This window comes from Vigna unguiculata, chromosome 3 (assembly GCF_037176805.1).
Source record: "Vigna unguiculata cultivar grain cowpea cultivar isolate G323 ecotype 2 chromosome 3, ASM3717680v1, whole genome shotgun sequence".
Lineage (NCBI taxonomy): Eukaryota > Viridiplantae > Streptophyta > Magnoliopsida > Fabales > Fabaceae > Vigna > Vigna unguiculata.
The window spans coordinates 47502408-47574496 of NC_140794.1; the positions used below are offsets into that span (position 1 = coordinate 47502408).

The 72089-nt window shown below is 33.9% G+C and overlaps 3 protein-coding genes across 5 annotated transcripts; 1 reads left to right on the forward strand and 2 right to left on the reverse strand.

Moving 5' to 3' along the window:
- The first annotated feature begins 18101 nt into the window (after nucleotides 1-18101).
- LOC114178409 (protein MICRORCHIDIA 1-like) lies at nucleotides 18102-47759 on the forward strand. Of its 3 annotated transcripts, none has more exons than XR_003603320.2 (19): nucleotides 18104-18410; nucleotides 19109-19183; nucleotides 20524-20558; nucleotides 21262-21340; nucleotides 21451-21540; nucleotides 24972-25047; nucleotides 28507-28585; nucleotides 28669-28797; nucleotides 29886-29984; nucleotides 38545-38652; nucleotides 38738-38887; nucleotides 39530-39628; nucleotides 41504-41555; nucleotides 41646-41757; nucleotides 42346-42580; nucleotides 45932-46005; nucleotides 47079-47121; nucleotides 47208-47389; nucleotides 47471-47759. XR_003603320.2 is itself a non-coding variant. In XM_028064281.2 (19 exons), the coding sequence occupies exons 1-18, from the start codon at nucleotides 18152-18154 to the stop codon at nucleotides 47307-47309; spliced, it is 1896 nt and encodes a 631-aa protein (XP_027920082.1). In that variant the 5' UTR covers nucleotides 18104-18151; the 3' UTR covers nucleotides 47310-47343; nucleotides 47471-47759. The 3 variants fall into 3 exon arrangements, 2 of the variants coding, with proteins under 2 accessions (XP_027920083.1, XP_027920082.1); XM_028064281.2 differs by having other exon boundaries at nucleotides 47208-47343; XM_028064282.2 differs by lacking the exon at nucleotides 45932-46005 and having other exon boundaries at nucleotides 18102-18410; nucleotides 47208-47759.
- A 12168-nt stretch (nucleotides 47760-59927) lies between these two features.
- Nucleotides 59928-62783, reverse strand: LOC146887916 (uncharacterized). The gene is made up of 10 exons (XM_085670345.1): nucleotides 62500-62783; nucleotides 62211-62415; nucleotides 61883-62131; nucleotides 61174-61806; nucleotides 60843-61078; nucleotides 60607-60768; nucleotides 60428-60532; nucleotides 60283-60358; nucleotides 60106-60201; nucleotides 59928-60023 (listed from the first exon to the last, which is right to left on the reverse strand). Exons 1-10 carry the CDS (start codon nucleotides 62781-62783, stop codon nucleotides 59928-59930), a joined length of 2142 nt encoding a protein of 713 aa, XP_085526471.1.
- Nucleotides 62784-62898: 115 nt separating this feature from the next.
- Nucleotides 62899-64516, reverse strand: LOC146887917 (uncharacterized). Its single transcript, XM_085670693.1, has one exon. The coding sequence runs from the start codon at nucleotides 64483-64485 to the stop codon at nucleotides 62899-62901; it is 1587 nt and encodes a 528-aa protein (XP_085526819.1). The 5' UTR covers nucleotides 64486-64516.
- Nucleotides 64517-72089: the final 7573 nt, after the last annotated feature.

Consider the following 72089-nt stretch of genomic DNA (forward strand, 5'->3'; position numbering starts at 1 on the left):
CAGCATGTTCCTCCTGAGTCTTAGAATAAATGAGGATGTCGTCTATGAAGACTACAACAAACTTGTCCAAGAAGGGCCGGAAGATCCTGTTCATGTAGTCCATGAACACCGTCGGAGCATTGGTCACACCAAAAGGCATAACCACATACTCGTAGTGTCCATACCGGGATCTGAAAGCTGTTTTCTGCACATCATCAGCCTTTACCAAAATCAAGTGATACCCTGACCGCAAATCAATCTTCGAGAACACTGATGACCCATGCAGTTGATCCATCAAATCATCAATTCTTGGGAGTGGATATTTGTTCTTGATTGTCATCTTGTTTAACTGCCTGTAGTCCACACATAGGCGCGAACTCCCATCCTTCTTCTTCACCAACAACACTGGTGCTGCCCAAGGCGAAGTGCTGGGTCGGATAAACTGCTTCTCCATCAACTCCTCTATCTATTTCTTGAGTTCCACTAACTCTGCTGGAGCCATGCGATAAGGGGCCATCGATATTGGACCTGTCCTTTTACTAGATCAATAAAGAACTCCACCTCTCTGTTGGGAGGTAACCCTGGCACTTCCTCCGGGAATACATCCCCAAAATCCTGCACTATTGATATCATTAACGTCGCCTCTCCTCTCTCTACCTCCAGATGGGTGATGATCACGTAACACTGCGCACCCTCTTGTAGTTCCTTGACCACTCCTTGAGATGTTAACAACTCAGGCTCCTCTAAGTTGGGAAAAAGCAGCTTCTTCTCTCGACAATCTATAAGAATGCGATTGGCAGAGAGCCAATCCATCCCCAAGATCACCTCTAACTCCTGCAGAGGTAGGCATATCAGATTTACTTTGTACCTGCGTCCCTCTACCTCCACCGGACACCTAGCACACAAGGAAGATGTCCTAACCAGACCCGACGCCAGAGTAGATACCACAAGCTCACACTACAGCTCGCGCACTGGCAAACCCAAACGTTCCACACAAGCAATTGACACAAAGGAGTGTGTCGCTCCAGAATCATACAGCACACACAAAGATTCACCAACAATCATGCATCGACCCGTAACAAGATTACCTAAGCCTGCAGCTTCTGCTCTTGTCATGGCATATACTCTACCCGTCGCCTGAGGCTTGTTGCCTCTGTTCCTCTGCTGGTGCTGGGTAGGGGTCTGCACTAGAGGGCGTGTCGCTGCCCTAGCAAGGGTGGGACAGTCTTTCCCAAAGTGGCCTTCCTTGCCACAATTGTTGCACCGGCGGTAACCCTTCATACGCGGGCTGGCGTTCCTTAGGTGAGAGCCTCCACATATATAAAATGCACTCGACCCTGCTGGGGAGGGAAACTCCTATACCCCTAGGGCTGATGGTGGGGTCTATCATATGGCCTCCTCCGTTCCTCATGTCTGGGTTTAGACCCAGATGGTCCACCAATCCTCTAAGGTTGTTGTGGCTGCTGTGGGCGTTGACCTTCCACCTCCCGCTTCATCTTCTCCATAACTCTGGTCTTCTCCACTAGAGTAGCGAAATCCTTGATGCACAAGGGAGCCACAATCAAGCGGATATCACCGCAGAGACCATTCTCGAACTTTCTACATCGCCACTCCTCATCAAGTGGCAGTGTATAGAAGCGGCTGAGGTGCTTGTATCTCTCAGCATACTCTGTCACGGTCTTCCTCCCTACGTCAACTAGAGGAATTCCACCTCCTTGGCATACCGGATGTTGTCTGGTAAATACTCAGAGAGGAATCTCTCCCTGAAAGCCTCCCATGTCACCGGCTCATCTCTCTCCTCTAAGATGGACTTGGTGTTGATCCACCAATGTTCCGCCTCCCCTGTGAGCATATACACGAAGAACGCCAGCCTGTTCTCCGCGGGGCACATCTTCGCATCATAGATGCGCTCTAGGTCCTTCAACCATTGGTTCGCGACATCAGGACTAGTCTTCCCATCAAACTTCATTGGGTTGTGCTTCAAAAAATCTTCTAAACTTCACTCCCTGACTGCAGGTCGTGGATCGGGACCAAAGGCAGGTGTGGCCGTCTTGGTCTCCTCCAGCTGGCGGAGTGCTTCCATATGATGCCTATGTGCATCCTCGGCAACCACTCGTGCAGCCTCCATTTGCTGCATCACCATCTGTTGTTGCTCAAGCGACGCCGCCTATCGCTACATCGATGCCTCATGCTACTGCATCATCGTCATGCTTTGCTACTTCATAGCAGCCATCATTGCTTCTATAGCCCTAGCGATATCATGAGCATCGCCTTGAGAGGATTGAGAGGTCCTACGATGAGGTGCCATAGTTCACTGACACACAGAAAATCACTTGGTTAGGCTTGATAAGACAGGATTTTAACTAAACACTCAGAGAAACACAAAAAAAGCTAAGCGGACAATCCAAGTCCATAGATCTAAGAAATGACCGTTCTGATACCATAAATGTAACGTCCCATTTAATTAATAAGCATAATTAAAAGCAACGCCACACACAAGTAGTACAACAGCGCAGTCCTGGGGTCTTAAACACAACCCCTACAAACCTAGGCACACCACGATGCCAACAGTAAACCAATTGAAAAGCCTAATAGGTAAAGGTAGATTACTAAGGAGTAAAGCAATACATGGGCCATAGCCCCAACAAAAGCCCAAACAAAAAGTGATGTCCAACCCAAACGAACTATCCAGCAGAATCATCTCTTCCCGGTTGACCTCGAGTGCTTCTCGCATCTGCTCACATCAACAAGTTGATGATCATCGCAAAAGTAGAAGAACAACATACAAGCCAATCAAACAAGCAAACAGGGTAAGCTAGAGCCATAAAGATTTCATCAATACAATCAAATATACGTTCGCTGTCCAACATACATACATCACCCCAAACATGTTATGACCTTCCAAATCAATACACTAAGACTCGACTTGACTCATCTAGATACATATAACCTGGTCGGATTCAGCGGATGCTTGCACTTGTGGTGGATACCTCTGCTCACCCCTGAGTTGCTCACCCCTGAGCTATGTGTTACAAGTGTTACAATGAATCAATTCCCTCACACACAAGGTTAGCCCTTAATGAGTTTCAGGCCTCTTGCTACTCTCACCACAGGAGTCAATCCGCTCTAAGTGAGACTAATTGACTCCTTAGAGTGTCAGGATGCAATCCTTACCTTGAATCCTTACCAAATCATATAGATGGGGTACCACCATGGACACCCACTAACAAGGGCCATGGAATTACGTCCTGACCACTAAAGCACGACCCTGAAATCCCACCTAGGGATTTCCAAGGAATTACGCACTGACACGGATCAAGCATACCAGACCAATCCATAAAGGTTTATTACACATATACATATACATCACATACCATCTCTTGATAATTCACCTTTTTCATTTCTTTCTCAGTGGTTCCATACCCATCCATTTCTCTCAAACCATAGTTATGGGATTTCAGTTCATGCCAATACCATGCCACTTTAACACCAACCATCTCATTTAGTATACATGCCAAGTTCATACCATACCCATCATTCACCATCCATGAATCATATCACTCATACATAGCAACTCATTATATATTTTTCATCATAGCAATCATACCCAAGCAAGTGCCAATCATCCAAGAACAATAAACAACCAATCATCACATTGCCTCGCCCAGCTCCTTGTTCAGGCTGAAGGGTCTCGCTCAGGCTGAAGGGTCTCGCTCAGGTGAGAGGCTTTCGCTCAAGCGAGCCCCCTTCACCTAGGCGAGGGCTCAAAAAAGGGAACATTAGCCTCACGTGGCATCTCGCTTAGGCGAGACCCCTCTCGCTTGGGCGAGACACTCGCTCGTTCAGAAAGGACGTGGGTTGCTTGAGCGACCGCTCGCGTCAAGCAGCTTGGGCGAGCATATGTTGATCTCGCCTAGGCGAGCCAAACTCGCTTGAAAATTTTTATATTTAACAGGGACCTACTTGTAAATATTTTAAATTTATCACAGATTTACCTTCAATAGTTTTAAATTTATCAAAGAGACCATTTGTAAGGTTTGAAAATTTATCAAGAACTTACCTAAAAAGATTTTTAATTTATCAAAGACCTACATGCAAAGTTTTTAAATTTTTAAAGGACCTACTTGCAATTATTTAAATTTATCATGTACTTACCTGCAAATTTTTTATATTTTTCAGGGACCTACTTGCAATGTTTTTAAATTTATAAAGGATCTACAAGCAAAGTTTTTAATTTTATCATGGACATAACTTCAAAGTTTTTAAATTTATCAAGGACTTACCTGCAAAGATGTTGTATTTATCAAGGACCTACCTTCAAAGATTTTAAATTTATCAGGGATCTACTTGCAAAGTTTTTAAATTCATTAAGAATTTACATGCAAAGTTTTAAATTTATAAGGGACCTACTAGCAAAGTTTTTAAATTTAATAGGAACCTACCTGCAAAGCTTTTAAATTTTTAAAGGACCTACTTAAAATTATTTTAAATTTATCACGGACTTACCTATAAATTTTTTTTTATTTTTTAGGAACCTACTTTAAAAGTTTTTAAATTTATAAGAGACCATCATGCAAAGTTTTTAAATTTATCATAGACATAACTTCAAAGTTTTTAAGTTTATCAAGGACTTACCTGCAAAGATGTTATATTTATCAAGGACGTACCTTCAAAGATTTTAAATTTATCAGGGATCTACTTGCAAAGTTTTTAAATTTATCAGGGACCTACCTGCAAACTTTTAAATTGATGTGAGACCTACTAGCAAAGTTTTCAAATTTAATAGGGACCTACCAACAAAGTTTTTAAATTTTTAAAGGACTTACTTGCAATTATTTTAAATTTATCAAGGACTTACCTGCAAATTTTTTATATTTTTTAGGGACCTACTTGTAAATTTTTGAATTTATATGGGAGCTTCATGCATAGTTTTTAAATTTATCATGGACATACCTTCAAAGTTTTTAAATTTATCAAGGACTTACCTGCAAAGTTTTATCAAGTACCTACCTTCAAAGATTTTAAATTTATCACCAATCTACTTACAAAGTTCTTAAACTTATCAGGGACCTACCTACAAAGTTTTAAATTTATAAGGGACTTACTACAAAGTTTTTAAATTTAACAGGGACCTACCTTCAAATATTTTAAACTTATCAAGGACCTTCCACCAAAGTAGTTTTTAAATTTATAAGGAATGTACCTGCAAAGTTTATAAGCGAACTACTAGACAAGTTTTTAAATTTAATGTAAATTTAATATTTTAAATTTATCAGAAAACTACCTCCAAAGTTTTTAAATTTGTCAAGTATTTACCTCCAAAGTTTTGAATTTATAAGGGATCTACTTGCAACCATTTTGAATTTATCAAGGACTTACCTACAAAGTTTTTATATTTATCAAGGACCTACCCGCAATGTTTTAAATTTATGAGAGACCTACTTGCAAATTTTTAAATTTAACAGGGACCTACTTGTAAATATTTTAAATTTATCAAGGATTTACCTTCAATAGTTTTAAATTTATCAGAGAGACCATTTGTAAAGTTTGAAAATTTATCAAGAACTTACCTACAAAGTTTTTTAATTTATCAAAGACCTACCTGCAAAGTTTATAAATTTTTAAAGGACCTACTTGCAATTATTTAAATTTATTAGGGACTTACCTACAAAATTTTTATATTTTTTAGGGACCTACTTCCAATGTTTTTAAATTTATAAAGGACCTAAAGCAAAGTTTTTAAATTTATCATAGACATAACTTCAAAGTTTTAAAATTTATCAAGGACTTACCTGCAAAGATGTTGTATTTATCAAGGACCTACCTTCAAAGATTTTAAATTTATGAGGGATCTACTTGCAAAGTTTTTAAATTTATTAAGAATTTACCTACAAAGTTTTAAATTTATAAGGGACCTACTAGCAAAGTTTTTAAATTTAATAGGGACCTACCTGCAAAGCTTTTAAATTTTTAAAGGACCTACTTGCAATTATTTTAAATTGATCAAGGACTTACCTATAATATTTTTTTTATTTTTTAGGGACCTAATTTAAAAGTTTTTAAATTTATAAGAGACCTTCATGCAAAGTTTTTAAATTTATCGTGGACATACCTTCAAGGTTTTTAAATTTATTAGAGACTTACCTGCAAAGTTTTATCAAGGACCTACCTTTAGAGATTTTAAATTTATCGGGAATCTACTTGCAAAGTTTTTAAATTTATCAAGGACATACCTACAAAGTTTTAAATTTATATGGGACTTACTACAAAGTTTTTATATTTAGCAGGGACCTACCTTCAAATATTTTAAACTTATCAAGGACCTTCCACCCAAGTAGTTTTTAAATTTATAAGGAACGTACCCGCAAAGTTTTAGAATTTATAAGCGAACTACTTGCAAAGTTTTTAATTTAATATAAATTTAATAATTTAAATTTATCAGGGACCTACCTCCAAAATTTTGAATTTGTCAGGGACATACCTCCAAAATTTTAAATTTATAAGGGACCTACTTGCAAACATTTTGAATTTATTAGCCTGCAAAGTTTTTATATTTATCAAGAACCTACCCGCAAAGTTTTAAATTTATAAGGGACCTACTTGGAAAGTTTTTAAATTTAACAGTGAACTACTTCTAAATATTTTAAATTTATCAGGGATTTACCTTCAATATTTTTAAATTTTTGAGAGAGACCATTGTAAAGTTTTTAAATTTATCAATAACTTACCTATAAAGTTTTTTAATTTATCAGGGACCTACCTGCAAAGTCTTTAAATTTTTCAAGGATCTACTTGCATTTATTTAAATTTAGCAGAGAATTACCTGCAACTTTTTTATATTTTTTAGGGACCTACTTGCAAAATTTTTAAATTTATAAGGGACCTTCATGCAAAGTTTTTAAATTGATCATAGACATACCTTCAAAGTTTTTTAAATTTATCAGGGACTTACCTTCCAGTTTTATCAAGGACCTACCTTCGAAGATTTTAAATTTATAAGGGATCTATTGCAAAGTTCTTAAATTTATGAGGGACATACCTACAAAGTTTTAAATTTATAAGGGAGTTATTAAAAAGTTTTTAAATTTAACAGGGACCTACCTTCAAATATTTTAAACTTATCAAGGACCTTCCACCAAAGTAGTTTTTAAATTTATAAGGAACGTACTCGCAAAATTTTAGAATGTATAAGCGAACTACTTGCAAACTTTTTAAATTTAATATTTTAAATTTATTAGGGACCTACCTCCAAAGTTTTTAAATTTGTTAGGGACCTACCTCCAAAATTTTGAATTTATAAGGGATCTACTTGCAAATATTTTGAATTTATCAGGGACTTACCTGCAAAGTTTTTATATTTATGAAGGACCTACCCGCAAAGTTTTAAATTTATAAGGGACCTACTTGCAAAGTTTTTAAATTTAACAAAGACCTACTTGTAAATATTTTAAATTTATTAGGGATTTACCTTCAATATTTTTAAATTTATTAGAGAGACCACTTGTAAAGTTTTTTAAAATTATTAAGAACTTACCTATAAAGTTTTTTAATTGATCAGGGACCTACTTGCAAAGTTTTTAAATTTTTAAAGGACCTACTTGCAATTATTTAAATTTATCACGGACTTACCTACAAATTTTTTATATTTTTTAGGGACCTACTTGCAAAGTTTTTAAATTTATAAAGGTACAAGCAAAGTTTTTAAATTTATCATGGACATAACTTCAAAGTTCTTAAATTTATCAGGGACTTACCTACAAATATTTTATATTTATCAGGGACCTACTTGCAATTATTTAAATTTATCAAGGACTTACCTACAAATTTTTTATATTTTTTAGGGACCTACTTGAAAAGTTTTTAAATTTATAAAGGTACAAGCAAAGTTTTTAAATTTATCATGGAGATAACTTCAAAGTTCTTAAATTTATCAGGGACTTACCTGCAAATATTTTATATTTATCAGGGACCTACTTGCAATTATTTAAATTTATCAGGGACTTACCTACAAATTTTTTATATTTTTTAGGGACCTACTTGCAAAGTTTTTAAATTTATAAAGGTACAAGCAAAGTTTTTAAATTTATCATGGACATAACTTCAAAGTTCTTAAATTTATCAGGGACTTACCTGCAAATATTTTATATTTATCAGGGACCTACTTGCAATTATTTAAATTTATCAGGGACTTACCTACAAATTTTTTATATTTTTTAGGGACCTACTTGCAAAGTTTTTAAATTTATAAAGGTACAAGCAAAGTTTTTAAATTTATCATGGACATAACTTCAAAGTTCTTAAATTTATCAGGGACTTACCTGCAAATATTTTATATTTATCAAGGACCTACCTTTGAAGATTTTAAATTTATCAGGGATCTACTTGCAAAGTTTTTAAATTTATCAGGGACCTACCTGCAAAGTTTTAAATTTTTAAGGGACCTACAAGCAAAGTTTATAAATTTAATAGTTACCTACCTATAAAGTTTTTAAATTTTTAAAGGACCTACTTGCAATTATTTTAAATTTATCAAGGACTTACCTACAAATTTTTTATATTTTTTATGGACCTACTTGCAAAGTTTTTAAATTTATAAGGGACCTTCATGCAAAGTTTTTAAATTTATCATGGACATACCTTCAAAGTTTTTAAATTTATCAGGGACTTACCTGCAAAGTTTTATCAAGGACCTACCTTCAAAGATTTTAAATTTATCAAGGATGTACTTGCAAAGTTCTTAAATTTATCAGGGACATACCTACAAAGTTTTAAATTTATAAGGGACTTACTACAAACTTTTTCAATTTAACAGGGACCTACCTTCAAATATTTAAAATTATCAAGGACCTTCCACCAAAGTAGTTTTTAAATCTATAAGGAACATACCCGCAAAGTTTTAAATTTATAAGCGAACTACTTGCAAAGTTTTTAAATTTAATATAAATTTAATATTTTAAATTTTTCAGGGACCTACTTGCAAAGTTTTTAAATTTATCAAGGACCTACCTGTAAATATTTTAAATTTTTCAGGGACCTACCTTCAATGTTTTTAAATATATTAGCGATCCAAATGCAAAGTTTTAAATTTATAAGGAACCTACTTGCAAATATTTTTAGTTTATCAGGGACTTACTTTTAAGGTGTTTATATTTAACAAGGACCTACCTACAAAGTTTTTAATTTATAAAGGACCTACATGCAAAGTTGTTAAATTTATAAGCGACCTACCTTCAAATATTTTAAATTTATCAAGTATGTCCCTAGTAAGTTATTAAATTTATTAGGCACCTACCTACAAAGTTTTAAATTTATAATTGAATTACTAGAGAGTTTTTAAATTTAACATGGACCTACCTCTAAATATTTTAAACTTATCAAGGACCTACCACCAAAGTAGGTTTTAAATTTACAAGGAACGTACCTGCAAAGTTTTAAAATTTATAAGCGAACTACTTGAAAAGTTCATAAATTTAATATAAATTTAATATGGACCTACATGCAAGTGTTTTAAATTTATCAGGGACCTACCTGCAAAGTTTTTAAGTTATAAGGGACCTATTTACAAATTTTTTAAATTTAGCAGGGATCTACCTATAAATATTTTAAATTTATTAAGGACCTACCTGCAAAGTTCTTAAATTTATCAAGGACCCACCTGCAAAGTTTTTAAATTTATGAGGAATCTACGTGCAAAGTTTTTGATTTATAAGGAACCTATTTGCACAATTTTAAATTTAACAAGGACCTACCTACAAATATTTTACATTGAATATTGACGTATCTGCAAAGGTTTTAAATTTATCAGGGACCTACCTACAAAGTTTTAAATTTATAAGGGACCTATTATCAAATATTTTAAATTTAAAAGGGACCTACCTGCAAATATTTTAAGTTTAACTGATACTTACCTGCAAAGTTTTTAAATTTATAAGAGACCTACTTGCAAAGTTTTTAAATTTAATAGGGACCTACCAACAAGTATTTTAAATTTATCAGGGACCTATCTGCAAAGTTTTTTTTTTTAATTTATCAAGGAATTGCCTACAGTGTTGTAAATATGTGAGAGGGACTCTTGTAAAGTTTTTAAATTTATCAGGCACCTACTGGAAAATTTTCTAAATTTAACAAGGACCTACCTACAAAATTTTTAAATTTATAAGGCTACTTGCAAAGTTTTTAAATTTAAAGGAGACCTACCTGTAAATATTTAAAATTTATTGGAGACCAAAAGAAGCGGGAAATTTCCCGCCCAAATTTGAATTACCGACGGATTTTTCCGTCGGTAAATCCATCGATACTTACATAACTCAAAATTCGTCGATAAAATCCGTCGATAATTTAATTTTTTTTTATCGATGAAATTACCGACGGATAACGTCGGTAAAAGAAGCGGGAATTTTCCCGCCCAAATCTCACCTTATAAGAAGACAAGGAGAAGAAGAAAAGAAGAAAAAGAAGGAGAAGAAGAAGAAGAGAAGAAGAAGAAGAGAAGAATGAGAAGAAGAAGAAAAAGAAGGAGAAAGAGAAGAAGAAGGAGAAGAAAAGAAGGAGAAGAAGAAGAAGAAAAGAGAGGAAGAAGGAGAAGAAGAAGAGGAAGAAGGAGAAGATGAAGGAGAAGAAGGAGAAGAAGAAGAAAGAGGAAGAAGAAGACGGCGGCGGCGACGGTGGCGGCGACGATGGTGGCAGTGACGACAACGATGGCGACGACGACGACGACGGCGACATTGACGGCGACGGGGACGACGACCATGAGAAAAAAACGAAAAAAAAATTGAAAGAGGGGAGGAGGAAGAAGATGAATAGTGTAACAAATTTATCGATGGATTTTTGGTAATTACCGACGGATATTTCGATCAGTAATTATCGACAGATTTACTGACGGATTTTTTTGTCGATAATTACCGACAGATTTATCGATGGATTTTTCCGTCGGTAATTATCGACAGAACATGATTTCTGTCGGTAAAATTTTACAGACAAGCATTTTACTGACGAATTTTTGACCGTCGATGATCTGTCGGTAATGTTGATTTAGTGACGGATTTTGACCATTACCGACGGATTTTGACCGTCGGTAATAATGGTTTTTCTTGTAGTGAATTTATCAAGAACCTATCTACAAAATTTTTAAATTTATCAGAGGGACCTAACTACAAATTTTTAAATTTATTAGGGACCTACTTGCTAAGTTTTCAAATTTAACAGCGACCTACTTGCAAAGTTTTTGAATTATTTAAGAACATACTTGTCAAAATTTTGAATTTAACAGGGACCTACTTGCAAATATTTTAAATTTATTTGGGAGCTACCTGCAAAGTTTTTAAATTTATCAGGTACCTACCTAGAAAGTTGTTAAATTTATCAGGAACCTATATGCAAAGTTTTTAAATTTATAAAAGGGACCTAACTGCAAATTTTTAAATTGATCAAGGACCTACATACAAAGTTTTTAAATTTAACAAGGACTTAGTTGCAAAGTCTCTGAATTTATCAATGACCTATTTGCAAAAATTTTAAATTTAATAGGAACTTTCTTGCAAAGTTTTTATATTTATCAGGGACCTATGTGCAATGTTTTAAATTTATAAAGGACCTACTTGCAAAGCTTTTAAATTTAACAGGGACTTACATGCAAATATTTTAAACTTATCAAGGACCTACCTTCAAATATTTTAAATTTATAAGGGATATACATGCAAAGTTTTTCAATTTATAAGCGACTTACTTGCAAAGTTTTGAAATTTAACAGGACCTACCTAAAAGAATTTTAGGTTTAAATTATCAGGGACCTATTGAAAAGTTTTTTAATTTATCAGGTACTTAACGACAATGTTTTTAAATTTATCAAAGGGACTCGCCTACAAAATTTTTAAAAATTAATCATTGACCTACCTCTAAAGGTTTTTAAATTTATCAGAGAGTCCTAACTGCAAAATTTTAAATTGATCAAGGATGTACTAGCTAAGTTTTTAAATTTAACATGGACCTACTTGCAAAGTTTTTTAATTTATCAAGGACCTACTTGCAAAATTTTTAAATTTAATCGGGACCTACCTACAAATATTTAAAATTAAATAGGGACATACTTGTAAAATTTTTAAATTTAACATGGACTTGCAATGTTTTTAAATTTATCAAAAGGACTCATCTACAAAGTTTTTAAATTTATTATGGACCTACCTTCAAAGTTTTTAAATTGATCAATAACATACTGGACAAGTTTTTAAATTTAATAGGGTCATACCTACAAATATTTAAAATACATATTTTAAAATTTATCAGGACCTTTCAATTTATAAGGGACATACTTACAAAAGTTTTTAATTTAACATAGATACAAATATTTTAAATTTATATGGAACTACTTCTAAACTTTTTAAATTTATAAAAAAATTACATACAAAATTTTTATATTTATAAAATAACTATTTACAAAAATTTTAAATTTATAACGACGAAGGGGCTCGCGTCTCAAAAAAATGAGGAAGCTCCCACATGATCTAGCGGAAGAGAAACTGTGAGTAGTGATGGCCCTGGTGGCGCCGAATCACGGTGACAGAAATGACGTCGGTGATGATGCTTTGGTTGCGCTGTAGCGACGTTGGTGGTTTGGCGGTGACTGCTACTCTTTGGGTTTTTGTGTGAAAGAATACCTGGTTGCAAATGGTTGAATGACGACGCTGGTGAATCCTTTGGTGGTTGTCGTTATTGATGGAGGTGGCGTCTCTAGCAGCCATGGAGAGGTCCCTGTGTGATGTCGGAGATGCAAGCAAGGCAGTCTTTTCAATAACCAAACTGTGACTTCTGGTGATGGAGAAGCAGAACCTGTGTGTGGAGGTGCAGGAGGAGTGACAACTAGGTTAAAGACAAAAGGAAAGGGTCACTTTCCTATTACCATATTTAATACTTTTTTAAAATAAAAGGTATTTACGTCGTTGACTTTAGATTGTGGGATGAAAAAACAATCATAGGATGCAGAAAGAAATAATGGCTTGAATATATCATTGATCTAAATTTTCTTAAACTATGTTCACTTTGGTCATGTTTATGAAAGTAGTATGAAGGTTTAATGACGAATTTGGTTTAATAACACAATCTTAATTTGGTCTCTATTTTTTTTGTTTAAATTTAGTCACTTCCGTTAGTGATATAGTAACACTGTTGTCAAATTGTCCTTGTGCCACATGGCAATGAGAGAGTGATGTGACAGTGACAATAACACGTGTTACTTATATACTTATATGTCAGGTGTGATTTTTACTTTCTCAATTTGGTCCCTATATTTTAATTTTTGTCCCAATTTAGTCTTAATTTTGGGGAAAATTGAGCAATTTTGTCCCTCTTCAAGTTGAAATCAAATTAAATTTCTATATAAATGTACACAAATATTTCTATCAAAATTGATATTTCAAGTAAATATTTTTAACAAAATTAGGTCTATTTAATTAATATTTTACATTGAACTTTATTTAAAATATTTTTATAGTTGTTAATAGAAAATAAATCATAAATTATATTGATATTTTATTACATTGTACTTTAATATTATTTTTTTATTTGAATTTATATTTCAAATAATTGTATATTTTTAAAATGTGTAAAGTTTAATAATTTGTACACAAATGTTTGAATTGGTGTAAAAATAACAATTATAAAAATTTTAAAAATAATTTTAACCAGTTCATGTAACAATAAAAAAAACATATAAATTTAAAATTTGAAAATAATTTTAAGGAAAATTGAATATGAAACACAAATTAAATAAACTTAGTTATGTTAAAAATATATAATAAAAATATCAATTTGAATAAAAATATCAAATTTAATAAAATATTTGTATAACATTTATATAAAAATTAATTTTTGTTTCAATTTGGAGATGACAAAATTGCACTATTTGTACAAATATAGGGATTAAATTGAGACAAAAATTAGAATATAGGGACCAAATTTAGGTGAGGAAATGACATTTGGCATAATATTGACATGTGACATTATCATTACCACATCACTCTATCACTGCCACATGGCACGACGACAGCTTGACACGTGACAATTTTTTTTTTAAATTCAAAAAAATAAAAAAAAATAAAATCAAGAACTGACATGTGACACCTCATTTAACGTTGTTAGTGTACTAACAGAAAACACTAAATTGAGATCAAATTTCCCAAAACAGGGACCAAATTGAGATAAAAAAAATAGAGAGACCAAATTGAGATTTTGCTACGAAAATGGATACCAAAGATATAATTAAACCTAGTTTAAATTTTATTAAGAGAGGGTGTGACCTTGTCTTTGATACCAATGATTAGATTAAACGCTTACCACTAGATAAAAGACTATCAAAAATTACAATTACAAGACGCAATTCTTTTTACTTAAGAATATAACATCCCAAATGCCACAAATCGATTATGATCCAACCCACTTAACTTTTATCACAGAACAATTGATGTTACCCACAAAACAAATATAGAAACAAACAAATAAAATATGAATAATGTAAAATACTCAACAAAACATTCTAAGAGCATAAATGAATTGAAAAAACATATAGCATGCAGGAAGCAAGTGTCCACATTATTTTATTTCTGAACATCTATAATTTCATACAGATATATTATTTTTGTGTTTTTTTCTTTTATTTTTTCAATTTACCTCTATTAATTATTATTTTTTTAAATTTAAATAACTATTCATAATAAAAAATAATTTTTTATTTTATTATTTTAATAATTATTCTTTTTAAATTAAAATACTTTTTGTAACGTCCCATTTAATTTATAAACGCAATTAAAGGAAACGTCACATAATATTAGTACAGTAGCGTAGTCCTGGGGTCCTTAACACAACCCCGACAAAACCCGGGCACACCGCGATGCTAAAGGAAAGTTGAATACGAATACAACATAGAGTGTAGAGTAGAAATACATAAAGAGATACATGGGCCATAGCCCTAAAGAAAACATGAAGAAAACTCCAGCCCAGATGGCTAAGCAGCGGAATCACCATTCCCTTGTTGACCACGAGAACTTCGCCCATCTGCTCCCATCAATCAGATTGATGATCATCGCAAGAAAGAACAGCCACATACAATACAACCATGCAACAAAACGGGTAAGCTAGAGCCAACACATATTCATCATACAGTCAAATACACTATCATCATCCCATATCCCTATAGCAACCAAGCATGTCATGACTCTTCATTCAATACACTACGACTCAACTCGACTCATCCGGATACGTATAACTTAGTCGGATTCAGCGGATGTTTGAACTTGTGGTGGATACCTCTGCTCGATCCTGAGCTACGTGTTACAAGTGTTATGATGAATCAAATTTCCCTCACCACAAGGTTAGCCCTTAATGGATTTCAGGCCTCCTGCTACTCTCACCACAGGAGTCAGTTCGCTCTAGGTGAGACTAACTGGCTCCTCAGAGTGTCAGGATGCAACCTTACCTTGAATCCTTACCTAGTTATACCAATGGGGCACCACCATGGACACCCACTAACAGGGGCCATGAAATTACGTCCCGACCACTGAAGCGCAACCCTGAAAGTCTCACCTAGAGACCCCAAGGAATTATGCACTGACACAGATCAACCTCATTCACATAGCCAAAATGAAAATTACCATGCATAGACATACATCACTCGTACCAACCTTTGAAGCCAACGCCTTTCATGATCCAGGCCCAACTCATTCCAACACCTCATAGTTTATTCATGGAAGTAGGATCCAACTCATCATGTTATCATGCCACTTTAATAATACCCGCCTCATTTAATTCACATGCCAAATCCTCATACCCAACCCATCATCGACAATTCATGAATCATGCCAAACATACCCCATGCTTTATTATAAACATATTACTCATCATACAATCATACTCAACCAAAACAGATCAGTCAGGAACAAACAGACATTCAATCTCAGAACTATCTCGCCCAGCACCTCGCTCAGGCTGAGGGGTCTCGCTCAGGCGAGTTCCCCCCTCCGCCTAGGCGAGGGCACAAAAACACGAGCATGGACAACGCAGGATCTCGCTTAGGCGAGACCCCTCTCGCCTGGGCGAGTTGTCTGCTCGCTCAAAAGTCGAGCTGGTCGCCTGGGCGACCTTTCGCGCAAAAGCTCTGGGCGAGCTCCCTGTTCATCTCGCCTAGGCGAGACTGGCTCGCTTGGGCGAGATTAACAGGTCTCGCCACTGTCTCACCCTGCAACAGCCATATCTATCGAACCACCAAGCATACAAAGCATTCAATCACACTAAACCGAACGATTTATCCATAAAGTCAGTAACTAACTCAAGAACAGCCAAAACAACACCAAAAGACTAGAACCCTAACTTCCCGTACCTGGAAAAGGGCTAACAATTGGGTCCTTGGGCACGAACAGAGACTACAACAGCTCCTAGAGTAGTTTAGCGAGCTGGAAACAAAAGGATATTGTGAAACGAAGCTACCTAGTACAGTCTCAATTGGAAATCTGAATAACAGTGCTAAACAAAAGAGGTATGGGGTGGAAACAACTTACATGGGGCGGAACTGGCTTGAACAAGCGCGGCGGAGACCAAGGATTGAACCCTAGCGGAGGTGATTGCGGCTGCTCAAAGGGTTTGGGGGATCTGTTTCAGCAAAGTGAGAGTGAGGGTGGAATTAGGGCAGACCTAAGGACTTTGTACGTTGGGCCGGCCTTAGGCCCACTTACAAGGGCAACCCTTTTTGTTTAGGGCAGAAATAGCAATATGGATTTTCATAGGCCTTACACTTATTCATTAAAAAATATTATTTACATTTTCATAATTTTATTAATTACTTTTACAAATTTAAATAATTACTCATAATATTATTTACTCAATATTATTTAATCAAAATATAAATTATCTACAATTTTATATATATATATATATATATATATATCCATCCTGATTTTCAATTTTATTTTTCAATTATAATTTTTAAAATTAAAAAAAATTAAGAATATTTAAAAAATACGTACTTATATTATTGTTTTATAATTTTTTATTAAATTATTAAATTGACATATCTTCTCATGACCAAATTTAGTATTTATCTTCATTTATATTTTTTTAAGTTAAAATATGTTTTTGTTCAAAAATCTAAATTAAGTTCTAAGATTTTTTTTTAGTCTTAATCAAGTCCATATTTTTTAAGATACGTAACAATTATGCCAATTTTGTTAGTATGATGATAACGGTGTTAAAAATGTGTCACGTGTCAACTCCTCATTTTTTTATTGTTTTTTATTTTTTTTTTAAAACTTTTTTTTTTTAATTTTCTTATTTTCTTTTGAAAATTATTCATGTCACGTGTCAAATCAGTAAGGTAACACATGTTAAGTCATTATCTGAATCTCAATTTGGTCCATATATTTATTATTTTGATTATATTTCAGTCTATTTTTTTTTTAATTTTCAATTTTATCATCTCCAAATTGAGACCAAATTTAACTTTTATATAAATTTTATAATAATATTTTATTAAAAATTTTAATAATATTAAGTTTATTTCAATTTTTATTTTACATTAAACTATACTTATATTTTTTTTTAAATTTTTAAATTTTTAAATATTTATTTTAACTTGTTACAAAATTGTTTTAAATAATTTATATACAAATGTAAGAGTTGTTTAAAAATAACAATTTTATAAATTTAAATATAAAATTTTAAAACAATTTTGTAAAAGGTTAAAATAAATATATTTAAAATTTTAAAATAAATAAATTGAAATGTAATCAAAATAACAAATATATGAACCAAATTGAGATTTCGACAATGACTTGACATGTGTCACCTTACTGACTTCGTGGCACAATATTGACGTGACACGTGGTAAGAATAATTTTCAATAAAAAAAAAAATTCAAAAAAATTAAAAAATTCAAAAAAATGAAGAACTCACCCGTAACACATCCTTAACACCGTTACTACCATATTAATATAATAAACTTAATTATTACGCATTTTTATAAATATGGAACTAATTGGGATACAAAAATCTTATACCTAATTAAGATTTTTGAAAAAAATATGAAGTTTTTAATTTTTTTAAACTTATTTCTCCTGAGCAAAACACGTATTTATCTTCACTATCGAAAACCTGGCACAGCAGTTGGTTTCCCAGTGTTCTCGATTCCTCCATGTCCTTGGTTCCCAAAACTGAGAAAAACGACGTCCCCGTCGTCGACATTGATAGCGACGGCGACGACGGCGTCACTGTAGCTTCGGCCATTAAAGACGAGTTGTCGCAGAAGATTCCATCGTCTCAAGTCGAGCTTGTGCAGCAAGAAACCCCTGTCTCCAGTTCCGCTCTTTCTGTCTCCGACGGCCGGTTTAGAAGTTTCTGGAAAGCCGGGGATTACGCTGTTGGTCCCTCTTCGAAGCCCACTGCCTTTCAAGGTTTTGCACATTGCCCTTTTTCACTTTAATTTTTTTCATTCCTCTAAAATTAATTTCATTACTCACACCGATCTCTTAGGTTATATTTTGACGAAGGTGTGAGGAGGGAAAAGGGTTGATAGAGTAACATGTGTGTATGATATTTTAAACATTGAATGGTTGATGATCGGAAAGTTACATGCTAACCTTTCGTACAAGGTTCTAAACTGTTATCGTGATTTTGTCGCAATTATTGTGGAAAATTGCAGACAAATGCAGCGGATGTGCCACAATTGCAGTCGCGGACACTCCATGAACATTGAAGTTGCGGCCAAAATTGCGGTCCTTGATAATTTTTTAAAACCTGGGTTTTTGCTTTATTTCTTTCATTTTGAGAAGTGTTTACCTGTATATGTTGTGAAGAGTCAAATAGAGAGATGTGGAAGAGACTAATCTCCGGACCTCTGTTGAGTGTTCATAACTGAATTAAAACATCCACGCTTGATGATATAACTGTAGAACGACCATAACAATAAAAACAACTTAAAAAGAAAAAGTTGCCATAGATTAAGGGTCATCTTATTCCTTCTTAATATTGTGATGGGTGAAGACTTTACTATTAAGTTATTGATTTAGGTTCAAAAGTTAACCCTTATTTCTCTTTATCCTCTAAAGCCTGCCATTCAGGCATACCCTTAACTGTTTCCCTCCAATTTCAGGTCACTTAGAGCATGCCCGGGTGCACCCCAAGTTTCTGCATTCTAATGCGACTTCCCATAAATGGGCTTTTGGAGGTGTGCTTTCTTTGTCTCTCTTGTATTTGAACAAATTTTGGGAGTTGGTTTGATTTGTAGAATAAATTCGTTGTTTGAAAAATTAAGATAAGAATTATTTTATTTTTGAAATCCTTTTGATTCAAATTTTTTTTATAGATTTGGTTTGATTTTAATTTTAATAATTTTGATATTTATTTTCTCTCTTATTAGTTTAACTCTCGTACATATTCCAAGTAAATGTATTAAAGCAAATTACTTCATTCAAATTGTTCCATGCATCAAATTTTGTATGCAAAATCCGTCCAATTTATAGTGCAAGTACACTCCAAAAATGTTACCTTTTTGGTCTGGTTTGTGTGTAAAATTTACTTCTATAGAATGACTAGGTAATTTTCTTGCTAACATACTACTTTTTTCCTGGTTTGGAATGTAATTGTCTTTTTCCCAAGATGCATATTGTGTCTTTTGTAGTTTTGTTTAGTTGGAATCTATGATGATGTGCAGATATGATATGTCTGATGCAACATTATGATTATTCTGAAGATATAGGATATATCATGTGTAAGAAACTTGTCTAGATAGATATAAAATTCATAAAACATAACTCATAAAATTGCAATTTGGAAAATCTAAATTAACATACTAAAGTAAAAATTTATACATCATTATCACCATTAATGATTTCCTATTGTGATTATCTACACTACACGTAGGAATCATATCAATCTCATTTTTTCTTGAAATCAACTGTGAAGAGCGACAATTTCCCTTCTTGGGTTCATCAAGGGACAATGCTTCTTGGTTTGTACATTATACACGTTTCTATGTCTCACATGTAGTTGTAGTGGACAGTTTTTTTTGGATACAAATGTATATATGCGAAGTATCTGAGGGTGTTGGTTTTGGATACTTGAAGCGAATTATAGGTTCAGTATAGGTTGGAATATAGTGGCAGTGGTTGGATCTTTCATGCAACTGCTGCAAGTTTCTACCACTCGTGAATTTGGTTGTTTGAGAAAGCTAGAGCCTGATGCAACTTGTGCTCTCAGGCTTTATGAAGCATTAACTGGGCAAATAGAAAACATTTGTAGACTCTTTTTTTAAGGATATGATATGTTTAAAGACTTGTTTCTTATTGAGTTTCCTTTTCAAATTGCTGTCTGTGTTTCTACAACTTAGGATGGTTTTATTAATAATAAAACTGATATGTTTCTAAGATAATTTTGGATAGCAAGGAGAGTGTTTGGAATATCTAACTGTTTATTTTAAATGTTGAATGAAGACTTATTGCTTTAAATATTTTTCATATATGATGGATTACTTGTTTATTCATAGTATATGCCTTTCTTAATTGGCAGCAATTGCTGAGCTTGTGGATAATGCTGTTGATGAGGTATGATTCCAGTAGAAAGTATTTTACTCTTTTCTAGGTAGTAAGATAATCAGTTAGTCAGTGTGACAAAAATATTGTTGAGGACTTTTAGCTTTATGATAAGCTACTATGGTTTAAATGCACTTTTGACTGAGTTTATATTATAGCATTTCAAAGTTGGTCGACTGACAAGGGTTAGTTCACCTGGTTGATGGGGATAAAAAATTGTATTCTCCATGTGCATGGGTTTGAAACCCCTTTTACTAGTATTCATGCTGGGTGTCAATTCCTCCTTGGGAAATCTTTGATGCCCAGGGTAGTTGAATAGCCTCCTTCGAAGAAGAAATTGTTGGAGTAGGATATTTAGGTAATCCTATGAGTGGGTTCTACCTTCTCCTTTCTGGTCCTATCCTACTATCCTATTTTCTTAGACATGCCTGTAGTACCCGGAGTCACTGTCTTGGATCACTATTTCTCAAATGAAAATATTTTAGTTTAAATGGAACCTATGTATTAGGTTTAAAAGGATCACGAATATTTTGAATTTGAATTAACAAATATTAGTCATATTTGTTTGGCTGTAGAACCTGAAAATCACTTGCATGCTTGCAAAACTTTCCTCCAAAAAAGTTCTGTCTATGAGGAACTACTAATAAGCTATTTGGGAATTGTTGTTATAGAACATGAGTATTACTGAATACTGAATTTTGCTCTGTACTTTAAGATTCAAAATGGTGCAACTTTTATAAAGATTGACAAGTTTGATGTCAAGAAGGATAATTCACCAGCATTATGTTTCCTAGGTATGCTATCCAATTCCAAACATGCATTTTATTTACTGTGTAATTTTTTTTTTTGTTTGATGTTAGTTATTCTCAACAAAGTTTTAATACCGCACTTGTTTCCTATGCAGATGATGGTGGTGGAATGGACCCTAGCTCAATTCGAAAATGCATGAGCTTGGGTTATTCATCAAAGAAGTCAAAGACAACAATTGGACAATGTATCTGAAATTATTTTATTCATTTTTTTAACTTTTTCTGCACTTGACTTAAAGAACTCTACTCATGTTAATATTTGCATAAACATTTATATCCCTTTCAAAAGGTGTTCAATTTGTTTTCTATTTAATTTTTTTTTTGATACATGCACTATGTTATATTTCTAGGGCGAGAACAATGAGAATGGAAATATTTAAATAGGGACTCAAACTAAGCAAATTTTATCCCTTTCGCAATTTTCTTTCATTTAAATCCCCAATATTCTCATTTTCCAAGAACCTTCATAAATTGAACATGGTTTAAACCTTTTTGTGCCCATAACTCCCAAAGAAAAACATAAAATTTACACCCAAAATAAAATAAAAACTCAAAATTTCACTCTCCAAACCTTAGTCATACATCCTACAAAATCCTGGATTAATCCTAATTCAATATCACAAACCGTTTTGTAAGGTAAAGTTTGCACCTCACTTTTATATATATATATATATTATAATTTAACATTATTTCTAATCGATGTGAGATCTCTAACAAACTACCTCATACTGAAGTTTAGTCATCTCAGGTGTGAGAATAGATATTTATGGGTGGTTTGACAGTGGTCTAATAGCAGTTGACAATATACCTATCAAATCTTGTCTGAATAGGCTCTCATGCAATCTCAAGTTTAGAAGGAATGATATTCTACTTTATTGTATCAATTATGAGATCGTTGGACTTATTAATACATGAACCTGTTGGTTACTTTAGGAAACTGTTGGTTACTTATCATATAGAGCCTTTCTTAGCTTGCAAACAGTTCCTGTAATGCGTCCCCCCTGACAATCACAGGGTCATTGAAAACAGTCAATGACTGAGTTTGTCTCTTGGGTAACATAAGCAAATCGGTAAGAATTAGCAAATTGGTCACATGCAGGCACATTATTGACCACTAAGGAACATTTGAGAACCTTTCAATTCTGAAGAAAAAGATTTTCAATTCTGCATATTTTGTCCTAGAGTGCAGACTTGATTATGGTTCAAAGCAACTATGCTTTGATTGCCACGGTAAGGGCCTGGTATGGCACAATTGCTCTTCAGTTCGTAAAGTATAGATTGGATCCAGAGAATCTCAGAGGCTGTAATGGCAAGGGTTTAGTATTTTGCTTGTGCATTTGACCTTGCGACCAGAAAGAGACCATATTGGCACCAAAAGCACCAGAAGTAGGCCTTCTGTCATCAATATCGAAGGTCCTATCTGCTTCACATGATTCAGAGAGATTGTCTTCGTTAGGAGTAAATGCAGTTTGTAGATAGAAACCATGAGAAATAGTTATTTTTGAGTAGTGAAATATCTGTTTAACAGATCACACATACTTTAAACAAATGCAAACTGGACTAGTGTTTTAGTGAGCCTTCTATACCATGCCTAAGGAGTTTGTTTCAAACTATAAATAGCTTTCAAATGCTTGACTTGACAAAGTGAGCGCCTAGTCAACTTTAGTATTGGAAGCTGTTAGACAATGTGATGAAGTAGAGTATTGTTAGAGCTGATAATAGTTGGGCGGAGGGAGAACTGGCTGGTAGATCATAAATAGTGGTAGCAGTGTGCCCAAAATTGAAGCACATTAACATTGAATAGATGACCGATCATCATGTTTGTGTCGAGGGCCATAACAACCACTATGACCTTTGAGAACATCTATAGTTATAGTGATTGCATGAAGATTGGTCAGGAAGCTTGATTTACAGATTCACCCTGTGAGTGGCAAGAAGATTGAGTAGTGGCTTCATTGACATTAATTACGGTTTTTTCTAATGACTTCTTGTTCTTTTTGAGTTGCAATTCTTGGGTAAGAATCAAAAGCTTAAACTTTCTCAACCTACAATGATCTAGTTTACTCAACTATAGAAATTGCGGGATCATATTCTTTAGGAAGACCTTCAAGAATTATATGCATCTATTCTTGATATGAAATAGGATCAACAACCACATAACAAGCATCGATGAAAGCCTTTATGGAAAAAATTTAGTAAAATATCAACCTTCAAGAGAAGTGTTGAAAAGCTTCAATCTCACATGTTGCACCTTCTCATAGATGTTGAAAGTGAGCATGAAATTTCTTTGAAATTTAGTATGCATGTTTACACCCTAGAATGTGTGAGAGAATTGTGGTAGAGGGTGAAATTATAACCAAGAGATCAATAATTGATTCTGCAACTCCTAGGGAAGGAATTCAGGATTCACTTCATTGAGATCACAACTATTAGCAATGAGTAACTTCGGTGGAATTTGTTAGGCTTCAAGATAATGGTGAAGTCTTTGAGCTTTGATATCTGGTTTGACCAGCTGTCTCTGTGAAAGAAAACTTTTGCCCTCAAGTTTCTTTATGGTTTGATGAGAGAAAGTAACCAGAACAGAAGTGGGGGAGGACTAGGTGATGGTGGAGGACTCTTGGAAGCCATGGATGTGGGTTCTTAGGCTCTTGATAGAAATAACAGATTGGGGTCACAACTTAACTAATCTATAACAGATTGACAGATGTACTAAAGAAACTAAATGTAAACTAAAAATAAAGAGAAAGAGATAAGATTTAAGAGAACTGAAAATTATGTTTTTCATTACATTGGAATGAGATACAACCATCTATATTCATACAAATTACAGTGGCTTCCTGAGGAAGCTAAAAAAACCAAGCCAGCATACAGATCTATGTAACTAACTGATGATTCGGGGTTAATGACTATAGCAGAAACTAACTAATGGACCGCTCAGCCTAAAACTGACTGTCCAACATAGAAACTGATGGCTCTGCATAACAGACAATTAAACACTTGACTGCTTAGCCTAACAAACAATTGAACTCTAGACTGCTCAGCAGAACTGACCCATGAGGCACTGACTCTAACATGAACACTAGACACAGACCAATACTGACGTCTAAACATGGCTTGGCTCCAAAATATGGGGCATGAGGACACTGCTTCTATATGTATGTGTTTGTGTCTATATATATATATATATATATATATATATATATATATATAAATCAACATAACAAAAATCTCAATTGTGAATTAAGATTTGTATAGTTCACATTCTAAAATCAAAATTGTTAAGCTTTATATAGTTTTCATATAATAAAGAGCCCTCAAAGATAAACTAAAAATATATTTGTTAATAGTTAAAACAACTAGCTAAATCGTAGGAACTATTTTTATATATATTTTATAATAGGAGTGTCTATGAAGTGTTTAACCAATAATTGGTGTCGTCCCACTCCACTTGTTTGGGAGGTGTCTAAACTGTGTTGAAAAGTATTTAAGCTGACAAAAGATATTCATTAATTACAACACATTTCAGTAGTAATTAACCAATTGTTTTGGGGTGAATGTTGCTAGTTTTGATGCACTTTAATTGTTTATTTGTAAGTAACATCTTGTTTTATGCTAGATGGCAATGGATTCAAGACTAGTACCATGAGACTGGGTGCTGATGTTATCGTTTTCAGTAGGGCAAGGCATTTGGGGTACACATTTTTAATTGGTTTATTTTATTCTATTTTAACTTTCTTAAATTTTCTGTTTTTCTTGTTGAATTTTTCTTTGGCCCCTTGGATGTTAACTATGAAAATAGGGAAAACTAGTTATAGGATTAATCATCCTTGTGTAGAAAATATACATAGGGTAATATATTTAGAATGAAAAATAATACAGGAAATTCGGGCTAGCTTGAATATACATAATATTGTAACAAACATAAGATATTGTAAGTAACAATATCTAACACTCCTCTTCAAGCTGGTGCATATAAACTGTATGTACTAAGCTTGTTACAAATATAATCAATTTTAGGTCCTCGTAAAGACTTGGTGAAAAAATCTACTAAATAATCACTTGAGTTAACAAACTTAGTCTTAATGTCTGTAGATATAATCTTTTCTTAAATAAAATTACAATCAATCTTAATGTGCTTGGTCCTTTCATGAAAAACAAGATTTGAGCTAATATGAAGAGCAACCTGATTGTCATATATAGGTGTCATTTGAGTGACATTTCAAAATTGTAACCCTATAAGTAATTGTTTAAGTTAACCAAGTTCACACGTGGTCGAGATCATAACTCTATATTTTACTTCTGCACTAGATCTTACCACAACATTTTTGTTTCTTGCTCTTCCAAGAAATCAAATTACCTCCAATATTAGGAGGTAGATCTTCTATCAGAAAGTGACTCTGCTCAATCAGCATTTGAATAGCATTGATTTCATCAAGCATGACCTAACATCAACCAGGATGGGCTAAGAAATCACCTACGGATTTTGGAATTGACACAGTAGAAATATATGAAAGGTAGGTATAAAAAGATGGAGATAATCTATGGTAACTCAATGTAGCGTAATGAGGAGATGGAGATAATCTATGGTAACTCCATCTTTATTTTCCTCTATGTATGTTAAAGTATCCAAAACCGTGTGTTTTTGAGATAATATGGATGCTTTATTTATATTGAGAAAAAGAAATCAATACAATAAATAAAGGAGATTTGATATCTTCTAAACACAAAGATATGACACAAAAGTAAATATATGATACAAAAGTAAATAAAAGTATTTCCAAAAATTACATATATATACACATACACACATAATCTTAATGTTTTTTATGATATAGGATCAACTCCTCCTATACTTTTAACACTCCTCCTTAACCTGGAGCATATAGGTCATATATGCCTAGCTTGTTGCAAATTTAATCGATCCTTGGTCCTCTTAGAGATTTGGTGAGTTTGTCAATTGTTCATTAGAGTTGACAAGTCTAGCGTTTCAATGTTTGGTCCTCTTATGAAAGACAGGATTAGAGACAATGTATAATGCCTGTTTGGTTGTCACATACAAGGTGCATTTGGGATCTTTCTTCAAATAAGTTATTCGAGGATTTGCTTTAGCCATATGAGCTCACAAGTGACTAATATCATGATCTTGTATTTTGCTTCTGCACTTGATCTTGCCATCATAGTTAGTTTCATCTCCATGATATTAAATTATCTCCAACAAGAACACAATACCTTGAAGTGGAGTGTCTATGGTGACCCAACCTAGTCAGCATTGAAATACCCTACAATTTGAGTATTTCCCTTATCTTCATAAGTGAGGCCTTTTCCAAGAGCCTTCTTTACATTCTAGGATTCATAGAACTGCATCCCAATGGCCTGAACAGGGAGAGTTTAAAAATTGACTTGCTCATTGCATAGGTGATGTCTGTATTGGTCACAATGAGGTAATTTAACTTACCAGCTAACCTTCTGTGTATCTCCCGTAATCAAAATAAGGTTCTTCATGGTCAGGTATACGTTTGACACTTAGATCGATTGGTGTGCCTACAAACTTAACATATATCATCCTTTTTATTTTAGAATTTTAGGAGTATATTTTGAGATATGACCAAGATCTTTTGTTTGGAACTTTTGAGCAAACTATTGTTTTAGTTGTATAATACCTTCCTTATCACTACCTTTGATAAGGTGACGTCCACATATACATTGAGTTAGATACATTCTCAGGGAGAATGATAAAAGGACAAAGACTGATCAACATCTCTTTGAGGGTCATTCCAAACCGTTGGATGATAGTCCAAAACCACCCATGCATAGGGTGATTGCTTGAGGTTATATGGGGACCTGTGCAGGTGACATACCCCTATTAGATGACTCCGCCTGAGCAATAAACTTAGGAGTTTGTTTCATGTATATTTCTTCATCAAGGTCACCATGTAGAAAATGTGGTTTTGATTTCAATTTGAAACATAGTCTAATGTCGAATAATTACAATGGAAAAGAAAAATCAAATAAATATCATTTTGGCAATAGGAAAGGGTCACTATAATCTTGGCCTTTGATTTGCGTCCAGCCTTTGCAACCGGTTGAGTTTTATAGTAATCAATGTTGCTATCATGTCTTGTTTTTAGAGTATACAACCATTGACACTGAGCAATTGATTTGCCAATTGGAAGAGGAACAAATTCCCAAGAACCACTACTTTCAAGAGCACACATATTGCTTATAGACACTCTGAGTGTGATAAAACTTCACCAAGAGACTTAAGAGCATGAGTAGATGATAATAAGGACAAACAAGTATATTGTATTGGAGAAAGCCTATGATAACATTTGTTCGTATAATGAGGAGAAGGATTACGGATAGAATGTACCTTTTCGAAAAGCAATAGGCGAATCATTTTTAGATGGGACAAAATTTGGTACAAGAGATGGCTTCGAGGAAGTTTACGGCATGACCTCCACCATATCATTATCTGTCAAAGATGGATCTTGTGTACTAGAATAGCTATTGGTCGTAGATGATGTTGATATACCTGAAGTGATGTAGGAGAAATGCCTGGTGTTGATATATTCGAAGCAATGCAGGAGAAATGTCTGTTCTAGTTTTCTGCATTTACCATGGTGTTGATATATTTTGTGTTTGGAATAATATAAAAATAAAAATGATCATATTTAAATGAGACTAAAAGGAAAAAAATGACTAAGAAAATTGTGATTGCTATATATATTAGTGGAATGTTATATTTGTGGCTATTTTAGGAATAAGGGGGTAGTGTGGGGATCTTGGGACATGTTATCTTATTTAGCATGGGTAATAAAGTCTTCTATTAGATCAAGGTTTAACCCAAAAAGGCAATGCTCATAAAACAGGATTATTAGTTCTACACCAATGAGCGACAGTGCTGACTTCTAAGTACTCTGCGGACACATGTTAAATGTATCTAAATGTATTCGTGTCAAATATGTCTTTTACACATATACGCTTTCCTGATGAACATTTTGGTTCATCAGAGTTGATACTATATTTTCTATCCTGACCTTGTCCTTTTGGGTTTCATATGCACAGTTCTTCATTTTCTGGAGTTACATTTGTAACTTTTAATCTTGGATAAGATTTTGTTCTTTTAATTTCTAAAACTTTTAATTTTTCAGCCGGGCAACACAAAGTGTGGGTTTACTATCCTATACCTTTTTGCGGAGAACTGGGCAAGATGATGTAGTTGTTCCAATGGTGATATTTCCTTCCTCTAATGTTTAAATACGTAATATAAAATGTTTTCTGCTTTCGTTTATTTAGTTTCCTTTTCCTTGCAGATAGATTTTGACACATCTGGCCATTGGCCTGAGCCAATTGTATATAGCTCACAGGATGAATGGACAGCGAACTTGAAAACAATTCTTGATTGGTCTCCTTTCACATCAAAGGAGGAGCTCATGCTTCAGGTTCATTGCAATTGATTGTATCTTGACAAAAAAATATTATTTGGAAATGATCATAAGTAAATATTTTTGTATACAGTTATTTTGATTTTGGGTAATATTTTGTTGTTTGCCTGTAGAAAATAGCTTATCCTTGGGTAATTTTTCCAGATTCATTGTCTATATTATGAACACATTATGACTGCTGTGCAACTTTTCTTTTGATGAGAAAGCATCATAAGATGCAGAAATTACAATGGAGTGTCCGAAGTCATTTGGAGAAAGAATAGTCAAAGACAAAACAGCTAAGAAAAAGAAAACATGAATGACAGAGCTTTTGATAGGTCTGTTAGTTGAGAGACTTGTTTACTAAAATAGGGCATGAGCGTAAAAATAAGAAGAGGGGTTGAAGAGGAGTTAGTATGGTTGCTAGGGAGAGTATTAAATCTCTTGAATATCTTGGGAATTTCTGCACTCTTTTTGTTGATCAGTCTCTATACATTTTTTTTTGTAATAAAGAAACAGTTTATATCTGCTTCCCAATCTGTCATCTTAGCTGTCAGGGAATCCCCTTAATACATTGTATTCTTTTTACCAAATATAAACTGAAATGTCTGATGTCATCTCAAATAAATTTTCATGCCATCAAAATCTCATTAATTATGTTCCAAGTTTATGCAAATTCAATTTTAAATTCCACATTGCTGCAAGACTTAAATTTCTACGGAAACCACTTGCAACTTTGTTATACGTTCTAAAATTTGGCACTAAGTGTGTTAGTTAGTTGGGGAAATTCGTATTTGAGCATGCCCTTGAGGTTTGTAGAAGTTGAAGTTAAAGGTTAAAAGCAGATATTTTGTTTTCTCAATTTAAGTAGAGGATTAATTTTACCCTTACCATTTCTATGTCTACATACTTTCTTAACATTTTCTATTTTGCTGACATCAATTCTAGCTACTATCCAAAACACTAGCATGTAAACAACTTCCTTTTAATGGTTGTGATTATAAATTGAATGTATTGTAGAGAGCCATTGGAGACTCTTCTTTCATTTTAAGAAGTTGATGCATTGTAGACTCCTTTCATTGACCAGTTTGTTTTACACTTTTCAGTTTGATGATATAGGATCACATGGAACCAAAGTTTTAATATACAATTTGTGGTTGAATGATGAAGGGATATATGAACTGACTTTTGATGATGATATGGAGGTATGTTGTATTTCTTCACTGCTATATTAACTTTATTCATTTGCAGGTTCGTTTTGGAAATGCATTTTGAGATATTCTTTATTGGTAGAGGACATATTCAGATATATGTTGGTGAGTATTTGTTGAAATTACAAAGTTTGAGTAGGACAAATGTGTTTCAAGATAAAAGTAGGTGATGAAGGCATATATTGACAGCATTATGTTGTGACAATATGAATTAGAAAATTATTTGTGATTCCATGTTTTCTTGAGAAATTGTTAAATTGTACTATGTAAGTGGGGACAAACCTCATCTCGTAAGATCTTTTAGGTTTAAGTTAGACCTAAATCTTGTATTGAGTTAGGAGAAAATGTTTTCATAAGCTACAATAGGATATTGTAATTATTACAAGTGTGCTGTTGTCTGATATTAGAGATCTCTTTGTAATCATTACATTAGGGATAAAGTTCTCTATATATGGATGTTTATGTACTATTTCATTAAATAAATTCAATAAAATCTTTTTCTCACATATAGTTTAATCTTTTTTAAACTTGGTATTAGAGCTCTCGATCTTCAGAAAGGTTTGCTTTCTCATTTTTTTCATTGATGTCTTAGTTGTGGATTCCGTTATTCTTTGGGTTGCCTAAAGTGCACCAATTACCTTTGTTTATTAGGTTTGCATGAAGTGCACCCAATTGGTGTTTCATGGCCACCATCTATGGCATTGTCATTTTCATTGTTGTTGCCCTCATCGCCACTGTTGTCTTCAAAGCCTCCAGTCTTAATGTGATCATGTTAGCAAATTTGTTGTCCTCTAATCGTCTAACTCTTGGAATTATCTCACCTTCAGAGCAGTCATCAATTTTGTGTCTTGCTTCCCTGAAGTAGACCTAAGGTGGATGTTCTAGACCTTCCTGTGTTGTCCTTTTGCCTTGGGTCGCATGTCTCCATTGAAATACCACTACTCGCAACATTGTTCCATTTTTTGACTTATCACTATTTTTTAAAGCCTTAGGAATCTCTTGTTTTGGCATGGTCTCTTCACTAGGTAATGTTGATCTTCCATGTTTGCCAGACGGTAGTTGTCTTAACGATTGAAATTATCTCCTATGGGCTATGTTAGATATTGTTTGATATTATTAAGATATTGTTAGATATTGTTAATCATAATATCAAACAATATCTTCTATTTACTTTATTTATTTTTAGTTACTCTTTTTAATTGTACCTCTCTCTATTATAAATAGATTACCTTATGTGTGGTTTATACACAAGGGAGATTAATCTCAAACCCTATTTTCTTTATTCTCAACATGGTATCTTTAAATAAAAGCCCATTCTAGCGAGATTTCTTTGACATTCTGTTCCACCCGCTATCGGGCTGCTAACAGACCACCCATTGATTCCTAGTCCCACACACGAGATGTATATACCTCGGCGTGAGGGGGTGTGTTGGAAGTTCCACATTGACTAAAGATAAGGCAATTTCATAATATATAAATGAGATGCAAACCTCACCTTACAAGCTGGTTTTGTGGGGTTGAGTTAGGCTTAAAGCCCACTTCTAACATGGTATCCGAGCTTAAGGTATTCTTTTGGCATTTTTTTTTCGTCGCCCCTGTCGCTGCAATCGCTGCCACCATCATCATCGCCGCTGTCGCCGGAGTGTCAGTTCCGACCGGCGGCCACACGGTTCTGATTGCCCTGGCCAAGCGACCTCAACGCCGCCAAAATCGTCGCCATCAGAGTAGCGACGCTCCCTCACGTGCTGTTTGACGTCGCCTCTCCTCTCGTTTTGCCGCCGCACGTGGCAGCGCGACATCCACTGTCTCCGGCAACAATCACTATGCCGGAATTGTCTCATTCTGCTCTTTCTGGATCTGGTGTTGTTGATTCAATCGGACCTCTTTGGTATTTTAGGGTTTTTTTCTCTCTCTTCCCTTCCTCCATGGCATCTTCCGCTGCCTCTTTCAGTTCTGAAATTTCTTCTGGTGTGTTTGACTCGTCCATCTACACTAAATGTACACTTATCCATTGAGAAGTTAATTGGCCCTAATTATGCCACATGGTCATCAGACGTCCGATTATGACTTAAGAGTCAGAGGTATCTTGATCATCTTGCCTCAAAAGCAGCTACTCTCACTCCTACTAAGGACGATTGTTGGGAAACCATTGATGCTCAATTATGTGTGGTTCTCAAGGGTACTCTTGATCCTTCGTTAAAGCAACTTTTTCGTTCCTACAAAACATGTGCTCAAATATGGGAGCATGCCAAGTTATTATACACCAATGATACTCAACGTCTCTATGGTGTTTGTTCTAAATTTGCAGATCTTATTTCCTCTAAACATCAAGACTCTATGATTGATTATATGGGAAAAATTCATGCTCTTTTTCATGAGTTCAATAAGTTATTGTCTCCTTCCTCGACCCTTCAATAAGTTATTGTCTCCTTCCTCGACCCTGCGTTGGCACCTCACTATGATGACCGGACTCGCCTTCGCAAACAGGGAAAAGGGCGTCCTAAGTGTGAACATTGTGGCAAGCTCGTTCACAAGATTGACAAGTGTTATGCATTACAAGAGTGTGAACATTGTGGCAAGCCAGGTCACAAGATTGACGGGTGTTATGCATTGTATGGTCGTCCTCCTTGCTTTGCTGTAGCTGTTCAGACCAACCTTTCCCCACCTTCGTCTACTGAGATCCGCCTTTTGTTTCATCCGATACATCTGCTATATTCAACAAATTTCTCAAATGGTATAAGGATCAACAGTCTTCTAATTCCACTGCATTTGTCGCTCACACATGTACATCTTTTGTTGGTCTGACTCGATCTTCTTCTTTTGATTCTTGGGTTTTTGATTCAGGAGCCACTGATCATATTACTGGTAACAAATCTTTGTTCTCTTCTTTATCCTCCTAATCCTTTACCTTCTGTTACACTGACTGATGGTTCTAGAGTCTTATCTCATGGTGTTGGCACTGTTAAACTATTGATAATGTTCTTTGTGTCCTTGGGTCTCCTTTTAACCTGTTGTCCATAAGTCGTCTAACTCTCTCTTGATTGTGTTGTTTCTTTTATGAACAATTCTGTGTGTTTACAGGACCAGAGTTTGAAATAGGTGATTGGCACAGGATGTGAGTCTCATGGTCTTTATTATCTTCGTCCCTCTACACACGGTGCACTTATGGAGTCTCCCTCTCTTCATGCTCAGTTAGGTCATCCAAGCCTTGCTACGTTACCGCAGTTTGTCCCTGCCTTGTCCAAGTTATCTCGTTTGGGTGTGAGTCGTGTCAATTAGGCAAGCATAGTTGTAATTCCTTTCCTCGTAGTGTCACACATGATGCTTTGTCCCCTTTTGCCTTGGTTCACTTTGACATTTGGGGTCCTAGCCGCGTTAAGTCTACTTTAGGTTTTCAATACTTTGTTACTTTCATTGATGATTATTCAAGATCTACTTGGTTATTTTTAATGAAACATTGTTCGGAATTATTTCATATCTTTCAATATTTTTTTAATGAAATTAAAACTCAGTTTGGTGTTTCTATTAGAGTTTTGCGTAGTGATAATGGTCATGAATATCTTTCTCATTCTTTTAAACAATTTATGGCTTCTCACGGTATTCTGCATCAAACTTTTTGTGTTTATATCCCTCAACAAAATGGTGTAGCTGAACGTAAAAATAGACATTTTATTGAAACAACTCGCACTCTTTTATTTCATGGAGAGGTTCTCGAACATTTTTGAGGTGATGCTATTCTTACTGCCTGTTATCTCATTAGTCGCATGCCTTCTTCGGTTTTAAAGAATAACACACCTCATTTCATTTTATTTCCTCATGAACATCTTCATCCCTTACCTCTAAGAGTTTTCGGGTCTATATGTTTTGTTCATAATTTCAGTCCTAGTCTTGACAAGTTTTCTCCTAGATCACATAAGTGTGTTTTCTTAGGGTTTACAAGATCACAGATACAAATGTTTTTCTCCTATTCTTAACCTTTATTTTGAGTCTGCAGATGTCACCTTTGATGAGTTCTCCCTTTATTTTAAAAGTTAATCTTCACCTCTAACTCCATACAATCCTGACAACTCTCCTAGTATCTTTAATGTTCCTATTGTTTGTGACCCTCTTACTGTGTCTTCTTTACCATCGGTTCCTGCTCCATAGTCAGCTTATCCTCCACCACCTCTTCAGGTTTATAGTTCCCGAAACCCGTCACAACCACCACCATGTGACTCCACTCAAGTGCCAACTACTCTGTTTCCTCCGGCTCTGACATCTGAGTTTGACCTTCCCATTGCCCTCCGAAAAGGTATGCGTTCTATCCATAATCCCTCTCTCCATTATATTGCTTTGAGTTATCATCGATTGTCATTACCTTTTATACATGTCTTTCCTCTTTTTCTTTTGTGACCCTTCTAAAAACTGTTCGTGAAGCTTTAACCCATTTTGGTTGGCGTCAGGCCATGACAGATGAACTAAGTGCTCTTCATAACAGTGGAACTTGGGAACGGGTCCCTGAGTAATCTGTTGTTCGTTGTAGGTGGGTGTTTGCAATCAAAGTTGGACCTGGTGGTACTATTGATCACCTCAAAGCTCGTCTTGTGGCCAAAGATTATACTCAAATTCTTGGGTTGGATTATGGAGATACCTTTTCCCCCGAGGCAAAAATGGCTTTTGTTCGTTTATTTATTACCATGGCTGCTCTTCAACAATGACCTCTTTATCAACTGGATGTTAAAAATGCTTTCCTCAATGGTGATTTGCAAGAAGAAATCTATATGGAGCAACCTCCTGGGTTTGTTGCTTAGGGGGAGTCTTTTGGGATGGTATGTCGTCTTCGCAAATCTCTATATGGCCTAAAACAATCTCTTAAGGCCTGGTTCGGAAAGTTTAACAATGTTGTTCAGCAATTTAGTATGACTCTGTGTGAAGCAGATCATTCTGTCTTTTATCAACACTCGAGTGCTGGATGTGTTTACTTGATAGTATATGTTGATGACATCGTTCTCACATGGAGTAACAACCATGGCATCTCTCAATTGAAACAACATCTCTGTCACCATTTTCAAACCAAAGATCTTTGCAAACTCAAATATTTATTGAGTATTGAGGTGACACAGTCCAATGATGGTATTGTTATATCTCAGAAAAAGTATGCCATGGATATGATGGAGGAAACTGGGTTGGTGAGTTCAAAGTCTGTTGATACATCCATGGATCCCAATACTGAACTTCTACCAAATCAGGGGGAGCCTATATATGATCCTGAGCAGTATAGAAGATTGGTTGGGAAATTGAATTATCTTACCGTTACTCGTCCTGACATTTCCTTTGCAGTCAGTTTGGTAAGCCAATTTCTTAATTCCCCATTTGAAGATCATTGGAATGCAGTCATTCGTATCTTGAAGTATATTAAAAGATCCCCTGGAAAAAGATTGTTATATAGTTCTAATAACCATACAAGAGTTGTCTACTATTCCGATGCCGATTGGGCAGGATCTCCTTCTGATAGAAGATCTACATTAGGGTAATTGTGTCTCCATTGGTAGTAACTTGATCTCGTGGAAAAGTAAGAAACAGAGTGTTGTAGTAAGATCCAGTGAGAAGCAAAATATAGAGCTATGGCCTCAGGTGCCTGTGAACTTGTTTGACTCAAGCAATTGCTTAGAGAGTTACAATTTGGAGATGTTACTCAAATGATACTTGTGTGTGACAATCAGATTGCTCTTCATATTAGCTCTAATCCTGTCTTTCATGAGAGGACCAAACACATTGAGATTGATTGTCATTTCATTCGGGAAAAGATCATGTCTGGAGACATCAAGACCGAGTTTGTTAACTCAAGTGATCAATTAGTAAATATTTTTACTAAGTCTTTACGGGGGCCGAGAATTGATTATATTTGTAACAAGCTTGACACATATGATTTGTACGCTCCAGCTTGAGGGGGAGTGTTAGATATTGTTTAGATATTGATTTGATTTTATTAAGATATTATTAATCACAATATCAAACAATGTCTTCTATTTATTCTATTTATTTTCAGTTACTCTTTTTAATTGTACCTCTATTATAAATAGATTACCCTATGTATGGTGTATATACAAGGGAGATTAATCTCAAACCCTATTTTCTTTATTCTCAACAGGCTCAATTGTTTAGACGCGCATTGAAGGTGTTAGTATACTATAGTTGACTATAGTTTACTTGTATAGTTTTTCTTTGCATTGTACAACTATAGGTTTCTTATTCTTGTACAACTCTTTCTTTTTATGTACAACTGCCACTTTCTGATACACTTAACAGAAAACTACTTCTATAAATAGACAATGTACATACGATTCAAAGAGTGTGATGATAATAAAAACAGTTAATTGTTCATTTTCTCTCTTTGTTCACGTTATTTAAGATGGTATCTAGTGCATTTTTTTTTTCCACCGATCTAGCTTCTTCAAGTTTTTCACTGGAGAATCGATGCAATTTTCCAATTCACCACTGTTCTCAGATTGTGCGTTTGCCTTGTGCTTCGTTCTCAATTCAGTTTACAATCGGTCAATTGTTCCAGTTTTGATCTGCGATGGGTCCAACTCTATTAATTGAAGATTTTAATTGGTTAATTGTCTTCATTCTCAGTTAATTCAAGGTTTAATTGGTGATTTGTCTCAGATCTGGTTTGTCAACCTTCCTCTTCTTTTTAATTGGTGAATTGCTAGTCGTTCAGCTTATTTTTCTATGCTCAATTGTGCTTGTAGTCGCGGTTTGTTGTGTGCTTGTACTTTACGAAGTTCGTAATGCTTAATCGAGTCTTACTTTTGTTGTACATGGTCATTTTGGCTAGTTCTTTTTCACTTCAGCGTTTTGCTTCTTCGCTTAGCTGTTTTTTTGCTGGGACTCACTATCTTCTAATTCATTTCCTACATCCATTGTTGAAAAATTGGGTGACTCTAACAACCTACATTGGTGCCAATACATTGGACCAGTAGTTAAGTTGCATAAGTTGCAACACTTTGTTGTTAATCCAGTGGTTCCACCTAGATATTTTAATGAACTTGACGTGCTAATGTCATCGTTAATCCTGACTGAGGCCCGAGAGGTTCAAGATCAAACTTTGCTAGTATGGCTTCAATCTAATCCAAATCGGTTTAATCTCATGTTCTTGGCTGTACTCGTTCCTATGAAGTTTGGGAGAAGATCCATTTAGTCTTCAAACTGAGTCTCGTGCTAGACAGCTTCGTACTGCTATGCTGCTATGCGAGTTGTCAAACTTGATTCCAAATCCATTGAAGTCTACTTACTGAAAATAAAAAATTATGTTGATGACTTGTTGGAGGTGGAGTTCCTGTTCGACATGAAGAACTCTAGATGCTATTCTGGAAGGACTTCCATCAAATTATGCTCCTTTTGTGTCTGTAATTGAAAGCAAGAAAAACACAATGTATACATGATTTACAAGATTCTGGAAGGATTTACAACTTTTTTTTCACAACCCAACAAACAAAGAACACAATATATACAGGATCTAGAAAGATGTATTTCTTATGTAATTTCAACTTGTTATCTTTGTTCAGCTTCTAAAAAGTTGGCGGTTGCTTCTATATAAGGTAGACTTGGATCTTGCAATGTCTTTGTGTAGGGAATTCAAGTTGTATCTTCCATCTTTATGATAATGAATGCTTGCTTTGAAAAGATTTAATTTGATCTCCTCAACGTTCATATTTTTGGATTTGCTAAAGAAAACAATTCAAACAATATATGCAACTATAAGAATTAAGCGTAATTAATCATAGTTAAACATGAACGCATAAGATTATTTGTTTCCTAAAGAGTTTGATAATAGAGACATTGGATTTCTAATACCAATTTAATCCTGGATAAACTAGCCGTTTGAGATTAATTTTAACTTAGTCTATAAAGCATTTATCATTACAACGTGATTGATTTTATTAGATCTTAATTTGATAAGTCAGATGTCATCTGTTATAGTGTTAGACAAGGTCCTATAGTTCGTCTAATATGTGAGAAAAACATACTTGTTAAAAGACCTTCAATTGAAATAACACACATGTTAGAAAAATCGTATGTAATGATTTCATATTACTATATAATTGTCATATGGGGTTCAATAGATCGTCTGATCTTAACAACTTGATTATATTATGAAGTAATGATCTTTTTTGTTCCCTATCTTCAACATTTTCTGCTACAAGTTAATTCCCTATGTCAATTCTTACAAATTGGTGGTACGAATTACCAACTACCATATTTGGCCAATTGATCTTAACAACTTGATTATTTTATGAAGTAATGATTTTTTTTGTTCCCTATCTTGAACATTTTCTGCTACAACTTAATTCCCTATGTTAATTGTTACAAATTGGTGGTACGAATTACCAACTACCATATTTGGCCAATTTTTCTTGTGCAATCACAAGTCTTGCTGTTGAAATAATTTGTGCTACTGACATATCTTTTATGGTGTATCTTGCTAGACGCTGTTTCTATAACTTTTCAATTACTTGACATCGTTGATCATTTTGATAGCAGTTATAATCATCTTTGATCTTTTGCATAGGATATTATGCTGAGAGATGAGGCCAGCCATGGGGCTGAGAAAAAATTGAACAAAAAAACTGTTCTGCTTCAGTCTCATATTTCTTACCGCCTTCGTTATTCTTTACGGGTAATACTTGAGACTTCAGTTGTATTTATTGGTGTTGCTTTCCTTTTTTTGTTGTGTATTCTGATTGACACTTCAAATGTTTCAGGCATATGTTTCCATGTTGTACCTCAGAAAATTCTCCAACTTCAAAATCATACTAAGGGGTAAACTTGTGGATCAGTACAACATAGCAGATAACTTGATACATTCAAAAGTAATTCCGTATAGGCCTCAGCTAGCCATTGCATCAAATGAGGTAGGATCCATGATATGGAGTATGAATTCAAAATTGGTTAAAGCAATATGGCACCACCATGAAACTTGCTACATATTCCTCACAGTAGAAATATACTTGAATTAGATGTCTTCTTGATATGAAGCCTGTTTGTGAGGTTGTTATGCTCCAAAAGTTAAATAAAAAACTTTTATTGTTTGTAAAATTTGCAATCTTTTTTTGTGATAATAGTTTTCATAATTTTTTCTTTATAAACCTCCTAATACTATAGTATGCAAGAAAAGGATGAACAAAAGAAACACAATCTCTCACATTGGTAAGGTGGGTAAGACTGGAATTTTGGAGAATATTTGTAGTTTCATACATGAGTGGAGCATAATGGTTTGATAAGTCGATAGAGAGAAGGGTGAAGGGATTTGGTGATTGGGTGGATAGACCCTTGAAGACCTGCATTATCCTTTTTTATTCATTTCTTGATTGTATCTTTTTCTTTCTTCTACTGTTTTTTTTTTTTTTTTTTTTTTCATGAGTATCAGAAAAAGGGATATTATCAGTGTTTTCCAACTAGTACCATTTCAGTTATCTTTATCACTACTCATGAGCATTTGACTAAGATATTTTAGTTTTTTAGATTTTCAAATTAATGAGTTTGGATTGTCTTAGGCCGCAGCAGAGACAAAGACAACCATTGGATTTATAAAGGAGGCACCTTCTATCAAGGTTACTGGATTTAATGTCTACCACAAAAATCGCCTAATCAAGGTTTGTTATGAATGATTGAAATGCCTTATCTGACTTAATGTTTATTTCAGCAGTGTTTTAAAGTATCTTCGTTTTCTTTATATTCTCATTCAATATTGAAATTTTATGCGCATGGAATCTGATTTTCTATTTTAGCTTTTTTTTTCCTGAATAAACTTTGATTATTTAGTGGTTGAATATGTGAAAAGTGTTGAATAGTATTCAAATTGATACCCTTAATTTTTTTCTTGGCATTTATTAGTAGATCTAAATGGTAGATCACACTAAAAGCTTCAACCTTCCTCTCTTTTTTAGAGGCACTCCTGATATGGCACAAGGTTTAACCCCATTTCTGCTATTGTGTTGCTGTTCCACATTAGTGGCCAGTTTCTGGTGCTGTCACAGATTTATTAATGCTGGTTTACGCCCCATTATTTATTTATTACTAAGTTTCTTTCTCCCATGATTGACTGTTTAAAGGCATGTAAGTTTTGAAGACTGACCCTCCACCAGAATTAACTCTATTTGGTGCTCGTGATTCTGAGTTCGTGTGCTCTTCCCACTAGTTGCATCTGTAGCTCCGCTTCCATAACCTAATGCCCTGAGTTGCATCTTTGGGATAATGTGTTGTGGCCCTGTTTTTAGTATTAGATTTCAAGCCTCAGAAAGAAACCACTTAAGACTGAAAAGATGATAAAAAGGGCTTATGAGGTTGATTATCTCTTATCCGACCCATGTTATTTATGGAAGAAAATTACATAAAGAATACCAAGAGTTTACGAGGAAGAGGCTATGTCAAGATAATTTTTGCTAATAACCAAGACAACTTTTTAGGACAGACTACTTAACCTATCTAAACAAGTCAAGTTATTTAATCAAGATAAATTATTCTAACAAAACACAACAGCTTCTTCTCAATGACATTGGCTGTCCTAGCAATTAATTCTTCAAACTCCTGAACAAAATCCTCCACTGCGTCCTATTTGTAGCAAAGCAAGTCCTTCATACACATTTTCTATTCTTTTGTCTTAATGTTGCAACAGGGCCACAGTGAACGTTTCCCCTGATAATTTTGGCTTTCTTTCACATAAAACTAAACCAGTTTGCTGCAATGACCTCCATAGATCAGAATTCTCCCCATGTCACACGTGTGGCACTTAATAAAAAATTTCCAAGTTGGCTATCCACCCAGTGAGTCCTCTCCTTCAAAACTTTGCTGCTTCACCTTTTCTGCCCAATATCTGTTTTGTTTTTTTCAGTACCTTCTCTTAGTTCTGCTAATTACACTTCCGCCTTTTTTTTCTGAAATTTTTTTCCAACCTCTTATTCTATAGACATTTGTTGTTTTGAAATAACTACATCTATGTTTCCTATGTTTATGTGCTGACAACACGAGTACACTTAACAAAGCAATGAATGTGCAAGGAAGGTGGGTTTAACTTTTCATTAAGAAGGGTATAAAAGGTATTTAGCACCAACCTCAATGGAGATAAATGTAATTATATCCCTTATATTTTATAACAGTTTAGAGTATTTTATGTTGTGCTAGGATTAGTTTCCATATTTCTTTTATTTCCTATGATTTGTTTCTGTATTTCTTTTTAGTTAGGACTATGCAATATAATCGAGTATTAATAAAAAGATGGAAGGCTAGTGTTTTATATATTGTATCATCATGTAAAACATGAAATCATTTCGCAAACTTGGTGTATTCGTCTTTTTGTTCTCCTCTACACTACTCTAAAAAACTTAATTTGACATGTTGAATGTCAATTGAAACATGGATGTTTAGGGAGCTTTACATTGCTTTATTGGTAGCAGTACAGAAGTTTCTTTGCGAACATATTATTTGGTCTCTATTCTGATCCTGACTTGCTTAACTTTTTTGCGGTGCAGCCCTTCTGGAAAGTTGTTGCCGATGGTTCATCAAAAGGGAGCTGTGTTGTTGGTATGTCTTTTTTCTTCTCCATGTCAAGTTATCTCTGCATGTGCTTACTCCAAAATTCCCAGGTTTTTTAATTTACTGGCACATATTTAGGAGTTCTTGAAGCCAATTTTATAGAACCAGCGCATGACAAGCAGGATTTTGAGAGATCAGTTCTGTTCATTCGGTTGGAAAACAAGATGAAACAAATGACAATGGATTACTGGTTTGTCTCTCTTTTGCATAGTTTATTGTGAACAGTTTACTTCTATATATGGGTTTTGCTTCTTTAATATGTAGTATATTTAATGATTGCTTCTAGCGAGCTAATATTGCTTTCTTTGAACAAAATGATTGCAGTTGATGCTTTAGTTTTGATTTTCTGTTAATGTTCCTTTAGGTTTTACTATTTGTTCAAGTTGTAATTTCCTTGGAAGTAAATAACTGTTGCCAGAAGCTGTAGACATTGTAATTGTGGTTAGCTACTTTTGCTTCACAACAGGCCCCCATGTATTTAGAAAACGTGATGGTGTAAGTTGGCCATGAAAGTATATTATATTTTCAGTTGTAGTTCCTTCTTTATACTTATTGACCGCAAGTTTCAAGCACAAACACACTCAAAAAACTTACTAGAATGACAATCATAGTAACTAGATGCCAGAACCATTATCCTCTGCTGTGTTATTTTTATGCAATTACTAGTAATTTTTATTTCAAATGAAGAGCTAGTTAGAGGTTTGTGATCTTTTTCCAAAATATCAACATTATGGGGTTGACTATTTGATTTATTGATTTTTTTTTCTGGAGTAAACAGGAAAGGCCACTGTCACTTGATTGGATATCAGCCCCTAGATTTCAGATCACAAAATGTTGTAAAAGAAGCCCAGATACGAAAATCAGCTGAACATTCAACTAATCCACAGAATGAATTGCCCTCTGACCAACAGTTTACTGGTGTTGTACCTGAGCATCGAAACACCCTGAGTTTAAATCAAACAATTGTTGATCTTGATGTGACTGGCGTGCAAGATTTAAGTCACGAGCAACTTGTAAGTTGTTGACATTATCTGCAGAAGATTGTATTTATCTGACGTATACAGCCTGAAATCATACTTGTTACTGTCTTTGGATTGATAGCTGTCAAAATGGGTTACTCGGTCCAGTTTGGCCCGGCCCACCACGGGTTGTTTTCTTAGTGAGTCAACCCAATCCGGCTCACTTATTAACGAGCCAAAAAAATTCGAACTCGGCCCGGTCTATCACGGGTGGGTGGGTTAAACGGGTTGACTCATTAGCTCACTTAATTAAAAAAAAAATACAATTTTTTTATTTCAATTCCAAAAAAACTAAATTATAGTTGTGATTAAAATCTTAATAAACTGAATACAATTCCAGTACAATCCAAAATAATGTTCAACCCCAAATTTAAACAAAAATCATAAAAATATTAGGTTTGCATTTGTAAACCCAATATGTTGGCTAAAAACAACAACCCAACCAAAAAAATTGTGTGGTCCTTTATCTGTGGGTGAGTTGGCTCACCAACCTAGTTCACCATGGGTTTAACCTGGGTGAACCGGGTTCTTGGTGGGTCGGGTCAAAAATTGACCTATACTGAAATTTGTTAAAGAATTCCAACCCAATCTGGCCTAAACCCGTGATGGGCCAGATTGGCCCACGGGTTCTGATTCACTTTGATAGCTCTATATACTTGTTATTTGTTTTTATTAGAACATAGACATAAAATGAGTGAGATTACTCACATGATCAGAGAAGAAAAGAAGAAAGAATAAGATAAGAGATATGGTACTAAATAGAAATTTTTATTTCTGACTTTACTTGTTTGTCACATATATAGAGCATCAGTATTTTTAGTGCACAGTTAGAAGTAGTTTGTTAACAACTCAGTAACTAGCAAACATAAAATCACTAACTAATGAAATATCCACAACACTTCCGCTCAATTCTGATTAGCAATAGAAATCACACCTATAATGTCTCTAATAACCTTGGATCAGTCAAGCTTAAGAGGCTTTGTTAAAATATCAGTCACCCAATCATTAGTTTTGCAATATTTGAACTCAAACTTCCATTACTGACATGATCTCTGAGGAAGTGAAATCTTGTTTGAATATGATTGCTCCTTCCATGAGAAAAAAGGTGTTTAACCAAGCTTATAACGGTTACTGTCTATTAGCATTTTCACAGGCTCTTCTCTTTAATCTTCATTTCTGACATCAAGTTTTTAAAGCCACAAGGAAAAGCTTCCATTGAGGCTGAAATGTATCCAACCTCACATGAGGACAGTGCCAACACTGACTCCTTAGAATAACATGAAATACAACTCCTTGTGTTACTTTTATCACCACGATAATCTGAGTCAGCCAAAGATGTCATAATTCATCAGAAACATTTCTGCCATGGTTTGAGAGCAGCAACCAATAGCCCAGAAGTTCCTTTCACATATCTTAGCTGTAAGCATTTGTGAAATCCTTGAATGATCCATAAATATACTAATCAACCCAACTACTTAGTATGTCAGGCTTGCTGCTAAACAAAAAACATAATGATCCAACAATCTGCTTGTACAAGGTTGTATCTACTGACTTGACGACACTTCAACTTTGGGCGGAGTTACATCCAACATTAACAAAAAAAAAAAGGATGAGAATCAAAGATATTCATTTCATACTCCAACATATTCTCCTTTTAAACTTCCTCTTCTGTGTATGTGCTGAGAAATGCATTCATAACTTCTAGTTGGTGTCTTTCAATATTGGTAACTAAAGAAATTAGTACACTAAAATTTTGAACTTTGCTATAAGGACAAACATCTTTGAATAATCGATACTTAAGATTGGGTATAACCTTTAACATCCAAGTTTTCTTTCTGAGTTGTACTTGATTATGAACACCCTCTGTGCCCTACCATTTTTTCCCCTTTACCAATTCTACAAAGTCCAATCCCAAATTTGATTTTTTGCAAGAGTTTCTATGTCTTTTAATGTAAGTATTTTTCCGCTTTTGAACTCTAAAAGCATATTGAATGTTACTGGGAATTTTCTACCCGACAGTTATGAAGGAAAAGCAAGATGTCCTTATGTCTTTTCTAATATTAATGAGAAGGATGGAATCATCATCCTTATGAGATTCACGAACAAATTTATTATTTGAATGAGCAGGTTGTATTGTTCTAGAAATTGTTGACTTCTCTGGTTCCTCGAACTCTATGTGATGCAAGTTCTGATCATTGGATTCATATTTTTGTACATATATTTTTTTTTCGCTTGAGTAAATGGTACCAAAAGGTTATGTATCAAGTACCATTGCATCTTCACAGTGGGGACTTGGATAGCACTTGTTTTCGTTTAAATATGATCAATTTCTGATATAAAAGTGATCTGTAGGTTAAAAAAGTTGTGGAGGCAGTGCAAAATCCAACTTTTATGATGACTCTAACGGGTTTTTGAAATAAAAATGGTAGCATCCAACTTTGAAATCAAATCAAAGCACTTGTATCCCTTTTGTATAGGAGTGAAACGAATAAACACACCTTTTTGTTGGGTCGAATCCTTACCACCAGACTAAAAGTTATAGTTGATAATTAAAATACAACTCTTTCTACTAAAGAGTGTAAACAGTCAAAGTAGCACAATTCAATTGTAAGTCGGCTCGCTTGGCCCTCTCCATGGGACAGTTGTTGCATCCTGCAACAATATTTCCCTCAACAATTGTCCCGCTATGAATCAAACTTTTCATCTATGACTCGACTCACTTAGCTTATACCATGAGATAATAGTGTAACTTGCAAGAATCGGCAATGTTCCGTTGTGAAATAAGTTGGCTCATTTGTAGATGTTGACAATTTGGTATCTTCGGTGGTGGTTTGGAATGTATTTTTTCTCTATTAGAATTCTTCTGGGTCTTGATTGGTTTACAGTTGTTGAAGGATATGAATCGATACTGACCTTTTCCATTTTCACAACGGGAAAAAGCAAGGTTTAGAGTCAAAGCTTTGATACCATATTGGAATGGAGAAGAATATCTTTTATTTCTCTAGTTATTGTTTTTGTTTTATAATACAGTCACTAATTTATGGACAGTGTCAGTTCCATAGAGGAAACCATTCTGCCACAATGTGGTAGAAAATCAGGAACCAATAAATAACATATTACCTATGCTCTGATCATGATAAAGATTTTATAGAAATCTTATTTTGAAAAGATTTATTTAGTATCAAATTAAGACAATAGTTTATAAAATAATTGATTGAAAATTAAGGATTTGTGTCAAAAACTACCATTTGTTCATATGCACCCTTGGAACAAATTTTTTTCTATTTTATTTTTTTGGAAGTATGCAAGATTTTGTTGTTCACGAACATGTATTTTTTCTAACAGGGTACAGTGGTGGAAACTCTACAGTCTGTATCTGTTGATGAAATCTGTGCAGAAAACATAAAACTTTTTGAGAGGTAATTTTTTTTTTTGTAATTTGTCTTCAAGGGTGAAGACAATAAAAAAATTGTCGTTTTCATCCTTGGTTATACTTTTTGAATGGCTATACTTGTTCTTTCTATGTACTGCTTGATCAACCATTTTCTCTTATCCGTTTGTTGTACATCAACCAAACGCATTTTTACTTCTGTTTTACTTCACCTACTGTGACAGGGATGTGTAATTTTGAGTTGCTTGGCTCTATTATATCTCTATTTTCCGTTCTGGGATGTAGTCTTACCCACCCTACATGTATTATTCTCTTCTATCATTTTGTATGTTTGTGGGTTAGGAGGATCCGTTGGCAATGGTTTACATTTCCTAATTTCGTATTCCGGCAGTAACACGATTCTGATAAAATACTTTGTTGGGTTAGATAATGTTAGGATCCATTTGTAGGGTATGGGACTTGGTCCGACATTGAAAGTATGGGATTCTGGTTGTTGGTGTGTAAAATCTTGGGCTCTCCAACTACAATAGCTAGCTTGTGGTGTGGATCACTCAAGGTTTTTTCCAATTGTTTACAGCTTTCCACCATGTCTCAGTTGCAAACAAGCAGCGCTGGTGGTGACGTCAGTGTTGCAGTTTATAACGTCTAGGTCACAACTAGCCCGCTGGATGTGGTATGATGTTAGGATTTAAATGGATGTATGGAACTTGGAGTCCTAGACTGGAAGACTGAGATTCTAGTATTGGGTGTATAATGCCTTGTACTGTCCCACAACAATAGTTAGCTTTTGTAGTTTGGTTCTTCCATGGTTCTTATCATATATTTATATCCTACAATCTTATACCGGAAATTTCCCACTAATTCATTATTTTCTACTTTATCACGATATTTTAAAGTTAGTATAATATGAACTCTCCAAATAATTAATTATTAATACCTATGACATGACATGACATGTGTACTTTTTAAAAAATTTTGCAAATGCAAGGTTAACATGGCAATCACTTTGGTGTGTATCTGTATGTATACCTTGGTATGCCTGTGCTTTTTGTTTACTCGTTTTATTGTCGAATAGAATTTCACTAAAACCCTTTTCTGCAGGTGTGAGGAGTACAGGCTAAAGGAGACACAACTGAAAAAGATGGTAATAGTAGTCAGATTACAAAGTTTGATTATTGTGTTCTAATTAGTCGTTGTGTTTTAATTGTTAGTGTTGCTGATGTAATATAGGTTGTGGACTTGGAGGAGGAATATAAACAAATCCAGAAGAAATGTGCCGTTCTTGCTTCACTCTTGGAGACCAAGAGGAAGGAGAAGCGTGCTAAGGGATGATGGTTACACTACACAAGAATCATGTCAATAAGAGGCAAGTTGATTGCGTTTCGTAATTACCTTTCAAGTAATGTCTTAGTGTAAGTGTAGCTGTTTTGAAATTATTTGAAAAGCTCTTATTTTGTTCTTGAACCTCTAATTTGTGAAGTTCTGTTTTTAAGGTTATATGTTTCTGCTGTTTTTGTCAAAGAATCAAATCAGATAATTTGTCCTTGTGGAAAAGGGTTTCGAAGAGCGAAGACGACTTGTTTAAACATCAAAAGAATAAGATAATTTGTCCTTGTGGAATAGGGTTTCGAAGAGCAAAGAGGACTTGTTTAAACATCAAAATCCTGATTATGATACAATTCATCAAATGACTAGGATTATTAGGCTACACTAATACCATTTTAGTAGTAATTGTAAAAAATATTGTAAACACAATTTATAAATCTTGTATGCTTTTTACTATGTCAGTGCCATATTTTCGCTACGGAAGTTAATATGCAAAGGACATTTATTCAGGTGTTTTTATAACAATGATACTCTATCATTTATGTGGAATTTGTAAGAATTTAAAGAATGTGTTAAAATTATAAACCTTGTTTCTCGTTCACTAATTGTGAATTGTATTGTCTTTAATTTTATAATTACTTTTAAAAGTAATTTAAAATGATATTGAATTAATTGATTATCTGATATTTTTTTTTACTGACAATTGTTTAAGTTAAGCTGTTTAATCCCCACTTTATGGTGATTTCCTTATTATTATTTTCATTATTTTTGTGTATAAAAATTGCAAAATGTTTGCAGAATCATATTGAATTCAAATAAGTAACTGGAGTATAATCAAATAAAACACGGGCTTTTACTTCCTCCATTCATGGTTTCTTCCTAGGAAAAGTGTAAATTATCCATGGGGTCAGGAGTTTAATACAATCCATAATCCATATATCCATTCCACACAAATATGGGAATCGATTCCAAATCCTCTCAGCTTTTGCATGGATACTATTGTCTAACAAATAACTGCACCTAAAAGTAATATGTACTAAAAGATTATGATTTCTATGAAATGTTCCAGGTGTTATATTATATATTTTTTTCAGAGCTTATGTTAAGGACCTTGAATTTGGACTTATTTAATATTCATGTCATTGAAAGGATAGTTTGAACTTTATCAAATCTAGAAAGAGCTAATTAAACTACAGTGAGTGTGAATGCATGCAGGCAGCAGTAACTGGAGGAAAGAAACAGAAAAAACTACATTCCACCACATTCTAAAACTTGAAACCCTTTGAAATCGTCTGTTCCTAATGTTAATTGCGTAGCCACAACAATGATGACGTAGAGAAATCAGTGATCGCAATTAATTGCACCTGATGGCAAGTATTATTATTATTATATTAAAATCTTAATATATTATTTAATTATGAATTCTCAAACAGTTTAATATTGTTATTATTACGTATTTATTCATAGTTTATAATCTCATCTACGTTAGTTTTTAATATTTAATTTATTTCTTTATTTTCGAAAGAGTCTTGTTCTATTGTGTATTCAATTTGTATTTGTATGCCATTTTCATTCATTTAATATATTGCTGAATATATATTATTTGTTTGTTGTTAATGTTTAAATCGCTAATAGTTAAAATTTTGATACTTGATGTAAAAACCAATTTAAACTCTAATTTATAAATTAATTATATTTTTATTTATAATATATACTATTTAGATATTCATAATTTTTTTAATTTATAAAATGTATCCAAGTTAGTCAATATTGTAATTAATTAATTTTTAATCTCTAAAATTATCTTATTGAATAAAATATTTATTTATTTTGGTGATTCCAAATATCCTATATGTCAAGAAATAAAAGTATTTGGTGATTTCAAATGTCTTTTTTATATTTATATATATATATATATATATATATATATATATATATATATATATATATATATATATATATATATATATATATATATATATATATATATATATATATATATATATATATATATATATATATATAAGTGTTTTTCATGTTACAATATTTCACTCTTTTTTTGTGGCTGTTATATGGTGCAATGAATGCTTCCAATTTGGCCATATATAGGAATGCTTCAAACCATTGCATAATTTTCGATGAAGTCCAGTGCCTTTAATGCTTTAAGTATCCAAACGTGAGAGTTTGGGACAAATGCTTTTTGAATGAAAATGGTATAATTGAAATTGATTTCAGATTATATTAAACGTATTACTATAATGGTATAAAGTTGCGCATGTGGTTTTCATTTTATACATTAGGATAAGAATATAGGTTTTATATAGTATATTTAGCGTAAAGAACAAAAGATGATGCCTAAACTATATTAAAATATTATACATATAGATATTTATGTAAAGGGAATTGGATGAATGCAATTATAATATTAAATTGATTTCGCACATGTTTTTAAGGTCATAATTACAAATGAGAGATGTATATGTTATATATTTGAACGGTGGTATTGTAAGTTTTTATATGTATATGGTTGAATAATATCGTAGTTTTTTTCTTTCTTTTGAGATGTGTCTTTGTAATACTAAAAACAATATATATATATATATATATATATATATATATATATATATATATATATATATATATATATATATATATATATATGTATGTATGCTGGCGAGAGGAAACGTTGACTCATCTCATTCAACTGTAACATATGCGTTTAGAAAGAGAAAAAAAACGTTGGCTCTTTTCAATTTTACCAAAGTGGATAACATATAGAAAGAAAAAAAAATGTTATGATTGCTTACAAAAGGATAAGTTGTTTTCTAGAAAACTACTTTGAATTCTTTGCAATATTGTATTTCATTAGCAAATCCTATGCAGTGGAAATAAGCTAACTTGTAGCGGTCTCAATGGTAACTATACTTATTAGTTTGCGTAAGGATGAATATTTGTATCCAATAATGTTTGTGGATTCTTATCTACCTATATGGGTTTTATCAAGTGGACTAAAGGGTCTCATCTTTATCATATGCAAGTTTTGGTTCATAATTAAATGGTGTTGCAACTAGACATGTCAAAGTCAGTCAACCTGGCTCATGGGTTGGCTCGTCATGAGCCGGATTGAAAATGAGTGAATTCAACCCGGTTCACATTATGGTGAGGTAGAAATTTTGTAATTCGGTTCAACTCACTATAGATTGGTGAGTTAAGTAGGTTGGTTCACCAACCCACCTAAAAAATTTATTTATTTATTTATTTTTTAGTATTCAAATATTTAAATAAATTTTTAAGTAACCCATGAGATGACAATCATAATAAAATCAAGAACCAATGTTTTGATCATGCTCACCACCAATATATGAAGAATTATTTCCAACAAAGTATCCATACAATCTAAGAAAGCATGACTAATATTACAAATTTTCTGTCATGTTATGCAACAAAATATAAATAAAAAAACTATACATTTTTTTCATGCTAATTTAGAAAAAATTATTTATAAGACGGTTACTTGAGTAATTTATTATAAAGATTATAGTTAAAGATTAAAGTATCAACATATATAACTTGACAATCAAATTAATTAAACATTCAAACTATTCAAATATAATTAAGCAACATTCTAGCATTTAAAAATATGAAATTGTGAACAAAATATAATAGGAGTAGTAAATAATTATTAAAAAAATTAAAAGAAAATTTAAAAAAACTTAAAAAAAATATGTAAAAAAAATATGTTGGTGGGTTAAGTGGGCCAACCCACCTTCAACCCGGCTCGAACCCGTTTAACCCGTGGGTTAAGTGAGCCGGGTTGAGTTCAACCCACTTTTGAAAAAGTTAAATTTTTCTCAACCCAATCCGGCTTGAACCCGTGGTGAGCCGGGTTGACTCACGGGTTAAAACTCATTTTGATATCTCTAGTTGCAAGGTAAGATAGCAATGCATGTGTTCTCTTGTGGATTGGACTAAGTTGTAAGAGAATGCAAATAAATTATTAAAAATTTCTCAATATTTGATAATAATTACATTGTTGAAGAGTTTATATAGTAAGTTGTTGGGAATTGGTTGTCTAATATGGTGTATTCGCTGAGGTAGAACTAAGATGTTAGTATTAAAGGAGGAAGATAATAGTATGGTATCACAACTTTGGGTGCTACAGTCGCATGTGCATTGACCTCCAAGAGGACTTTTTTATCACCTTATTATATTAATTAATTCATTCATCATTTCTTATTGGATCTTTAAAAATGAATCTCATCTCTATGACCAAGATGTTTCTTAGAACTATAAAGTTCTCAATAGCATCAACATACTCTTTTCGATTGACAGAAGGGCAACATACTAGTTATTTTTTGGATTTTAAAGTTGTCACCTTCTGCTCCTTAGAGCATTATCTACATGGACAATGCCTTCAAAATCTTGACATCATCTTTTTTGTTCATGGGAAATGGATACAGTGACTTAAAATGGGAAAAGTCACGTGACTTTGTACTTAATAGGGGATGATCAATGGATTATTTTTTAACTGTTTTTTTTTTTAATATTGAATAAAACATATTTTGATAACATTAAAGTTATGTGATTTTTTCCGCTCAAAAGTCACGGGATATGTCCCCATGTTCATGTGTCTTTAAATTAATATGTAGTATTCTATAAGACATAAGATCGAAGTGTTAGGTTTTTAAGGGAACTCAATCAGAGCTATTTAACTATAAAGACTCCTATTATATTATTCTTATGGATCCTCTGGCATCCTTGAATAAAGTCTTCTCCCTTGTAGTGTTGTGAGAGAAAAAAATCTTTGGTGAATTGGTCAACTATTCATAGGTCGTGGTTGTTACTAGTAGAGGAAGTTAAAGAAACAATTTTAGAGGAGGCAATATGTCTCAAAATAGGAGAAACTATGGTTGGGGTAACACAACACAAGTGTGTAGCCATTGAGGGAAACTATTTGAGCTATTTAGTAGCAATTCCCTACCTCCACCACTAATTTTTTGGAGAGAAAATTGTGATCCATGAATTGCAAAATGAGAACTTATTTGAGAGCTCAAATTTTGTAAGAAAAATGGAGGAAAAAGAATGGAATCCAGATCCTTTATCCAATAACCCAACAATGGCTCAAATAACACTTCATAATGAAGAAGTGTCAAAAGAAGGCAAAGCAATCATACATTCAATACATGATGTTTTTATCAATTTCTTGAATCTTGGGACAACTTGGGACATGCTCATTGAGGAGTTTCGAAGTAGCAAAAGAACAAGGAGGATAGAGGTGTTAAATCTGAGAAAAGAATTTGAAGAAATTAAGATGAATGAGTCCGAGTGAAGGAGTTTTCTGAAACACTTTCCAAAGTGATTATTCAAATGGACGCGTAAAGGGTTAAGGAAAAATTTTGGTGTGTCTTCTAGATAGATTTTCATCTAAAATATCCTATTTCGAAGAAAGAAAATAAGGAAAATATCAAAGAATGGAAGAAAATGTTGAAGATTCTGGTTAACACAAAGTTAAACCTCAAGGCCATAATAGCTTTTAAAAACATGCTTCGGTGGGAAAATGCAAAGAAAAAAAAAAGGAAAGAAGTTAACAATAGCTTTTAAAAAACATGCCTCGGTGGGAAGAAATGCAAAGAAAAAAGGAAAGAAGTTAACAACAAATGAGGAAGTTGGAAAGATAAGTTTTGACCTTGCTATCATTGTAGAAAGACAAACTGCACAAAAAATTGTTGTTGGTACAGGTCTGGAGTGAAATTTAGAGCTTGCAACCAACTTGTTCATATAGAAAAAATTTGTAAAAATTACAGAAAACAATAAGGACAATAAACTTCACTTGCTGAGCACCAAGAACAAATTGTGCAGTAGCTGATCATTGCTTCTTTTTATTATGCAATTAGTAGCAAATAAGTTTGGCTAATAGGTAATGGGTGTACCAATTGTGACTTATGATGATGGTTTCTTCAAGGAACTTGATCAGCCATACCTCTCTAAAGTCAGTGTTGGTAATGGAGAAAATGTTGTGTTAAAGACAAATGATTGGTTATTATAGAAACACCTTAAGGTAAATAAACTTCAAATATTTTATTTGTGTCTAAGCCAATGTCTTTTGAGTGTGGGACAAATGCTTGAAAGGAATTATGTTTTGCATTTTAAAAATATGAGATGCACATATTTAATTCTTATGGATGTGATGTCTATTAAAATGAGAGAGAAGCATTTCTTTATAATGGAAACAAATTATTGCGCAATTTTCCAAACAAAGTAGATGAGTCTGTCTTGCGGCATAAGAGGTTTAATTATTTTAATTACTAAACATCAAGTTAATGAAGTATAATAATTTAGTGTAAAATATGTTTTTTATTCAAGAACTTGATAATGTGTGTTATGTATATTGATACGGAAAGCAAGTAAATTGTCATTTTCTATTGAAGCAAGCTGGAGAACTACTTCAAAATTACAACTTATACCGATGTATGTGTGTGACTTAATGAGCACATTATCTTTAAATGAAAATAGATACTTTTTGTTGTTTGTAGATGACTTTATAAGGATGAGTTCAATATTTTTTTCTAAAGCAAAAGTCAGAGGTGTTTGTTGTCAAATTCAAGAAAAGAGATCATTAAAGATGATTGATTTAGCTAAAATGCAAAATAGGCTTCATATGCTACTACTACTATTAATTTCACTAACAATGACCTTGAATTTTTTTTTTTGGTATTTTCAATTAGAACATGTTTCAAATAAGTGTATTGATGTCAAGAGTTTTTTTTTTTTTTTTTTAAATACGATAAGTCATATGTTTGTCATTATGTAAACCAAAAGAGAGTTGTTTTTCTTATTAGTGCACCAAAATATAAAGAATGCTTTTATCTTATCTATATTTATCTCTAGGATCATATTCAATACCATTTATTTATGCTTGTAACTATGGTGTAACCATAGTTGATAATCACTCAAGATCATAGACCTTTTATTTTAAAACAACAATAAAAAAACTAAATTTGAAATTTCTACAAAATAATAAGGAGTGATAATGAGATCTTCACATGACAAAATACTTCTCAACAAAACAACGTATTTTAAGGGAAAATATGATCATTTATTGAATGTAACTTGGCATAATCTAATTTGCCAAAAAAATTATAGTGATATGTTGTAAAACGTGTTGCTCATGTAGTAAACATGCTTCTCACGCAAGTTCTAAACTATTTGTCTTCACATGAAGTGTTATACAAGAATAGAATCGAGTTTTAATGTTTTACATTAAATTAACTTTATTTCTCCAAATTGTTAGATGAGAGATCAAACCCACAATCTTCCCCTCTTTTCCTTCCCTTCTAATTATTATGCCACCTTATATTCATGATCAAAATTATTTTATCGGTTAAAAACCCATCACAATAAGATATTGTGTTTTATCAAAACCTAAATGGCAATAGTAACAATGATCATGAAAATAAACTTGAATTAACCACACACAGAAAATTCTTTGAGAAGTAATCGCGCATTAACTATAATCCCTTATAATTTTATGAAATCTTATTATTTTGATTACATATTATGATATACGTGTTCATTTACTGATAAATAAAGAAGATAATTTTTAAATAATTAATGATAAAATAAATTTAACGAGGTTGTAATATTATCGTTTTAAAAATTTAATAAAATCAACTAAATTAATTAGTTCTGTTAGAAGTTTTTTACATCAAAGACGTATGAAATATGATCTTATACGTAAAAGGAATAGTATATATATATATATATGTATATATATATATATATATATATATATATATATATATATATATATATATATATATATATATATATATATATATATATAAAACATCTTAAAACACAAATGATACAAATATAATAAAATACTGAGAATACTGCTGCTCTTTATTAATTTAATGTAACTTAATTTAAATATACTTAGAAAATAACATATTAAAATATCAGATTTTATGATTCTAGCCACTGAACTGATAGCTTAGTTAAAAAATATATAGGATGTTAATCCACTAACAACTAATAAAATAAAACAAAATTTGACTAATTTAAAACTAAAACAAATTTAAAAATTTCTTTAAAATATACAAGATCCATAGCCACGTTCTCAATTACTCTCGAGCTTCATAAATAGCACACATGTGATCACTTGGGACTTATTCATCATGAAATCCCAAGCTTTTTATAGTATCTATTATAATTTCGTTTTAAAATATATATTGTTACTGTTATATCTATTTCATAATATCTATTTTAAAACATGAAATTATATTATAAATGCTAAAATTTTATTAGAGACTTTTAAAGTTTAATACACGCATAAATTTGTATATCTTTACTAGTGCGTAAATACTGTATGTTCAACGATGCTAACTATTGACGGTTTCAACACACCCGTTATGAAAAAAAGGTGGTGGTTTTTTTTGTAAATAAGTGTACAAAATCAACGATGATTTTACCTCAAATCGTCATTATTGGCCATCCCAGAGAGAACAATGACAGCCCTCTTAACTAACCATCGTTGTTGTTTATCATAACCATGACGATGGTCTCCAAAATCGTCGTGGATGTGCTTGGTGTGTGATAACCACAACGGTGGTCTCCAGAACCGTCGTGGATGAGCTTATCGAGGGTTAAAAAAATAACCATTTTCAGTGTTCCTCTTCGCGCCCACTCTTCTCTCTAACAGTCTCCCGCTGCACCTTCGTTCCGTCTGTGCCAGCCACTGCGATCACCGCTAGTCACTGCTGCTGCTTGGGTAGGGATGGCAACGGGACAGGATGGGTACGGGTATCATGATCCTATCCCCATCCCCATAATAAAAATTCATCCTCATCCTCATCCCTAAACCCAACGTATATACAATTTTTGACCCATCCTCATCCCCATCGGGTAACAATATTCTTATACCCATACACATTTTTGTTACTGTTCCAAATATCAATTAAATAATTTTTATAAAAAATTTTAAAAATCACACCAACAGAATCATGATACTATCAAAATATTCAAAATTAAAATAACATACTCTTTTTTTCTTTTCATGATGTCAAATATTAAGAAAAATATTATAGTAGTATAAATCTCAGATTAAAGTATCAAATAACAACTAGAGAAAATTCAACTAATTATATAAAAGGAAAAACATGTATAATTAAGATTGTGATAAAAAGAAAAGTACCTTGAAGATTTGCTTAAACTTAAAGAACAAGCCAAACAATTAAAAGAGAGCAAAAAAAAAAGTGAATAGCCAAAATAACAAAAAGAAGAGTTACAAAATAAGAGTCAAACATTCTCATGAATATATATATATATATATATATATATATATATATATATATATATATATATATATATATTGTCAACACCCAATTTCGTCCGGATAAATAAATTTATTTTTTTAAAAAAATATAAAAAATAAAATAAAATAAAGTTTTTTAGTTAATGGAAAATAAAAAAAATGTGAAACAAAATTTTCTTCAAAAATTTTCAAACTTTAATTTAAAAAAAAAAGAGATGAAAAAAAAAGGAAAAAAAAAAGGAAGATCCAATTTGTTATTTATTATCACACTCCGTCTTATGAGCCCAACAACTCAACATATCTTCTACCACCTTTGTTTTGATAGAGAAATTAGTGATATTATTCTAATACTTAAAAGTAATATCTCTTCATATAATTAGAATCAATATTAATGATCTTGATTGATTTTGTGCTCTGATTTGCTATGATTCGATCTCTATAATGTGCTGCTAGCATGACCAATTCCTTTCTTATATTGTTTATTACAATTAAGGCTAAGATTGCATTGATATTGCAAGGTGTGAGTATAAATACGCACTCTGAGACAAAAAAAAAGATATTCTCTACACTTCTCTAATTCTTTCCCATCACCACTCCCACATACACACCTCCTCTTTCATCTCTCTTTAAAACAAAACATATTGAAGGAGGTAAAAGAATAGAAGATTCTCTATACTCTTTCTTTCTCTCTCATTACCACACATACAGACGCATCTCATTTTTATCTCTCTTGAAAAAATAAACATAAAAATATTATAAAAAGAGACAAGAAAAAAAAAGAAAAGACAGAAGGTATGTCATTGTTAGTTTCTTTTTCTTTTGATTTTTTTTTAATTTTCATTATTTTGTTTAAATCATAAAAAAAAATCATATTTCTTTGGTGTTTGCTTGACCGCTCGCATTACATGACACTCATTTTAGACTTTCGTTCTTTTTCTTTTTTTTTAAAAAATATATACCAATCTAAGAATAAAAAAAATAGTTTTCTTTGTTTATTTTTTAATATCTATGTGGTTGCTCACGTCGTAGCGACATCGACATTCACTTCTAAATAACTTTAAAAGAATATGAAAAATTATAAGAGTTTAAAGAGATAAAAAAATTATTTTTATTGTCGGTCCGGTTGCTCGCGTCGCATGACACAAATAATAAAATAATACTAAAACTTTGAATGAAATTTTTTTCAAAATTACTAAAAAAAATTAAATCATTCTTCAAATATTTTTCCAAATAGCTTTCTCAAGAAGAACTACGTAACCCTGATTCTCCATTCACATGGAGATACGTAAGAGCGAGGATTAATCCTCGTCGGGCCCAAAAAACAAAAAAAATGTTTTTATTTCTTTTGTACATCCTTTTATATTATTTTTTGGAAAAAATATATATTTTGAAAAATCACATAACTTTTGCACATTTAATTAAAGGTATCGTCTTAGGACGGGCGTTGTGGGGTGTTAATACCTTCCCCACGCATAATCGACTCCCGGATCCAAAATCTGGTTTTTCGCAGACCTTGCTCTTTTTTATGGTTTTCCTAAAATAACTATGGTGGCGACTCCAAACTCTATTTTTACAAATTTTTATTTTTGGTTCATTGTCCCGTCGCGATTTCGGTTGCGATATATATATATATATATATATATATATATATATATATATATATATATTATATTAATTAGATTATCTAATAAATTATAGATATTTTAGTAATTTAAGCTTGGACAAGTATTTGGGCGAGGATATGTATATTTTCATACATATCCTCATCCCCAGTTGAAAACTTCGGATATTACCCATATCCATACTCATACCTAGTCAATGCCAGAATTTCCCGTCAAAACAGAGACGGGTTCAGGTGATACCCACGGACACGGGTTTATTTGCCATCTCTATGCTTGTGTTCTGCTGCGACGTCCACCATGTTGCTACCATCGCACCGTGTCCCTACTATCGTTGTCGCCGCTTCACTATAGTTGCTGCCACCGCTGCCATTGCGTCCTGCTGCGAGGTTTGCTGACATTGCTGCTTGGGTTGCGCTGTCACTGCGCCACTCCCACTGTGTCATTGCTGTTGTGACTACGTCGTTGTTGGGAAGTTTGCCACCATGTCGCTGTTGGTTCTTCGAAGCCGCTACAACCACACCGTTTCTACCCTTGCGAAGTCTCCATCGTTGTTGTCATTGCGTCGTAATTGCTACCACCGCACATCCCTTGTCGCTACCAATTGAATGAGAGCAGCCCAAAGTAGTGCTAATTGTATCATCTTCTTCTCCCTCGAAACATCGTGGTTGTGGACTACTAGGTAAATGTATTTCTTTTTAATTAGTTTTTTAATATTATAATTATTAATGTTTGAGTATTTGTTGAATTCTTATGGTATATGCGTATTCTCAAACGAGTTGGGATTGAGTCCGGTGGTGTCCGACCCTCGGCAATGCGTTGAGATTGAGTCTGGAGGTATCCGACCCCAGACACTTATTACTTTTATGTATTGTAAAATTCTTTCTCGTTACAGAACAATGATGGATGTAAGACCCAAGAAATTTAATTAATTAAATAATTAATTAATTAATAAATGCGGGTAATGGGAACCCTTATAGTAATTAATACGGGCTTTTATGATGTGGAATAGTACTAGCTCAAATGCTTGAGAGTACTCCTTTATTATTAAAGGACTTGGGTTTGAGTCCTATGTTTGCCATTTATTCTTTATTTTAATTATTTGTTATTTTAATAATAATGTGCTTGAACGTGATGAGTGATACACTAGTGCAGGGAAGGGAAATGACAGCGGTTATTTTCAGCTTTTGGCTTCGGGTCTGCAACCGCTGCATATACGACCGAGGTAAAAAGCCAGTAGTTTATGCCTCGGTTATAACCCGAGGCATATAAAATATTTACTGCCTCGGTTTCCGCCCAACCGAGGCCTAATGCGTACCAGAAATTCAAAAAATAAAAAAAATTTAATATACTTTCTGCCTCGGGTCTGTTTTGACCGCGACAGAAAGTGCACTTTACTGCCTCGGTTCTGGTCTAACCGAGGCATATGGCCATTTAAAAAAAAAAATTAAAAATTCGATGATCTTCTGCCTCGGTTTTGGTTACAACCGAGGCATAAAGCTATTTCTTTTTTTTAAATTCTAGTCCTATTTCATTCAAATCTAGCACATTTAACCTGCAAATTTTGAACCAGAAATACAAACCCAGCCAGAAACAATATCATATTATAATTGATGGACTCATTACAATACTTAAATACTATTCATATTGTAGCACTCATTACAATATCATGTGCTTCCATAAACAAATATACTAAGTACTATTGTACATTTGAATAATATACTTTGCCAAAGCTATCCTTAAATATTTGATGGACTTGACGGGGATTGATGTACTGGTACCAAATCTCTGCACACAAGAGAATAATTTAAATTAGTATATAAACTAAGCCAAAATTGCATATAAGTATTTCATATAGTGAAACAATTACCGTTTCCCAACCACTTGTGATACGAGCACGTACAATGGTTGATATCCATTGCATTACATAGTAACCGCACTCATATGAGCCGGTTTGTAAATTACACTACAATGAATGCACATATATAAGTAATTGATGAAGAAAAGAAATTGAATAATTATAATACTATAGACCAAAATAGCAAACCTTGAGGCTCAACCATGCTAGCCTTTTTGTCATAGCAGTTGATTTCCCTAACAACATGCTATGTCTAGCGATTGAACTATGAAAAAGGTAATGTGTTAAGATACAATTATATAAGAAAGAAAGTTCATAAAATTAAGGTTCTTACCAATCTATAACTTGTCTCAGATGGTTAGGAGGAGGCCTGTGCAAGGAACAAAGCCACACAGCAATGTTGTCCTTCATGGAAATTACAACTAGTTGCCAATGACGCCTGCAATAAAAAAAAATTCGTTGTTGTACCTTAAAATAATATATTATAATTAGAAGTCAACAAACTACACTTACCCAGAAATATAAGGGACAAAATATATTTTCTTCCCTTGTCCAAAGCATTCAGTGACGTATGCTTGAATGTCATCAAATTTATTGCTTACATGAGTGAGTTGGGGGTCTATGAACCCATATACATCACTCAACCCCATATTGTTACTAACACTAAAAATATACCTGGACAAAAACATTTATTTAATATAAGTTACTATATAAATTAATTAAACATAATGAATAGTTTAGATGCTTACATCATCCATAACTGAATAAGGGTAATATTCAGTTCTTCTGTACCCGACGCAAGCTCTAAGACATCTTGCTTATGCAGGTACATTGGGATGTCACTATCTCTCCCAAATACATCAGAATCCCATGGAACTACCATCGGCTTATCACTAATGATGTCAGCAAGCTGGTGTAATGCACCAAGAGGATCGTCCGAAGATATTGGAATCTTCATAGGTTCAGGACTTTCCACTTCATGCGACTATTAGTACATGGAAAAAATAATTTGATTGTGAACATAAATAACATGTAAACTTAAAATGCAAAGTACTATAAGGTGAGTTTGGGGATCCATACCGAAGGGTCAGAAATAGAACCAACTAAATCTTTAGGCCAAGCGAGGAAAGACTGAAATGCCTGTGCCACAGTATATACCTCATCTGTTGGCACAGGAACTAAAGCATCTGGTATAATAACTTCCTCTACAGTGACCTTAACCTCATCATCCGCCAGCTCCATACCATGAAGAATAGTGGCTGCCTCAAATTTTGTTCCACGAGCAACTAGTGTCTTCCCTGTACCATGCAGAACATATAGTTCACATCGATGAGTGTTGTCTGCATCATCCCCTGGTACAGCTGGACCCGAGCAACTCCCCTTTTTGCTTCTACCTGTTGGGGGCACAAAAGGTTCTGCTTGGGGAATTAGTTGCGGAGGGTTGCCATGACCACCAAAATGTTGCTCGAATTGACGCATAACCCTTTCAGTGATTTGTTCTGTCAACCGTTGAGTCAGTTTTTCTTCATACTCAGCACTATGTGTCCATGAAGATTGACTAGAGGAGCCACCAAAAAATTGACGAATGCCGACTCCTGATCCAGCAGCACGCACACGTCCGGGGTGCTCAGGTTGTCCAATTGCAGTAGCAAGAATATCATGACGACCTTCTGGAATGAAAGTACCTTGGGAGCTCTGCTCAACCAAGGAGTCCTACAATATAACACAAGAAAATTAAGAGAAACTCGGTATAAAATGATATTAATATTTTAGTAAAGTTAACTCTTACAATTTTTTCAGAGATTTCTCGTGCAGTTTCGGAAGTGTAGGTGCCCGATGATCGTAGGCGGGCTAACTTCCACTTTTGATGACGAGATGGTGGTGAAGGAGGCGCAAGACAATCATCTTCAGAAGGTGGGGGCCTAGATTTTTCTTTTTCCTTCAATATCTTTTCTTCAAGCTTTCTATACCCACCACGAGACAATATGTGTGGGTTTTTATTTTTTTTACTTATTGCTTGGGCTTTTGTCCTTATTTCCTGTAACATATAATTGATTTTATGAATTAGTTCAACTTGTAGACAATTTCAACAAATTTTTGAATTCAAGTAAACTAACCTTCCATCGCTCAGATGTATGAGACTCAACAAACTGACGCCAAGTGTCTTCATCAATTGAAGTGTATAGCTCACGTGGATCTTCATTCTTTTTAGATCCATAGACATACCTAGACGTTAGTTTTGTCTTAAAACCACGAAAATCTTCGGCGACTGCTGCCAGACATCTATGTTTAAGTGTCGGCACATTTGGAATATCAAATGTCGTTTGCAATAAAGAAAATGAACATCAATAAGTATTTTACCAATATAATAAAAATATAAATTAAAAAAATTACGTGACATAATTTACCGTTAGATCCTGCCATATCATGTTCCGTTGAACTTCAGACACATGATCGAAACTAGGAGTAAGGATGGATATTCTTTCACGTGCCAGTACTCCTAAATAGCTTCTAAAGAGGTCTCCATTACGACCTGAAGCTTGACCAGTGATGACGTCAATAATGACATGAGTCTTCTTACCTTTAGCTTTTCTCAACATGAGCTTCCTCAATCTAGTGGCTCCTCTGGTGGTTCTCTTTTTAGGCAATTCATCCTCCGATGATGATGATGAAGTCTGATGGTCAGCCATATATCTGTTGTTAAAACAAAAAAATACAAAAGATTAATAACAAATAACATATTATTTCACAAAAGACGTAAATTTATATAAACAATTCAGATTCATACATAAAGTTATGGATTGGTCATATGTATATTCCCTCATCGTGATCTTCCCGAATTGCTTGTACATCGTCAAGTACTGGGGCCTCATCAAAATTTATCGCTGTTTTAAATGGATGAGTGTCAGCAATATGAAGGTTACTCAAATTCTCTTCATTAACATCAATTTGTTTCTTGCCATGAAGAGCAACAAACCAATGTTCAGTTGCAGGATCTTTTACATAAAAAACTTGAGATGGTTGATGTGCCATGATAAAAGGCTCGTCTCGATAACCCACCTTTCGAAAATCAACTAGAGTCATACCCGATTCATCAATTTTGACACCACTCTTATTATCAATCCACTTACATTTGAAGAGTGGAATAGTGAACACAGTATAGTCAACCTCCCATATCTCTTCTATTACACCATAGTACGTCATTGACCCAATTACCGGATTTTGATCTTTGGATGTGGAAAATTGCAGCGACTCAGCTTCAAGACTCACTCCACTATTTTGTACTGTGCTTTTATCATCCAAAGACTTTGTGTAGAATGTGCAATTATTAATTTCATAACCTGTAGAAGTTACGACATCAAATTTCAATCCATTTGCTAGCCACATCAAAGTCTCAGAAGATTGTGAATCTTTCAAAACCTCATATTTAAACCAAGGCATGAACGTTTTGTTATGCTCCATCAACTGCCATTTCTCTGATTGTCTTGGATGTTGTTTCTTTACAATGGCTTTGTGTGCAGATAAGTAAGGGATCACCTCATCAGTGTTGTTCAATATGTATAGATGTGCTTGCAATAGTTCTGCGCAAGATTTGGTTACCACATTCACACCCCGGATGTTGTTACTTATAGAACACCTGTTCAACCATGATCTAGGAGGAACTCCTATCGGATTTGCTTTTGTCATGTAATCTGAACAAAACTCAATACTTTCTTCTGCTATATACCTTTCAATCATTGAAGCTTCTGGACGATATTGATTTTTCACGTACCCTTTCAAAATCTTCATATAGCGTTCAATAGGATACATCCATCTTAAGTATACTGGCCCACAGAACTTGATTTCTCTTACCAAATGAACAAGCAAATGTACCATAAGATCAAAAAAGGATGGAGGGGAAAACATCTTCAGCTGACACAAGATGATAACAATCTCACTTTGAAGGTCATCTAACTTTAAAGGATCGATGACTTTACTACAAATTGAAGAGAAAAATGAACACAAACGATTTATAGCTTGTCGAACATTTTTTGGCAAAATTCCACGAATAGCCACCGGTAACAATTGTTGCATTAAGACGTGACAATCATGAGACTTCAGGCCAACAAGCTTCAAATCCTGCATTGACACTAAACTCTTAATATTTGAAGAGTATCCTTGTGGTACCTTGACACTTTTAAGACAAAGGCAAAAACTTATCTTTTCTTGTCTAGACATGGTGTAACATGCGGGAGGCAAATAAGTACGCTTACCAGCCTCCCTTGGTGCCAAGTCTTTGCGAATATTCATTTCAAGCATATCCAACCGAGCATTTACTCCATCTTTTGTCTTTCCTTGAATGTTAAGTAGTGTACCAATCAAGCTATCACACACATTCTTCTCCACATGCATTACATCTATGCAGTGTCTAACCTCTAACTTCGACCAATATGGAAGATCAAAAAATATTGATTTTTTCTTCCAAGGGCTCGTTGTAGATGATTTCTTAGAGGTTTTCCCAAATACATGATGTATTTTATTAACTTTTTCATGAATTTGAAAGCCATTCAATGGAATTGGTGCATCATCATTCTCTTGATGTCCATTAAATGATTTTTTTAACCTTCGATAAGGATGATTCGATTGCAAAAATCTTTGATGGCGCATATATACTGTTTTCCTTCCGTATTTCAATTGATGAGCTGCAGTATTTTCTTCACATATAGGACATGCTTTATGACCCTTGACACTATATCCTGACAAATTACCGTAAGCTGGAAAATCATTAATTGTGCAAAATAACATTGCACGCATCATGAAAGTCTTAGAAGTAAAAGCATCAAATGTTTCAACCCCATCCTCCCACAACATCTTCAAGTCTTCAACTAGTGGACTGAGATAAACATCTATGTCATTTCCAGGCTGTCTTGGACCGGATATCATCATAGACAACATCATGTACTTTCTTTTCATGCAAAGTCCAGGAGACAAGTTGTAAATAAATAATATAACGGGCTAGCAACTGTGGTTGGTACTTAAATTACCAAATGAATTCATTCCATCAGTAGCTAAACCAAAGCGAATATTTCTACATTCTTCACCGAATTGGGGGAACTCGTGATCAATATTTTTCCATTGCATTGAATCAGCTGGATGACGAAGCAGGCCGTCACATCTTCTCTCATCTGCATGCCATCGAAGGTTTTTAGCGTCTTTTGGATTCGCAAACAAACGCTTAAGTCTAGGTACGATTGGAAGGTACCAGACTACTTTCAAAGCGGGTCCATCCTTTTCTAACTCACCTTTATCTTCATTGTTGATTTTCTCCTTGTACCGTGATAAGTCACACTTCGGACACTTTTTCAATCCTTCAAATTCTTTCCTATAAAGTATGCAATCATTAGGACATGCATGTATCCGTTTATACTCCATACCCATCGGACAAAGAATTTTTTTGGCATCATAGTTGCGAGTGGGTAGTGTATTTCCATCTGGAAGCATTTCATTCAACAACACTAATAATTCTGTGAAACTCTTATCGGTCCACCCATTAGTCGCCTTCAAATTCATCAATCTTAACACCGCTGACAACCTTGTAAACTTAGTTGAACCAACATACAACGGAGTCTCTGAATCAGTAGAGATTGTCTCATACACGTGCGCTTCGGCAAAAGCTTCAGCGCCAACATCACGAATCATGTCCTCTAATTTGTCTTCTTCATGTTGATCTTCCATGATGGAATCCACAAAATTTTCAGTTCGGGAGACAGTTGGAAAGTCTATTAATTCGCCATGCCATGTCCATATTGTATAACTTGGAAGGAAACCATCGCAAATAAGATGTTCCCTAATTGCAGTTGCATTCAACTTTCTCGCATTCAAACAATTCACACAAGGACATCTAAACTTCACTTCATCATCACTTCTACCTTCATAACGTTGCGCAAATTGTATAAATTCTTCTACTCCTTTCTCATACTCAACACTGATGCGTGGCAAGTAAATCCAGTCTCGATCCATACGTTTATATACTGAAATTGTGTGAACAATTTCAGTAATCTTTAAATGAATGATCACCTCGCTTTTGTATTTAAGGTGTGACCCTATCCCATTCAAGAAGATTCACTTCTTCTAGTTTATTGGTACATAGTAATTTTAAAACACATATCTTAAATTTCACGAAATTTCGCCAACATTTCGCATTGGTCTTCAGGTTACACGAAATGAAAGTGATTATTAACCACAGTCAAATATGCACCCAAAGATCAATACAAAACACAATTGACAAATATTCATGAATATTGAGATATGTATATTAAAATAGACATGCACTAATAAACTATTAAGAAGTGATTTATCTTCTTAAACTGTCCAACCGGACAATTCAAGATTGAATACATTTAAATTATTAGTATTGTCTCCTTTTAAAAAAAATACACATTCTTTAAAAAAAATACTTGGAGACAAGTAAATAATTTTCGTATTCAATCTCAAACGGGAAACTATGGCTAACTCCATGCAACGACAATTTGAGATCAAACAAAATAAATTGATTTACTTTAAAATATAAATAAAAAACATATTAAATAAACAATATACTAAACAATTATAAGCTCATAATAAAATTAAGAACCTAGAGTGTGAGACGTGAGTAGCAACGGAGGAGAATCAATTGTACCCACAGTCGGACAACAGGGATACTACGTCAACACTGTCAAAAGTTTAAAATAAATTCTCATGAAATTGATACATACTAACTCCTAGGATCCAAATTATCTTCTAGTACAAACAATCCAAAATTTCTTCCATATTTTTAATAATCTCAAATTCAAGATTGAAAATATAAAAACATACAAGCAATCCAAAAAAATTAAATCCAGTGGATCCAAAAATAATCCAAATCGTAAAAATAAACATACCAAGGAGCGGTGGATTGAATGGAGGCAATGGCAACGGCACCGGAAGAACCTCCTCGAGCTGCGTGCAGTGGCTGTGGAGGCAGACTGAACAGAATTGCAATAGCCGTTGGTGATGGTTGCTCGAAGAACAAACACGCTGCGGCTCCGGTGGCAGTGCACGACTCCTCAAAGGTGCAGCGACGGTGGTGGTTGGTCGAAGAAGAAGAAGAAGCCGCGGCGGTGCGGTGCTGCGACGAAACGATGCCCTGGAACGTCGGAGGTGTGCGGGATGGTGGGAGCTCTACGTCGGAGGTGTGCAGGACGGTGGCGCAGAGCTGCGCTGGTCGTCGGAGAAGGGCGGAGCAGTGCGGTGGTAGTTGGTCGAAGAAGAAGAAGCCGCGGCGCTGGAGCGTCGGGACGGTGGCGCAGAGCTGCGCTGGAGCGTCGGAGGTGCGCCGGAGGTGTGCCGGACGATGGGACCTGTGCGTGACGGTGGTGCTGGTCGTCGGAGAACTGAAGGTTGGCCGGAGAAGACGAACTCGCAGAACAACGGAGAAGATGAAATCGCAGAACAACGAAGGAATTGGGGTTTTTTAACCCTACGAAGGGATACTGCCTCGGTTATTCGAAACTGAGGCATATTCTACACTTACTGCCTCGGGTAGGCGCTGAACCGAGGCATATATTACACTTACTGCCTCGGTTATTACAGAACCGAGGCATATTCCTTCAGTAAAAAAAATAAAAAATTCAAATTAGGGGTCAACGCAGTGGTCAAAATAATTAAGTGTCTCTACTGCCTCGGTTAAGAGAGAACCGAGGCATATTGCATCAGTGAAAAAAATAAATAAATTAAATTATGGTCAACGCGCTGAGTCAAATTTTTTTTAGCTCTATATGCCTCGGTTATTATGACAACCGAGGCATAAAAGTTCAATTTAATTACAAAACTGCCACCGCGTGCTTTTATGCAGCGGGTCCGCATGAACCGAGGCATATACAGCGCTGTAAAAGCTCTAAAATACACTAGTGATAATATAATCCTAGATGTATAGGAATTATCATGAACCACGAATTGGTTGAATGGTTGTGCATTAACTTGACAATTGAGTGGTTGTATGTTCGAACCTTGTCTAGAGAAAAATCATAATATATTATTTTGCCTTAGTGACGAATTTGAGTAGGTGAAGAGTTGGAGGTGAGTTCTATGAATCTCGACATAGACAAGGGAGTTATGAGACTTAGGTAAATTTCGCCGACAAGGAAATTTTAGAACCCTAAGAAATCGAGTGAGGAGAGTGTTGACGGTTGAGAGAAGGTCTCAAGAGTGGGGATCAACGTGGGAGCAAGAAAGAACATTTTTGGCGGGATTTCCAGGTTAGGGGAAGCTTGGCTTTGTTTTCTTCTCTTTATCTTGTGTTGGTTGTTGAATGGGGCATTAAAAAGTATATGTGGTTGTCTTCTCTTGATGTTGTATTCTTGTTCTCGTGGTTTTTAGTATGCTGTGAAAGTTTTCATGTGGTGTGGTTGCTCTTTAGAACCTTACTAATATTCTACAATTGTGTACATTTCATTCTACGCTTTAGTTGTTTTCGCATTCTCTGCAAACCTTGCTAGAGGAGGTCGTGCTATTGGTTGGTTAGTGTGGCAGTTGTGTGCTTTTAAAGTTTTTTTTTTCAATCACACTGTTTTCGTTGCATTTTAGAAATCCCTAGTTTGCTTAGTCTTCTGGTTTCGTTGGGTTATGGTGCAACTTTTGTTTCCTTAATTATATATATATATACGACGACCATGATTAGATGCCTTATAGGAGAACCGTAAATTGCATTCATTTTGTCATTGGTGTTGTTGATTCTCAACGGTGGTGCATGTCCTTGATTCAGTAACATGTTATTTTATACTATGTTATATATATATATATATATATATATATATATATATATATATATATATATATATATATATATATATATATATATATATAAAAGTATTTTTCATGTTACAATATTTCACTCTTTTGTTGTGGCTGTTATATGGTGGAATAAATGCTTCCAATTTGGCCATATATAGGAATGCTTCAAACCATTGCATAATTTTCGATGAAGTCCAATGCCTTTAATGCTTTAAGTATCCAAACGTGAGAGTTTGGGACAAATGCTTTTTGAATGAAAATGGTATAATTGAAATTGATTTCATGTAAAGATTATATTAAACGTATTACTATAATGGTATAAAGTTGCGCATGTGGTTTTCATTTTATATATTAGAATAAGAATATAGGTTTTATATAGTATATTTAGCGTAAAGAGCAAAAGATGATGCCTAAACTATATTAAAATATTATACATATAGATATTTATGTAAAGGGAATTGGATGAATGCAATTATAATATTAAATTGATTTCGGACATGTTTTTAAGGTCATAATTACGAATGAGAGATGTATATGTTATATATTTGAACGGTGGTATTGTAAGTCTTTATATGTATATTTATGTGGTTGAATAATATCGTAGTTTTTTTCTTTCTTTCGAGATGTGTCTTTGTAATACTAAAAACAAAATAGAGTATAATTTTAAGTGATTGCCTGATCTTAGTTTGCGGATGTATTATGCATATTATGTAGTGAATGTGATTGAGGCATGTTAGTAACATGATAGGCATTTTTGGTGTTTTAGATTGCATGTGGGGTGACTAGGTTCTTTGGAACCTGCCTAAAATGTCACAAACCAGTAGCACTAGCGCTACTAGTATGGCGATAGCGGCTAAGACAGAGGCCACTTGAATCTCGTGGCGCCTGATGGTGAGGATGGTTCTGCCAGGCGACAATTGTTAGACATAAAGCTTTGGAGGTGCGTAGCGCCTGGTGGCATGTGGTGCCCGCCAGGCAGTCTAGAATCAATTTCCGCCTAGCAACTTGTGTGAAGAGTCGGGCAGTTTTGGGTGCAGAGTTAGACTGTGAGGAAGATTCTACACGGCTTTGGATGGAGGTCTTGAGGCGATGCTTTTGTTGGGGGGCCAGTTACGAGTGTATCTTGAATTGGAGTAACACCTGGCTACTCGAGGTTGTAGCCTAGTGGTTTTGGAGGTCCAGTGGAGTGTACGAGATCGTGGCTCGTACGGACGGGTTCCGGAAGATTGCCATCCTTAGTTTTATCCGACGAGTTTGGTAGTCTTAGGACAAATGCGGACTGTGGTTCGTATTAGGGAACTCCATTGGTGTTGCAGATTGTGGCTGCAACAAATTTATTCCCACATATGGACTATAGGTGGTGGCCTGTAGTTAGAAGGGCGAGTAGACACTTGTGGCAACAAAGATCGATCAATGTACTCATCAAATGGTATAGAATCAAGAGGCGTCCAGAGAAAGATGTGAATGTTGGGTTTAATGGGGTTTTATGTTAGAGTAATGAGTTTAAAATCATTACTTTATTGTATATTGCATTTCTTTTTATTTGAGCTCACCCTATCTGTGTGTGTTTAGCGATGATCATGTAACTTTTTACAAGGGAGCAGATGTTGATGTAGGTGAGCCCGTGAATACTTAGAGCTAGAGAGGGGGCCAACTTGGGGACTTTTTCATGGATTTATTTTCTATGGATTTTCTTATTTAATTTGTAATCTTTTTACATTAACTGTTGTTTAATTGTAAGCGTGGAACACATTTATGGAATTGATCTTTTGGCATGTATAAACTAAAGTTTTAATTTTCTCGCGTTTTTGGGAAAATAGTTTATGAATAAATGCAGTTTAATAGTATTTCTATTATTTTAATTCTAAATAAGTAATATCTGGCTAAGATGTTACAATGGATCGAAGCTGGATTAATCTATCACGTATAAGTGATGATTATGAGAGAGGAGTCAAGGAGTTTATAGAATTGACTAAACGTCATAGTGGTAGTGCAAAATATAGAGGAAAGATAAGGTGTCCTTGTGTCAATTGTTTGAACGGGAGAATATTGGATGTGGTCGAGATTAGAGAACATCTTTTATGCGATGGATTTTTAAAGAATTATACAACATGGGTGTGGTATGGTGAATTGGTATTGACTCAAACTATGGTTGAAGCACATCAATTTGTGGAATAAACAATGAAATATAGATTAAAGGACATGATTCGTGATGTTGGAGTACAAACCTTTGCTAAAGTTATGTACTAATTTTAACTTAACCTAATTTACAAATGTATTGTTATTAACTTTTTCAACACTTTTAAAGAAATTCAATGACCCAAGTCCAATAGATTCATAAGCAATAGCTTATATTCAAAAAGGTGGGCAAAGTACTTTCTATTTGTAGTTAGTGAGAGTTAGGTTTAGTGAGACTTAGAGGTAGTTTAGACTTATGTTGTTAGACTTATGTTATCATATAAGTTATTTGTAACTTTGATGGAACTGTTGGATTAGAATTCTATTTGGATTGGAACTTTGTCTAAATTTGAATTTTGTTTTGGATTGAAACTGTTTTCTGAATTACAAGTTCGGATTAAGACATTAAACAAAGCTACCTTTTAAAAAAAATACTAATTAACGACAGTTATGACCCAAACCATCATTAAAAAGTGTTAAATCCACATCGATTTTGACACAAACCATCATCGTTGTGTTTTAGGTTTTTGATCTAGGTCCAACCCCATATTGTTCTCGTTCATAGTTCAACAAAGACTCTTCAAACCGTCGTCACATTGGTTAATATTGACAACAATTTTAATAATCATTGTTATTGTGGATTACTTTTAACGACGAATTTAGAACCGTCTTCATAGGCTTTAGCCGTCATAGATAAGCAGTGTTGCAGTAGGGCTTATGAAATAGTTATTATCAATAAATCACTTATTAATCATATAAAACATAACAGCTTATATACTTTTAATATATTCTTGCATATAATTGGTGTATCCTTTATTTTAAAAGAATAAAAAAACTTGTGAAACCTATATAATACATTTTAATGGTGGAGAGTGTAGTACAAACTCTTTTTTACATTAATTTAAGTTTTATTATTCTATTGTTATCTTAAGTGTCGCTCAAAGGTGGATTTCTTTTTCTACCCTATATCTCATGGAAAAGAGTTATTTTTTCGATGTAATCTATAATTTAATTTATACAACTTTAAT

What these genes read in the sequence shown, in the direction of transcription:
- LOC114178409 (XM_028064281.2), top strand. Translation starts at nt 18,152, where the DNA reads ATGTCCTTGGTTCCCAAAACTGAGAAAAACGACGTCCCCGTCGTCGAC. An exon ending in CCATAAATGGGCTTTTGGAG is followed by an intron (nt 19,184 to 20,523) that starts GTGTGCTTTCTT and finishes CTTAATTGGCAG; the next exon opens with CAATTGCTGAGCTTGTGGAT. An exon ending in AGACACAACTGAAAAAGATG is followed by an intron (nt 47,122 to 47,207) that starts GTAATAGTAGTC and finishes GATGTAATATAG; the next exon opens with GTTGTGGACTTGGAGGAGGA.
- LOC146887916 (XM_085670345.1), bottom strand. Translation starts at nt 62,783, where the DNA reads ATGGCTGACCATCAGACTTCATCATCATCATCGGAGGATGAATTGCCT. An exon ending in GAGAAATCTCTGAAAAAATT is followed by an intron (nt 61,807 to 61,882) that starts GTAAGAGTTAAC and finishes GTTATATTGTAG; the next exon opens with GACTCCTTGGTTGAGCAGAG. An exon ending in TCACAAGTGGTTGGGAAACG is followed by an intron (nt 60,024 to 60,105) that starts GTAATTGTTTCA and finishes TCTTGTGTGCAG; the next exon opens with AGATTTGGTACCAGTACATC.
- LOC146887917 (XM_085670693.1), bottom strand. Translation starts at nt 64,485, where the DNA reads ATGCATGTGGAGAAGAATGTGTGTGATAGCTTGATTGGTACACTACTT.